Here is a 52,176-nt window from a genome sequence, read left to right as displayed (position 1 = left end):
GCTGCTATTTTTGGCACCTGGCTCCGGTCCAGCTCTAATTTATACTCTCTAACCCTTTAAGCACCTAGCCTAAGATCTGACTTAAGGCTTAATAGTTTAGACCTTGTTAGTAATAACTATAGTCTTGTAACAGAATTAACAACTCTAGTATATACCTGCGAAGTCAGAAAAGACTATAGATGTTCTTATATTTAGTGGCCTAGGGCCTAACACCTATAAAGACTTAGAGAGGTTCAGGGTAGGCCTTACTTTAAAATTTAGAGTTAATATTAATAGATACTTCACACCTATATTATATGTCTATTACATATTTTCTTAACTTACAAATCGTGCCTTAGACGTCGCTCTAAATAATGTTAACAAAGAGATCTATCTAGATTAGATAAATCTAATTAAAGAACTAAAGCTTAACTTTAGTAATACTAATCTAGAGTACTCTGCCATTTGCTGTCTTATAAAAATAAGGTAAACGCACTAACCCTTCTCTAAATTCTATCTAGAATTTAAGCAGACTACTAGAAGAACGCTATTTTAGGACTATAGTCTTAAGAGACTACTCTAACTTGCACTATCTAAGAAACTTACAAAAAAGCTAGCTATAATTAATATTAGAGACATGTTATATAAAGCCTTTATTTAAGAGTGTACTTAGTAAAATAATCTATTATATATTACATTATTATAATAGATAACTAGGTTATAAAAGCCGCTTATAAGTCTAACTATCTCAGTTTCGGCCCTTATCTATTCTATTACGTCTGCCCTTGTTTCTTATAACTCTATAAACATAAATTATTTAGTCTGCAGAGCCTCTAATAAATATAAAGCTAAATAAAAATATTAATGTAATCTAAGCCTTTATTATTACTGCGTAAGCCTAGACTATAGAGTTAATATATACTTAAAAAAGCTAAAGCTATAAAATAACCTTTATACTATCTCTTTTATGCTTACTATAATGTTCTTAACTCTGGTATTTACTCTAGTAACCTTATAAGTAATTATATCTATTGCCTTAGCCTCTCTTGTCCCTTTTTCTCTGTCTAGTAATTATATTAATATAAAGTTATTAAATAAAGCAACTCTAAACTAAGTTATATTTAGAAGACTAAAAAGAGGTTAGTTACTACTAATATAGTAAATAGCCTAATAATATAATTAGGTTCTATTTTTCTATATTTAGTAAATCTTCCTTTTAACTCTAAGTACTTCTTAATTAAATATAATATTAGATAATTTAAATGTTAAGCCTTAATTAACTCTAGTTATTCTATAGTAATATATATTAGCGAAGCTTTTATATAACTCTTCCCTTATAAAAAATTAAAAAGTTAAAAAATTATAATAGACTTTAATAATTAGACCTTTATATAATTATAATAAAAGTAATAGTCTTTAATTATCTAAGCAAGCAAAGAAACTATAAAGTCTTTGCAGTATTATTAAAAGACATTAAGAAAGCTCTAAAACCTAAAGAAATTATAGATCCTTAGACTAGACTTCTTAAGTAATACCACGAGTTCCTATCCTTATTTAATAAAGCTGCTACTAATAAGCTTTTATTATACTGCCCTAGAGTAAATTATAAGATTAAGTTATTACTAAATATTTATATAATATATTTAAAAATAAATTAAAGGTCTTAAACAAAATACTAAAGGACTACTTATTAAAGAACTTTATTTGCGTATTTAAGTCCTTTGTTACTGCTCTAGTTTTATTTATTAAAAAACTTAGAGAAGATCTATAGTTTTATATAGATTACTAGGGCTTAAACACTATTATAATTAAGAACAAATACCTAATTCCTTTAATTTAAGAGACCTTAGACAAGCTTTATAAAGCTATATAATATACTAAGTTAGATATTATTACTACCTTTTACAGAATTAGAATAGCTTATAAAGACAAATAGAAAATAGTCTTCTATATATATATAAGCTTATATAAATAAAACGTGATCCCTTTTAGCCTTTATAACACTTTAGCCTTTTTTTAGAACTATATTAATAATGCCTTAAGAAAGGATATCCTAGACTAATTTGTCTTAACGTATCTTAATAACATCTTAATCTTTAGTAACTTGCTAAAAAGAGTACTACTAATACGTAAAGACAATATTAAGCAAATTAGCTATTACTAGACTACAACTCAATATAGGAAAATGTGAATTCAAAGTTTATAAGATAAAATACTTAGGAATGATCATCTAGAGCTATTCAGAAGATAGCAAACCTAGACAAATACGTATAGACCTAGAGAAGATAGCTGTGATTCAAGATTAGGAGAAGCCTAATAATATAAAAGATATATAAAGTTTTATAGAATTTATGAATTTCTATTATTAATTTATTAAAGGATTCTTAAAGATAGCCTTACCCTTAACTAAGCTTACTTAAAAAGACACCCTTTTTAACTAGAGAAAGAAAGCTAAAAAAGCGTTTTAGACACTAAAAAACATGTTTATAAGCTTCTTAGTCTTATAGTACTTTGATCCTGACTTACTCTGTACTATAAAGACTAATGCCTTAGACAACATATATAAAGAAGTCCTGTTTTAACCTAATAATAAAGGGATCCTATAATTTGTAGTCTACTTTTTAAAGTGATATGCCTTAACTAAGAGCAACTACAAGATTTATAATAAGGAACTAATAGCTATAGTCTATGCTTTTAAAGAATAGCGTCTAGAGCTAAAAGGGTCCTAAGAACTTATATAAATTATAATAGATTATAAGAACCTCGAATACTTCATGTTATCTAAATAACTATTCTGCTAACAAGCCTATTAAAGCAAGTTCCTCTCTTATTTTGACTTTATAATTAAGTACCGCCTTAGGTTATAATGCTACGCAAATAAATTATTCTACAGACTATAAAATAAAGCTATTAATACTAATAATAATAAAAAGAAGTTCCTTAAGTAAATAGTTCTAAAACTAAAGAATCTAGACTCCTAAATATCAGAACCTATTTTTGTCTGTCTAATTAGACTTATAAGAATCCTATACTATTATAAGAGATTACCTAAGTTAAGAAAAGGCCCTAATGTAATTACAAATAACATTATAGCCTTATACATAATAAATCTATAGCTCTGAACTATCTTAGAAGAAGATATTATTATTATATACTAGAATCTTGCCTAAGAAGATCCTTATTAAGTAACTTATTAATAAGTCTTATCTAAGATTAGAAGGTCTCTTATAATTATGTTAACTAACTATTTAGTAAAGAATAACAAACTATATTACTAATAACACTTATAGATTCCTGAAAACGAAGAACTAAGACTCTACTATATTAATAAATGCTATAAATAATCATGCCTACTCTGTTATATCTTAGGCAGTATAGCAGGATATGGCGAACTGTTTGCGTATACTAGCCGCAGGCGCAGGCAGGGTTAGTATCTAGTACTTAGATAGCTGCTAATCATGCGTTTAGGCCTATAACCTCTGACCGCATTAAGAATAGTGCTGTTGCCTCTGCCTTTGTTAACCTTGCGTATAGCATGCGAGTGTCCTGCTCCTAGGGAGTAGACTAGATTATTGCTTACTAAATATCTTATATATTATTATATAAAACCCTTTTGTAAACGCCAAAATCAATTATAAGTACTAGAGCTGCCTAAGAAATAGTAATAATACCTAGTTATAGATTTTGTTACAGATCTCTCTAAATTTAATAGTATTTTTTTTAATGTCACAAGTATTTAGGTCTTAATAAACTAATTAACTAAAAAGAAACACTTAGTGCTTTACTATAGCATAAAAATAAAATATTTAATTAGGATGTTTATTTACTTTATTATTTGTAATTATAGCCTTTCTAAATTAATAATATTTAATAAAGGTTTATAATTTATTAGTAAATTCTAGAATAACTTATATAAAAGACTAAGTATTAAAGCAAAACTATTTATTATATATTACTTAGAAATAAACAGATAATTAAAATCTTAGAATAAGCTTTAATTAAGTTAAGACTCTCCTTAACCCTTATATAAAAGATATCTTAATATTTATAAAAGAACTCTTAGATTATTATTATACAGAACTAGTTTAAAGCTAAGCGAAAACTATAAATGTAGTAAACAGAAATTAGAGATAATACTCTGCCTTAGTATATTATAAAGAAGATAAAGTATAGCTAAACACTAAAAATATCTGTATATAACAACTATATAAGAAACTTAATAATAAATAAATTAGTTTATTTAAGATTAAATAAACTATAGAATTTATAGTCTATAAATTAGCCTTACTCTTATCTTTAAGAATATTTCTTATTTTCTATATTATCTTATTAAGACTATGCTATATAAATATTCTCTTAAAACCTATAATAGGTAATAATATATTTAATAAAATAGAATAAGAAGTCAAAACTATTTTAGAAGCAAGAAGAGCTCTTAGAAAAAGACTATTCTAGTTTAGAGTCAAATAAACCAGCTATAATAAAATGACTTAGGAGCCTGCAGCTTACCTTCTTTACGCCCCTAAGATTATATAAGAATTTTACAAACGCTATAGTCATGCCCTATGTTGCCCTAAATACCCGGCCTCTTAAGGGGGCGCCTGCAGCAAGTCAAAGAAACCACAGCTAATTATAAATACCTATAGATGTCTATAGTCACCTAGAAATGCTCAAGAAGATTCACAAGAGCCCAACCGTCACAAGACCACCATGAAAATCCCTGCCCCACTATAGCACCATAAGGACCTACGCTTGCAGGAGCTTATGCATAGAGAGGGGGTGATGTTACAAATCCTCCTGCGATCTACGCCAAGGACCATATTCCCTGTGGCACTGACCATGGCTCACAGAGCTCATCTCAGACCCAGCTCCCCGCCGCTATTCTAGCCATCACTGACGACAGGTACCCACAGTTGATAAATAGAGCGTTGTGTTCCTACTTTCGTTTCCTTTTTTTTACGCTTTATCTTATATATTAGGCCTAACTATAGCTCTCTTAATAATTTATATATTTATTAAATTTGATCTTTTATATAGTAGAGGCTATAAATAGTTATAAGAGCACAAACAGCCTTATTATCTTACTAAATAAAGGCTAGAGTATTATTATTAATAACTTATATTATTATAGAATCTTAAAAAAGCTTACTATTATTATTAAGATAATGCTAAAGTTATATAAGTATACCTATAGCCTTTTTTTGTATAATTCTTATATAGTAAATACTTATTATTAGGAGGCACTAAGCTATTAATATATTCAGAAATAGATTATCTAAATAGATACAGAATTTTAACTTTAATAATTACGTAATAAGATATAAAACAAGTACGTACGTAGGCGTAAGGAGAGCGCTCTTTTTAGTATCTAAATCTGTGCTTACGCCTTATTATTATAGCCACTATGTTTGTTAATCTTTTGTAAATATTTTAATATTATTAACTCTTAAATAAAATAGTCAGCTCTAGATATATCTATAGTTACTAATACACTATAGCTTGTAACTGTTAGTAATTAGCTTATTCTTAAGCTTAACTATATAATTTGAACGCCCCTTAAAAGCTATTATTACTTTATTAATTATAATATAATGAGGAGAGTATATAAGCATTTCGGCAGGCTATTTAAATAAGGTCTGTAATACGTTAAATTTGATAAAATTAAGGCGTATTTAGCTATACAGGAGCAGAATTCATACTAAAATAATAATGGATTTGCTGAAATCGATTTCGACCTATAAATTGACCTAGTTTGTGCATCTTCTAATAATTACTGCGTACAGCTAATTAATATAAGCTAAAATAAAGATGTATACCTAGATATACATGTATTTCAGCAAGTGTAGTAGATATCTAACGCTCTTCAGGATGAATATAGATTTTAGCGTACAAATTAATTTCTTTAGAGAGGATTTCTACCACAATTAGGCTAAAGAAGAGCTCAAAAAAGCCTAATTCTGATAGATTAGAGTATTGAGAAGCTCCTGTTCGATTTAGAACGTAATTAGCCTCAAATTGAGGCAGTTCTGTTGGTATAAATATAGGCAGTTTATCTGTACATTCTGGCGCTGGAGTGATTACTACCAAGGCCTGATCGACATCATTTCGATCGATTGCAGACGGGTCAATTCTGCTTCGTTTCGACCGTTTAGTAACTTGTTCGAATCGCGGAGGTGAGCTCGATCTATATCTCAGAGGGATCTGGGTATTTCGCTGTGGTCGTAGCATATTTCGTGGTTGAAATCTCAAGAGCAAAGTCAGCTGCGGAGCGTTGTGTAGATCGAATGCGGCTTAAAAACCTTAATTTGAAAATTTTACGAGAGGGGATAGCGATATCACCGAAATCACAAATATTAATGCAGTCAACAAATATAGACGAACACCGCTTTATGATGCTGTTCAATCTGACTCTGACTCTGAAGATGTGATGAGGACTATTGAAATGCTTATCAATGAGGGTGTGTTAGAATCCCTGCGTTTATAATACGTATCTGTTACGTACTAGCATGATGGTACAAGGTCCCTGCATGCAAAACACACGAAACGCTCTTGTAACTGTTACGCCCTGTTATTTATGGCAGTGAGCATTGCTATACGAATTGAACGCCAAATGCTGTTTCTGAGCTGTTACAGTAATGCGCTTCTATAGCTATTAGTATGAGCAAATACTCCTCTTGATAGGAGTAACTCAATCAATTTAATTGGTATCTCCGTACGCTATTTGCTACATCTTCTAACAGGTTATGAGCCCGGCCTGCCTTCTACTCTATTAAGTGAAAGCTGTAATAGAAATCGATATTCGCCAGAGCCTCGCAGGCCTCATATTACCACTTTCGGCCTAGCCTCAAATTCTGCTGTACTGTACAGCCAAATTCGATCGCTATAGACTCCTCCTACGACTCCTCCTACAAAAAGGCCTGTATCCCTCTTCTCAAGGGTACTAAGGACTATTTCTCATGGTCAAGAGTCATGAAAGCACGCCTGAATAGGCTCAAAGCGTGGAGTCCTATCGTATCAGATCCTCCTGTTAATCGTGGCCGCACAAAAGCCCCTATAACTCTTGCTTGATTTCGAGAGTAATTCGATCAATTAGATCTTGACTTGGATACTAATAGATGGAATCAGCACCAATGGGATGCTGCTTACAAGGACTACAAGGAAGAGATTAAGGAATTCAACGAGTGGCAAGATAAGGAGAAAATAGCCCTTTCTGAGATCATAAAACGGCTATCTCCTGCCGTTCTAACTTAAATAAATAGATACTCCACTCTAAAGACCCTATAGGAAGCCCTCGAGCAGGCGTACGCAGCTCCTCTCATAATAGAGCAACTCCGAGCGCTCCAGAATCTCCTAAGCCTTTAACGCTCGCAGTATCCTGATATTCGTCAGTATATTACTACCTACAAGACTGCGTATGACTATTTGACGTATAACCTACGCTTCTCTTAGGATCTAACAATTCTCCTAACTCTTCTTCTTCTCTAGAGTAAAAATAACGACTCTAACTCTTCCTTTAATTAGTTAAAGTTCCTTAAGAAATATAAGAATAAAACATAACTTGCTGACCCTGAGGAGCTTTACACTACCCTTTACAGGCTTAGAGAAGATCCTAAGAAAGATACTAAGAAGCCTGTACTAATAGCAAATGTTATAACAGGCAAAAGGAAGCGAAATGACACCTCTTAAAGTGGACGCTCTAAGCAATAAAGAATGATGTCAAATTGCTCTGAATGCAGCAAAACGCACGCTCTAAAGGAGGGCCAAGTCTGCTAGTATAAGCACCTAGAGAAGACGCTAGAAGGATAACAAAAGAAGCACTCTTACTTCCTTAATAAATAATAATTTACAGACAGAATAAAGAAGCTAATAAAGGACCCCTAAGTAGAGGGAGCTGACAAATCAGAGGAAGTTAACTATATAAGCTATACAATTAATAGCTCTAATCTCTCTCTAGCTAAGAATTAATAAATACTTGATAGTAGAGCAACACATTATTTTACGCCCTATAGGGAGCTCCTAGCATGCTACTCGTATACTTCTATAATAGTATCCTTAGCAAACTCATCTAGCGAATTTATAAGCAGTAGCAAATTTGACCTATCTCTTAATAGTATGAATTTTGTGCTTAAGAATATTATCTATATACCCTCTATTAAGGTTAATATTCTGTCTATTAATAGACTCCTAAGGGATTATAATATCTCTTACATAAATGCTACAAGGCACTACTTATATAAGCAGGAGACTCTATTAGCTTACGTAAATGCCTTAAACAGCTTACTAATTATCTTTACAAGAGAACAGCCGCAGATTTTCTACACAGAATTAAAACCTAAGCCTATTTCTATAGAACTAGCTTACAGACAACTTAGGCACGTAAGCAAGGCCCTTGTACGCAAAATAATTAATTAAACAACTGGCATATCTATTAGAAAAGCTAACTATAGAGCTTATAATAGCTGCGATATAGATTAAATAAAAGCAAGCCTTCTCTTAAAGTAGGTAATAAATAAGCGCTTAGAAACTCCGCTTAAAATAGTCTATTTAGATCTAATAAAGATGCCTATGCCCTCTCTTAATAATGAATTTTTATATCTCTTTATAATTACAGACAATTACTCTTAATATATATGGTCCTATAGTCTTTATAAGAAGTCTATTAAAGCTATATAACCTAAGTGGCTTGCCCTGATTAAGAAATAAATCTTAGGAGCTATACTTAAGAGGATTTATACAGATAACAGTAGAGAATTTATTAAGATAAATAATACTTAGGAATACTATAGTATAGAGGTGTAATACTCTATAGTCTATGCTTATAATTAAAATAGAGTAACTAAACGTATAAATCAGGACATTCTAATCTATATCTAAAGCGTTCTAGCAGAAACTAATCTACTATATAAGTTATAGTACGAAATTATTATAGCAATAACTTATCTCTGTACAATTCGGCCTTATAGACTCCTAAACAAGACCCTTTATAAAATCCTGTATAACAGGAAGCCTTACCTTGCTCATCTAAGAGCTATTAGCTTTAGAACAATAGTATTAATCCCTAAAGAGGTTAGAGAGTATAAGCTATAAAGCGTTATAATTATAAGGCGGCTTATAAGCTATAAAGAAACAAATTAATATCGAATTTAGGACCCTTAAATAGATAGAATTATCTAGGCAAGAGATATTAAAATTAATAAATCTGATACTAGATACATTAAGGAACTATATAAGACATCCGAACAGCCTAAAGAAACTCTTATAGCATCTATAGATGCTTAAATAACTCCTATAGCATCTACAGAAGCTGAAATAGCTCAGGATATATATAGAAACAGAGATGATGAAATAAACACTAGTAGATTAAGCTCTGAAACTACAGTTTTAAGACCTAAACCTGACAAGGATCCTTAGCGTGCCTCTTATATAGATTAAAACTCTACATTTACAAATATTAATAACCTTATAGATAATTATGCTAGCGTTAAGGGCGAATCAAGGTCTTATAAAGCGAAGGATGCAGAGTTTTAACCTATAAATCTAAGGATAAATTAAGCGAGGATCTCTAAGCTAATATATCGTCTAAGAAGGCATTTAAGACCTTTATAGAAGCTTTATAAGAATCAAATACTCTTTAATAAAATCTCTTTTACACATATTTTATTAGCGTTAACACTAGCCTTATCAGACGCTCCTAGGTCGTATAAGGAGGCAAAACAACATGTTGACTACTAAGAATAAATGGCTGTATCAGATAAGGAGCTACGCGCTCTAAAAAGCAATAAAACATGGCAAGTTCTACCTAAAACTAAGGTATCTGCTAACCAGAAGATACTCTGTGGCAGATACATCTACATACGAAAGCGCGATGAACAATACAAAGCCTGATAGGTAGTCAAAGGCTTTGAACAAGTTGAAGGAATTAACTACCAAGAGACCTTCGCTGCTATAGCATAAGCAGAGTTATATTAAACGTTTATAGTACTTGCTGTGCTTAAGGGCTTTAGTATAGAAAGCCTTGACGTTAATACAGCATTTCTATATAGCAAAATAGACTATGAAATCTATATTAAACTGCCTTTAAATGCTATACTTTTAAGAGGGTCAAAAAAGCCCTTCTGCAGCCTCCTTAAGAAGAGCCTTTATAGCCTTAAGCAAGCTTTACAAATTTAGGCTAGAACGCTTTATTTAACGCTTAAAGAGTTCGGATTTAAGCGAATAGTTTATAAGTATTTTATCTTTTATAGAGATGACCTGATTATAGTTATCTATGTAAATAATCTATTAATAATAGGTTAAACTTTAGAAGCTATAGCTGAATTTAAGCGCAAGTTTAGAGAACGTTATAAGATTAAGAATATAGGCCTTACAGAAGATTATCTCAGCATTCAAATTATACGGAATAGCGACTCTATTACTCTATCTTAAAAGAGCTATTTTGAGAAGGTTCTACGCTGTTTTAGCATAGATAACGCAAATCTGCGATTTACGCTTATACAGGATAGTACTCGAATCCCTATAGATGTAAATAACAATGATCTGCTGCCTCTAAGTAATAAGCTTAAGTATTAATTAATTATTAGAAGCCTTATATATAGAATACAAGGCACTTGGCCTGATCTAACGTATCTTGTATCACTATTAAGTTGATTTCTAGCTAGGCTAAAGACTATCTATATAGGTATAGCTAAGAGGGTTCTTTGATATATCTGCAGAACGCTTAGCTATGGCCTCAAATTCTCTAGAATAGGGAATTCAGAGCCTATCTTCTATACAGATTCAGACTTTACAGGCCCTACTCTGCAAGATAAGATAAAATTAACCTCTGGCTATGTAAGATACCTTGCTAGCGCGCTAATTATTTAGTCCTTAAAGCGTCAAACAGCAACTGCGATCTCTAGCACAGAAGTAGAGTATATTAGTTAATTTAACGCTATAAAGCATATAGTCTATATCAGTCACTTTCTAACAGAACTCTCTATCCCTTATAGCACTCTAATAACGCTATTTGCGGACAATCAGGGCGCTCAAGCAACTGCACGAAATCCAGAGTACCACAGTAGGCTCAAGCACATTGCTATAACGTACCACTATCAAAGAGAATTAGTAGAAGAAGGACTCATCCAGCTGAAGCATCTTCCGACAGAGGATATAGCCGCCGACGGCCTCACAAAGCCACTTCCGAGAGTCAAATTCAATCGGTTCATAGAACTGCTGCAGCTCAACACCAAGCCAGCTATCTAGAATCCGAAAAGGATAATCCCCAGACCTCGTACGACTATGGCACTTGCACAGCAAAAAGAGACGCTCTTTCCTATTTTCTCTCACAGGGTTTTTCTAGGTTTTATTGAGGCTCTTGCTGACGAAACAAAGCTCACCTTCTGATACTCTATACAGAGTCCCAAACGGGTAATTCAGAATACTACAATGCTCCCTGAGAGGGAGTGTTAGAATCCCTGCGTTTATGATACGTATCTGTTACGTACTAGCATGATGGTACAAGGTCCCCGCATGCAAAACGCACGAAACGCTCTTGTAACTGTTATTGCCTGTTCCAAAAGTGTTGCAATTCCTTGGCGCGACCCAAAAATTGCTGTGCTGGCGGAGCAGAATTGCTGTGAGGGTGTAGAATGGCTATTTACCACTGAATTATCGTAGTAGAATGCCCAAAATGGCCCAGATAGTAAACTAGACTCTCTTGTGACTTCAATATTGTAATTTTGAGATAGAAAACTATGGTGTTGAATTGTAAGAAGCGTTTGAATGTAGAAATAACGTCTTTGTGACGTAAATAGAGATATTCTGTCAGCCTTTATATTATTAGTAGAGAAGGAGGATCTCAAGGAGGGGGATCTCAAGAAGGAGGAGGTCAAGGAGGAAGAGGTCAAGGAGGAAGAGGTCAAAAAGGAGAAGAAGATCAAGAAAGAGGATATCTATAAGAAGGAGAATATTAGAAAGATCCTCCTCCTCCTTGAAATCCTCCTCCTCTTTGACCTCCTCCTTCTTGAGATCCTCCTTCTCCTTCTTGACCTTCTCCTTCTTGACCTCCTCCTCCTTGATCTCCTCCTTCTTGAGATCCCCCTCCTTGAGATCCTCCTTCTCCTTCTTGACCTTCTCCTTCTTGACCTCCTCCTCCTTGATCTCCTCCTTCTTGAGATCCCCCTCCTTGAGATCCTCCTTCTCCTTCTTGACCTTCTCCTTCTTGACCTCCTCCTCCTTGATCTCCTCCTTCTTGAGATCCCCCTCCTTGAGATCCTCCTTCTCCTTCTTGACCTTCTCCTTCTTGACCTCCTCCTTCTTGAGATCCCCCTCCTTGAGATCCTCCTTCTCCTTCTTGACCTTCTCCTTCTTGACCTCCTCCTTCTTGAGATCCCCCTCCTTGAGATCCTCCTTCTCCTTCTTGACCTTCTCCTTCTTGACCTCCTCCTTCTTGAGATCCCCCTCCTTGAGATCCTCCTTCTCCTTCTTGACCTTCTCCTTCTTGACCTCCTCCTTCTTGACCTTCTCCTTCTTGACCTCCTCCTCCTTGACCTCCTCCTTCTTGAGATCCCCCTCCTTGAGATCCTCCTTCTCTACTAATAATATAAAGGCTGACAGAATATCTCTATTTACGTCACAAAGACGTTATTTCTACATTCAAACGCTTCTTACAATTCAACACCATAGTTTTCTATCTCAAAATTACAATATTGAAGTCACAAGAGAGTCTAGTTTACTATCTGGGCCATTTTGGGCATTCTACTACGATAATTCAGTGGTAAATAGCCATTCTACACCCTCACAGCAATTCTGCTCCGCCAGCACAGCAATTTTTGGGTCGCGCCAAGGAATTGCAACACTTTTGGAACGGGCAATACGCCCTGTTATTTATGGCAGTGAGCATTGCTATACGAATTGAACGCCAAATGCTGTTTCTGAGCTGTTACAGTAATGCGCTTCTATAGCTATTAGTATGAGCAAATACTCCTCTTGATAGGAGTAACTCAATCAATTCAATTGGTATCTCCGTACGCTATTTGCTACATCCTCTAACAGGGTGCAGATGTTAATGCAGTTGACGAAGATGGACGGACACCACTTCATGATGCTATACGATCTGACCCTAAGGGCAAATATGCAGCATGGATTATTAACATGCTTCTTAACAAGGGTGCAGACATTAAGACAGTTGATAAAGATTGGCGGACATCACTTCATGATGCTGCCCAATCTAGCTCCCAATATGTATCATCGATTATATCGAGACTTGTTAGCAAAGATGCAAACGTTAACGCAATTGACAAAGATGGACGAACACCACTTCATGATGCTACTCGATCTGGCTCTAAATATGCATTAACGATTATTAAGGTTCTTGTTGAAGAAGGTGCAGACGTTGATGCAGTTGACAAAGATGGACGGACACCGCTTCATTATATTGCTCAATCTGGCTTTGAAGATGTACGATCAGTCATAACGATTTTTATGAATAAGGGTGCAGACATCAAGAGAGTTGACAAAGATGGACAGACACCCCTTCATGATATCACTCAATCTGGCTCTAAAGATGCATTATGCGTTATTGAGATGCTTATCAACCAGGGTGCAACCATCAAGACAGTTGAAAAAGATGGACGGATAACGCTTCATGATGCCGCTCAATCTGATTCAGAAGAGATAGTTCTGCGTTCACTATCACCTACAGGGTTTTTTAAGGTTGATGGAGAGATTTCCTGGAATGGCTTGGACACCTATGATTGCGAAGGCATTATATATAGGTGGTATGGTAGTCTTATGATAATAAGAGTTGACTCTCAAGCTCACTGTTTCATAGCAAGATCTGTCTCAGAGATTCTGGATCAGTTTTACCCAGGTTTTGGATTGGAGATCCTGAACTGGATTGTGGAGCTCTGTAGATCATCCCGGGTGCAGGGTGGATATCCTTCACAAGCTGAGGTATATGGGTTGTCCGAACAATACGTCTCAACGGTCGTGGCAGGCTCGATCTTAGCTGAGGGAACAGATTTCACTTCAGTTCAGCATATGAAAATGGGGGCCGTTGCATTTGCCAGGATCCGAGGTAACCTTCGTCGGACGAAATTGTCATGGACAATATCCTCGAATTCCAGGAACTTTGCATTGAACGTCAAAGCTGCTCTTATTTGGACGTTATCTGCCTTGCAAAGTAGGCCGCTGGGTCTGAAAGGGCTTTTTCCTTGGAAGGCAGCATCTTCGGATTTCGAGCTGCCTAATATCCGTCCATTCAAGCCAACTAGAACCGAGTCCTATTGCTGGACAGAAATGTTTAACTATGCCTGCATCGCCCACTCTCCTTCAGAGCGGTACTTGCACCATCCTGGAATAGAAGGCCTCAAGATAGAATTTAATCTTCTTCTTGAGTTGGCTGCTGTCGATCGGGAGATACTCACAAAGGATGGTGTTTTATTATTTGGCTTTGATACAGCTCTCATCCCGCTGGAACCCCCAGAAAGCAGACTTTGGCATTTCTTGCTGACTAAGGGGAGGCAAATCACACCTGGACGTGTGAAGAGAAATTTTGTGGGCAGTCGATTCCGAGGCGAAGTAGGCCCCGAATACCGAAATGGATATGTCCATGTTGGTTGGTGCGTCACTCCTGTTGTTACAATCGGCACCGTGGAGTCAGATACGACTCCAGCTGACCACATCAGCATGTCTTCTGGTGTGCTAACCGTTAAAAAGCTTGAAGAATCTGCGGAAAGAGCTTCAAGCAATGACGTGTCATTTTTCGCCCGCCTTGGTCTCCTGGGATCCAGTGCTGGCGTGTCTGGCGGGAGGAAATGGGAGAAGAAGTTCAAGCAGGCCACTGTTATCACCAGACGCACAAGGAAGGGGAACTTTGAGCGTGTTCTGGATTCAGCCACAGCTACACCTTGCATACTATGGGATGAAACTGCTCGTAGAGCCTGGCTTGTCTCTGCTGTCTCGGTTTTGCTTTTTGCATCACTGCGCTACATTAGATGGAAAAGAATCTCATTCAAGAACGGGCAAGCAAACGGACAGGTTGGCGCAGCCACAATTCGCTACGCGACCCAATCGTCGAATACCACAAGCTCCGCTCTATCTGCTTTACGTGAAAACCAAATTTTACTAATAGACAAAGCCGATAACGTAAGGGTCAACGATGAAATAAGATTTGGGGACATTGTAACACAAACATGGTTCGAGATGGCAGACGCTGACGATGTGTGTTTCAACGACACAACCGGAAACAGGCATGAGATAAAGGAACACCTGGTTGGTTACAATTTGAACGAAGCAATTTGTGGAATGAGAAAACAGCTAAGGTCGCTACTGATCGAAGGGTCTATCAAAAGCTGGCAGGCTCTTGCTGATGCGAAGGACTCGCAGGTCATATTTTGTAAAAACGCAGGCGAACTGTTCAGATGCCACTCATCTGCTGGATCTGATCTATGTTACCTACAAGAATGCCCGAAAGGTGCTCTAAGTTGTCTTTTCCAGGATTTGAGGAGGTTTTATGGCGAACGTTGGGACTGTGTCTCTGATTCATCCAATCGGTTGACAGAGATGAGAGGACTTCCAATTGGAAATGACCACGAATGGATTCCCCACGGCTATAAGCCTAATTTTTGCGGTCAAAACAGACTCTGCACGAAAAGTCTGCAGTCCATAACTCCGAATGAGGTGAATGAGAAAAAGATCAAGAAGAAGACTTCTCAGAGCATTGTTCGGGATGGCATATGCGATATTTCTCTGATGTTTCCGGCGCAAGACGATCCTACCATCATCACTTTTGGGTTTCTATCTAGTCCGATGGTAAAGTCGAAGACGCAACGAAGAGCCTTCTTGCCCATGCTCGGCGCTGTGGCAGGGTAAACAATGATCTTTACGAAAACAGACAACGCAGGATAATGATCAACAGCCGGAGATACCTGAGACATATAGCACACAGGGCGGAGTCCTAGGCGAGCCCAGTATTGCAAACGATGGCCTTGGGGCATATAGTGTGCATTTGCTGGTCCCGGTCCTTTTTCTTTATCGATTAAGTTTTCTAGGAGGCTTTGAATTTTCTATCACGGTCAAAGCAAGTTCCTCTTTATTAGTCTTGACCAGCTTCCACTGCTGTAGAGCCTTAGTGTCTGCGGAGTTTTTTAATCTGAACTTTTATATTTAGATTTCTAGTAGCTACACACACACACACAAAATTCATGCATAGAGCTGACACTGCTCCACACCGCTGCCGTTTCCTTCAAATCGACGTCATCTTCCTTGACTTGACCTTTTCGTCTATGCCTCACTGACTTATTCGCTTTCAGTATTAGCGTATCCTTCCCAAGATCAGTGCCTGAGTTAGATAGAAAGTGATTCTCCCTAATTTAGGAAGAGCCATATTTAGCTTTGAAGCCAAAGACTCTCTCAATAGTGCTTTTCACTTCTTGAAGCGATAGAGCATAGGTGTTGCTGATTTTATCAACCAACTACCTGCTGCGGATCTTTGATAGCTTCTTCTTGGCTTTCGTTTCCCAAAGGTAAACGTTGCAGTAGAGTTCTTTGAACGATACTCTAAAGCGGGGTTTCCCTTGGACGGCCCAAAGAGGAGTCATATTCTCCCAAATCTTCAGATAACCCCACTAGTACTTTGCTAAACATTGTCATCATTGCGTGAGGCAGCAGTCAGTGAGGGGTACATCAGTTAAGTGTGGCTCAAAACCCATCGGCGCCGTCTTTTGGCGGAGTGGTTGATGTGTCCCTTTTCTGCGGCATCATGTATTATAGTAGTTTAGGAAGGGCTACACCATAACGAGGGAACGCTAGACAGTATAGTAGGCGCTTGGCCAATCATTTTGAACTGACATGCTCATCCAATAGCGAAGTGAAGTACAAAAATCAAGAACACTCAAACACATGCCTAAGCAGCACTGTCCTCGCAAAGAGCAAAAGGAGAATCTACCGCCTGCTACCCCGATGGTAGTTTGACCTGAGTAGATTCTACTTTTGTCGTAGTGTCGTTGTTTGTGTCGTAATTCGAATTGAGAGAGGAGGAGTAATAATGCTTTCGGTCGGTAGCATTGGCGGTATTCGAACTCCTGACTGTTGGTGGTCGAACCCGTAACTCAAACGTCTTTTACCCCGGAGGTAATTTGATCCAATTGAGCTAAGGGAGGTGGTGTGAGATACTGTGCAAGATGTAAACAATATATCCATTCGGTAATTAGTTCGGGTGCGGTGTTAAGAACACATCCCTTCACCATTGTCCATTGTTTGATAGCATGGTGATTTACCAATGCTTGCTCTCTTCATCAGTAGTGTTGTAGCACAGTATGTCTTTGAGGAAAGGTAGCTTCAAGTTGATTGATAAATGGAATACAGTGATACCACTCTACGAAAGTCCGCAATTGGCGGGGGGAACGAGTGAACATGGAGAGGGCAGACAGTGGCGGTGAAGAAAGATGGAGCAAGGAGTAATGCAATTTCTAGGAGTTATCAATTGGAAATCTGGTAGATGAACAGTGCAAAGAGGGTGTAGCCATGTGCAATTGTTTCCTGTCAGGAAGGCGACGTAGTTTGCAACGTGGCTGGCCAATATCTGCAGTCGTGGATCGATACATGGAGTCCTTCGACTGGATCACAGAGGTTTGAAACCGAGGCTTTGGATCTGGTGAGGTTGCAACACTTCAGCCTTCTTTATCCTTGTTCACAGACAGACCTCATGACCTGGACAATCTTCCGAGTTGCCGCCGCTGCTCGCCAAAGTTGACGGCAGATACCGTGACGCTGTCATCTTCTTTGCTGGGTTGGCATGGCAGATGTCTCTATGTTTTGCGATTGATCCTCTTCCACATCTCCTCCTCACCCTCGATCACCTTCTCACCTACGGTTTTGGCCCACGAGATTGCGGTATCCCACAGCCCCTTGTCTTCGTCTCCTATGTCCTCATGACCTCCTCCACCATCCAGAATTCCGATCCCGCTTCTCGACTTGCGTCGATCGTGACCGCTCTGGTTCAGATTCAGGGGCGAGATAAGCTCAGGAGGTCGCTCAGAGAAGGACGCCCTAGAATCTTGTACATAGCCAGGTGGATGTGAGAGGTCTTGCGTTATGCTTGTTGTTGTGGCATGCGCAGTGACTGCAGGTGGAGGCTGCGCCCTTGTTGGCGTCAGCACTGTACCTTGTGTCTGGTGCGTAGGTAATGGAGGCACAGAAGTATTCAGAGACAGGTTTTGGAACGAGGTAGAGGTGGTATTGCCATCGTACTGTGGAGCGTAATATGCCGCAGGCTTGGGAACCTCACCCGCTTTTGGAGGAGGAGGAATGGATGCTCGTCTTGCTTCAGAATACGATGGTGACGGTACTGCACCTGGCTGTGGTGAAGGCGGTGAGGAAGTTGTTCGAGTGCTTAATGCAGGTAGTGTAGCTGTTGGTATAGGCAGTGAAGTTAGGGGAGAAGGGGGCTGCCCTGTCGGAGCGGGACCAGCGGTGGAGCCCGGCTGAGCTGATGCAAATGTAGGAGACGGGAGGACAGCGGGATTTGAGGTCACTGGTGTAGGGCTTTGCGAAGATCGACGGGTCGAGTGAGGCGGCGAATATCGCGCTGCTGCAGTACTAGGACTTGCCCCCTTTGGTGTGGTTGCACCATTGGGATGAATAGGAGATGTGGTGTGGACAGTTACGCCCGCCATGGGGTGATCGCTGGAGGGTGGAAATGTGCACACACGATCAAAGCAACAGCAAGACAACTTGTCAGGGACAGAGTGAGTACGCAAAGGAGACAATGGAAAGGTAGGAACCAAGTATCTTGACGTTTTGGTCTTGTACTCACGGATTACCTATTTTAATGGAACAAAGGGATGTTTGCTGAGAATGCGAATCCCTCCGCAAACACGTCATGCAGCCAGCTGCACATGCGCAAACGGCATACCCGATGGCCCTAATGCCGACCATTCCTTATTGATCTGTTGTCTCGAGTGCACGGCCAGGATTCAAGGCTAGGATTCCAGACTCCGGTGGAGTACGTGGTGGAGAAAGGGGGTTCTCGGTTGGCACAATCGACGGAGTACTTACGAAGTACTGGCCTGCCCGAGCCTCCGCTGACACCAGTATGGTACCACAACACCCAAGAGCACAATTACGCATCAAGGACGCAACACACCGTTGTGGTGGATGCTCGTAAGGAGTAGACAAAGATACAGCTGGAAAACAAGTGCCAAGGCAGTAAAGTACAATTGGTACAAGGAGACCCTCCCTCCACCTGCGCTCTATGCCTAAGGCCCAACGTTTGATGATGCCATGTTCTATGTTCCACCTTCACCGGCATCCTCAACCGCAAAGCGCTCAAGACGGAATTATCAACTGCTTCTCCTCCTGTTGCCCGCTGCAACTTTCATCTCTGCCCTGCGCCACAGCATGCAGCAGCAGCCGACCGCCTTTAATCTCCCCATTGTGATGCTCAAATTAGCGATCTTGGTCTATCCAGAGCCGCCCTTGAAGGCCTTGCCGAAGAGGAGGAGTTGCACTAAGCAGCGTTAGGTGATGCGTGTAGACTGGGGATCCAGATAAACAAACCTTGATCGTAGATGGAGAGCACACCAGCACCGGCGACACCACGGAGGATGTTGGCACCAGCGCCCTTGAAAAATGATCGCATACCTTCCTTAGCCATGATCTGACGTGCAGCATCTAGAGAACCCTTGTATTTCACAGCCTGGGGAGAGCGTTAGCCTTTTCCACACACGCGGAGTGGTGGGTCACTCACCTCGCCAGAAGTCATCATCATGCGACGACGAATGGTATCCAGAGGGTAAGAAGCGATACCAGCACCAGTGGTGACAGCCCAGCCAAGCAGGAAAGATGCGATGAAGCTACCCTCGAGAGGACCAACCAGGAGAACAGGCTTGATGGAATCGTACATGCCGAAGTAGAGACCACGGTAGACAACAATACCAAGAACGGAGGGACCAAAGCCACGGTACAGACCGGCGATTCCATCGGTGGCAAGAGTCTTCTTGTAGACATCGATCAGGCCGTTGAATTGACGAGCACCTCCTTTGCTTGACTTGGCATCATTGGCGAGACGGGTACGAGCGTAGTCGAGCGAGTATACGAACAGCAGAGAAGTGGCACCGGCCATACCACCGGAGGCCAGGTTACCAGCCATCCACTTCGCGTAACCATCTCTTTCCTTCTTGAAAGCGAACATTGACTTGTAGGTGTCGCGGAAGGCAAAGTTGAGAGCTTGGGTAGGGAAGTATCGGATAACGTTGGCAGTGTTGCCTCGCCATAGGGACAGCATACCCTCCGACCGAGCTGTACGGCTGAAGCAGTCGACGATACCACTGTATTTGCGATCGAGACGGCCAGCCTTCAACATTTCGTCCTAATCCTTGTATTAGTGGTGCTCGAGGTGAAGGGCGGCTGGGTGTCGAAGAGAGCTGAAAGTGTCGCTTCCGAGACTTGTATGCAGCGAAATAGTGTTCACAACGGACGAAGGAACGTAGAGATGGACGAGGGACTACAGCAGTTATCATACCTGATTTTGGATCAAGAGCTTGACACGCTCAATAGGAGCAGCGGCAGTCTTGGATACAGCGGCAGCGACACCACCCACTGCGATAAGGTATCAGCACAATCAATTGAAGCTGGCTTCACGGAACTTACTCAGGAAATCTACCATAAAGCTGAGTTTCTGTCGTTAGCCTGCATGGAAAATGTGCGAAAAAGAAAGTCTGCCAGCTTGCGACCCCAATTTAACGCTCGACAACTCAAGCACATAGTGGAAGATCGGCAGCCAGCTTTGTCGAGCACTGGGCGAGGAGCAGCTACACAGAATGCAAGAGAGCTGAACTAACCCAGGCATCCCCCTATTCGCATTCTTGTCAGCGGTAGGTTCTCAGAATTTCTTTGACACGGTCGCAGGACTCACATAAAACTCTTCTTGGCCTGATTGATCTCACCCTCCGCTTTCGACATCTTTGCGGTGATGCTCACGGCACTTGTATGAAGTGGAGATGTAGGTAGAAAACAAAGGCAAGTTGATGGAAGCTCAACTGTTGTGAATTGCGGATGGAGAGTAGGATCTTTTCGGGCAGGGAGAGAGTTGAAAATTGGACAAGCTGGATCACAACAGCCGACGCTAACATCCATCGGGACCGGATTATCTTGTTCCGAAATTTTATCTCGGGATCGGATTATTCTTGCTCCGAAAATTTATCGTTGTTGCTCGCTCGGAGATTACGGTGTATCCCGTAGTGCTAACTACCTGTAGTTACTCTCTGTTTTTTTTGTCTTACGCTAGTTAGGAAAGACTCTGGAGTACTCCGTATCATGATTGAAATAGCAGTTCCCCATCAATCTGTTGTAAGACTGATCTTGACGACATGTTGCAATGCAAGACAATGCTCAGAACGGCACTTACTTCCATTGCCGCTCAGTCTGGTCAACACCTAATACTAGTAGTACTGATATTCCAAGATCCCCATCTTAGCCCACTCAGACATGCTGCACCTTATATGAATTATTTTGTGCCACCAGCTTACGAAAAGGCTTTCTGCTACAGCATAGCTTTCGTTCATGTCTTCCACCGAATGTGGTCCGGCAGATTTGACGCCTTTCAAGTGGGCACGAAGATTCCGGGTCAGCTATGATGGGTTGGGTGACAATCCGCCTGCCCTTCCGTCTCAGCTCTCATGGCTTCTACAGATCATTCACGAGGTTTGCAATGATCGCAGATTTTACTACAGTGAGACGTTATCCAGAATGTGGACCATAAATTGGTGTCCCCCCTTTCTTGGACGTCGCAACACTATGCTCCCCTCCCTGTGCCATCACCAACGAAACTGATCTATTAATCTAAATCTCTGAATGTGCGTGGTCTAAAGATGGATATATACCATCCCAATGTGTGCTCAAGAGTGGTGCTTCCTACACGTTTTCCCCTTCCTCTGATCCAAGTGTCCCAACTCTGCACTGCTTCTACTTAGTCGAGATTTACTGCAGCCTCCTTGGACCGTTTCTTTCCTGCTCATTACACCCGTACCTCGTAGCCAAGATTGGATAGAGTCCTCATCAATCCGTCTCGATGGCATTTCCTCTCAGGGTGACCCATCCTTCCAACGCTTATACACACCCATATTCTTCAGCCAGATCCTGGTTCTGAACCTCGTGCAGGCTCTTGCGGCCTCAGCCTCGTCATCAACTGCAGTGTGCGAGGCGTCATCACAATAAGGCTCATCTGAGATCCCTTTGGGGAGGAAGTCCGACACAAACCTCAGAGATCTTGCAGACATGATGGTTTGAAACCAGGCGACGAAGACATTACTAGTTGTGGCCTACATACGGAGAGCATTGCATGAGGTTTGAGATCAGAGAGAAAAGAAGCCGGGGCCACAAATGCTTTTGGATGGTGATATTGCACACATTATTGGGAAGACGATATGAACGGGTAGGAAATGAACGTGAACAAGCATTCAGTTGCAAGAAGTTCCTGCGGAATGTATAGTATAGACAGTATAAGCAATGGAGAGGTCATGCTCAATAAGCTATCGAAAGCTTGGATCATGTAGAGCTTCTTCCTCTCCGTTCATTGTCATTCGATAGATGCGACAAATTCTGTTAGTCTTGGTAGTGACAGCTGCGTGCTGCTTAGGGCTGTCTTCTCCAGGTAGCAAGTCCGATCAAAGTACGCCGCCGCTCATCATACCGCAGACGGTGAACACTTTATGTGCAAATCTCCACCGAAACTTGACCTCCGAAAGACTTATCTGATGAAGCATTGCACACAGGGGGTATCATGAGCACAGCATCACTCCAAAGAACTGCATGACCAAAAGCGCACCGCCCTTACAGTGGCACGAGTATAAACCGGACCAAACAAAATCAGCCACCAACCACCCCCAAAGCCTCCAGCTGCTCCTTCAACCTGTTCCGGAGTGGTATTGTGTCGAAATTCGCCGGTAACGGCGCACCCGTCCTGTAAGACACATGCTCAGGTCAGCCACAATTCTTCTAATACGCAACACGCATAGAGCAGTAGGGAGACCCGGAATATTGGAACCACTGACTTCAGAAATTGAAACTTTAACTCCTGTGCCTTGTCCTTAAGCTGTACCTGGCTCTTCTCCAACAGGAGTGGCCCATCCTCATGCTGCTCATCCAATTGCTTGATCAGCGTATAGCTGGTGCCATATTCTTCGATCAGTTCGATGAGACGCGCTTCCTCTGCCGGAGTGTAGGGAGTGCGCGTTTGGAGTTTGCGTGGTTTCATGGCCACGGTAGGATCTCGTGCCCGTGCTCGCATGAATTCGAGCTGCTGAGCTGTGCTTGGTGGTGGTGCGGAGGAGGCAGGCGGGCTGTCGGTGTGGGTATTGCTTGATCTAGGGGCGGTACGTCGGGGAGGCTGATGGGATGGAGGGGGCCGGTGGGAGGACCGCAAAGGGCTAGTACCTTCGCCTATGTCGGCGAGTTGCTGGTCGGTAGCGGCTTGGTCTCTGTCTGCCTCGTACTCTGTGTCGTCTTCGGTGCCTACAACTGAAAGCACTGATTCTGAAATCTTGGATCTATTACGCTTTGTTGGAGCACGTCCGCTAGTTTTCCGCTGATCAGTCTTGTCGCGTATTTCTTTCCTACGTTTATTGGGATTAGCTGGCCATCTGTTCTCGAAGTCGTCTTCCTTGTCATCAGCATCCTGAGTTTGCGTGCGTGGGCGTTTTCGTGATGTAGCCCTGTTCGTTGGAGTACTTGAGAACGTTTCTTGACTCTCGTCGCCCCAAGGAACTTTCTGGGCATTTTCCTGGCGATCGACGAAGGTCTTTGGACGTGATCTGATGTCAATGTTTTCCTTGTTACTTTCTCTCCTCTTCATTTCGTCTGACGTGAAAATTTCCTTGGTGAGACTTAGGTCGATGTTTTGATCAAGGAGTAGCTCCCTCGCAGTAGAAACAGGCGCATCTTCGAAATTAGCTCCCAAAGAAGGGCTTCCTTCGAGCTCTTCTTCCACGAGCGCTGTCGCAGTTGCCACACCCTCTGCAGCTGCCGATTCTTGCGCTACAAGCGCCTTCAGCTCTTTGAATCGATGAGCCTCCTCTCTCAAGGATTTTCTGATGGGCTTTACCGGCTTCGAATTATCAAGAGGGAGTGCTGGTCGCGAAACCGGCGGCACGTTTTGTAAACTTGCGACTGCTTTGTTAGCGCCGGGCAGTGCTCTCTGCCAGTCCTCTGCAACATCGTGCAGCCTTAGGTTTCGCGCACTATTGGCCTTTTCCTGAAGACTTTGTTGAATTTTATTGACGCCGCCTTGATTTTCTATCTGCTGAATCAATTCATCCGCTCTTGCCTGCACCCAGGACATTGTCTGGCTGAGAAAATTCTCCCAAGGGAATGATATTTTAAGCGATCTGATGTTTACCATGCCTTCAATGTTATCTGGAAAATGTTCTCGCAGTGCTTGTATTCTTTGGGAAACCGGACGTTCGAACCTTTTGGGTAGAATTCTCTCTTGAATGCATAACCCTTCAGCATTGAAGCTCCGAAATCGTTTAGATTTTTCATCGTCTTCAGTGAAAAAGACCTCGTCGAGGACACCATCAGGATCGAAATTTGGTTTCGACTCTCTCTCCACAAAAAGCGCAATGGCGAGCTGCGTTCGAATCTCTAAGCCAACTACGAATGTTTCCTCAAGAAGACTGCTGTAACCTTTCCTCAACGGGCCCTCAATGGGCTCTTCGAATCCATACGTGAAGGGATAGGGAAACTGTTCCAACATCGTGTTCAAGACTCCAGATTCCTGGCCGCTCGTAGCACTGGGTCCTAGAATAGCCGCCGCAAAGTTCGCCAAGTTCGCTAATTGGAAAATTGCATCAGGCCGCCATTGACCAATGCCAACCTGCTGCCAATACCTGGCCCCGAGTATTTTGCGAACGATGTCCTGCAAATTAAAAGGAACGGGATCATTGAGTTCCCATTTCCCAAATGGCTCGCAACTATCTCTGAGCCTAGACAAGAGCCTACGCAGCTTCTCAGATCCTCTCGAATTGAGCTGCTGAAAGCTTCTCACCACAAGCATATCTGAGAAATCTTTTTTGTTCAGGAAATCGACTATCTGTTCCGAGTCGACGAAGAGCGCCTTTAGCCCAAAGATCATGTCTTCGTGGTGAGATTTTGTAGTAAACGCGCTCGTTCCATCCGATTCTTCATCCGCAGTCTCCTCCTGATGCGCGGCCCTTCTGATCTGAGATGTAGAGTCTGAACCGTTAACATCCAGTGCTTCGTGTAGAGGTGAGAGCTCTAAAGTAAAATGTCAGGTGCTGACCGCAGTCTGACGCGTTATCCACCTACTCAATGCTGGCCCGGCGGCTGCTCTTTGTTTGCGCGTTGTGCGACTGACCACACTCGCCTCGCTCCCCACACTCGCCCCTCGTAGGGCCCTCTCTGTCGAGGTACAAACATCCTCAGCTCTGCGTCTTGTCGAACGTCGAGCATCTCGGGCAGGCTCTGTTGTGTGCTGTCTCGGTGGGGATAGGGGGGTGCTTTTCCTGTTTGCCGAACGTCCAGATCGCGTCCCAGCCATTGCAACGATGCTGAGAAGCGGGTTAAAGAGGGTGGAGCTTCATAACCCTTGTATTTCCCAATCAGGATGTTTACTTTGATTTGTGATAAACTGATGACACTCACAATACTAGTACTAGTACTAGTATTGTAAATTCTTGGCAACTCCTTTCCAAAAGTTGAAGGAATCTAAAATTCGGTATTAGATAAGGCTCAGACAAATATCATGCACACTGCATACAACGGTATTGAGAGGGCAAACGCTCTCTTCAAAGAGCATTGTCCCTTAGCATGAGCTATATAAATACCGCTAAGCTGATTTAAGCTGGGCTATCTTGTAGTATGAGGTCTGCTACAGGTCAAAGATGCGGCATGCCAGCCTCGAGCGAACATAATTTCTGCCTCATACCATAGTAGATGGGCCGAAACACCCCTTTTCCACCGACAAGTCGCTCTTTATATCTATACATACATAGTTTTCATTTTGCATAAGATAAAAGTAAGCTACTACTGGAATGGTAAAGCATCTCAGACAGTCTCGAGTGGCGGCCTCAGCTCCAGTTTCGTGTGAGCATCCATAGTTCATCTTTAACACAATGTTCCCTGTGGAAGCAGAGCAGGAACGCTCGCATTCTAAATCTGATAACTTGCCCAATCCGCAGGGTGGCTCCGTGCATAACTCGGTCACCACATCTGAGGCTACGCCGCTTTTGGGCCACACTCCTACTGCCAGAGACACGATCGAATCGTTGACGCAGCACCCGCCTATATCAGACCCGCTCCTCTATTCCACTTTCACTTTTCGCGGGCTTGCCATAGGCCTCGTCCTCGGCACAATCATATGCCTTATAAACATCTATTTCGGTTTGAAGACGGGTCGCGTCACTGGTTTCCCTCTGGCGACTGCATATATCGCTAACAACATCGCCTGCCAATTTGGCCCGCCGCTTGGTGTCCCTGAGAATGTCTTCGTGGTGGCCGTGGCCACGGCAATGGCAGCGATGCCTATGACTGCAGCACTTGTTGGGGTCATTCCCGCGTTAGAATATCTTGTTGGACCCGAAGACGGCGGACCTATACAGATTCCATGGTTCCGCCTTCTGACCTGGTCGGCTGGTGTTTGCGTCTTTGGCCCGATCCTTGCCATGGCGTGTAGCAGCTATTTTCTCATGTTCAAAGACTTGCCCTTTCCACCAGGTACCGCGACAGCGATTTTGATAAAGAGATTTCATGCAAAAGCCACGTCTCGAAATACCTTCACCGGATCGCGCTTCGAAGAAAGAGGTGATCCTGGAACAGATTCCAGTGGCATGGTGACTGAGCCCAGTGGGTCGAGCCCTTTGGTACATCAGCGAGAGACGGCAAGCTGGGCTTTTAATGTTTCTATTGTGGTCTCTGGGGTATGGGTCAGTGTATCTGTATTTCTGCATTTTTTCGCCACGAAGACTGATTCTTTTTTCGGAAGTCAAGACGCTAGGGGGACATCTTATACCATTGATTACCTCTCGATTTGGTCTTACAGCTCTGGAAAGCTGGCCATGGAATGTACAGTTTTCTGTCGGATCCGTTGGTCAGGGAGTGATCACCGGTCCCAAGGTTGCATTCTACATGCTTTTTGGTGCCATTGTACGGATGATATTGTGTTCATGGATCTCAACGAAAATGAATTGGCAACCCGATAAAAACGATGACTGGGACGGTTTCAGAGGCTGGATAGTATGGCCAAGTCTGGCAGCGTTGCTTGCACATTGTCTGGTCAATTTTGTCTGGGCGTGCACGAAGCGTTCGATCCTTTCCGTTTTTCGAGGCACTGCAACCTCACCTTGTTTGGGAGACACTGCCTTACCACAACACTCCAATGCAGGGTCGCCCAATATCACAAGCTCAGCAAGTAGCGTTGAAGATCGCCCTGCCGTGACAGAACGTGCAATAGAAACACGAAATTCCGTGTACTCCGGTATATCTTCAAAGCAGATTGGTCTTTGTCTCGCTTTGGCCACGCTTTTGTGTATCGCCTCTGCCAAACTCTCCCTTGCCGAGTCTGCGACATGGATCCAGTTACTTCTCGTTGTCTTACTCGCTCTTCCCCTTAGCATCGTAGCCATACAAGCAATGGGACAGACTGGCATGAATCCAGTGTCTGCTCTGGGTACGTTTAGTCTCCTCCAACAAATGTCAGCCAGCTTCTAGATTGCTGACAGCTTTGTCCAGGCAAGGTAGCTCAAATAGCATTTGGATTAATTGTTGCCCGCACAAGTTCGAATGCTATCATTGTCAATCTGATTGCTGGAGCAATCGCCGAGTCCGGCGCATGCCAGGCCGCGGACCTGATGTGCGACCTTAAAGCAGGGTCTCTCCTTAAAGCCTCACCCGACGATCTGCTCAAGGGCCAACTGGTAGGATCACTAGTCGGAGCATTTGTAGCCAGCAGTTCCTACGCACTTTTCACCTGGTCCTACCTCCCGAATCCCGGCACTGTAGCCGCGCCCGTCGACATGCCGTCTGCTCACATGTGGTTCGAGGCGGCTAAGCTTTGTGCCGGTAAGGGGCTGCCCGAAGAGGCTGTAGGGGTTTCTATCGTGATGGCGCTAGTTTTCACCATAATAGCTGCTGTGAAGATCGGGTTTGCAGAGGCGTGGTGGGGTTGTCTAATCCCAGATGGTGTTTCGTTTGCGTTAGGTGAGTGTATCAAACCACCCTGTCGCTCCGGGCTTCTGCTTTGTTTTGTCCCGGCTAGAATTGATAAGTGCGCCAGGAATGTTCAATGTGTGGAGCTTGACGGCGGGATGGGTGATCGGAGGTCTTGTCCATTGGTGTTGGTCCAGGTACTACAGGGGCGAGGAGGACGTTATCATACTGATCGCGAGTGGCTTGATGCTTGGGGAAGGGGGGGTGGAGCTTGCTTCGATACTCCTCAAACTGGCCTGGAACTTGGTCTTCAAGTGATTGTCGAAGCATGCTATGAGTTGCGATAAGCGTGTGAACACTATGGCTGTTAAATGGTTCTTTGGATTTTTTAGACAATAGTAAATGTAAGGTACGAAACCGTCTGAGAGTCCGCTGGGTATGTAGTAGTGTCTTGTAAGCGAAGTTTGCTCTTCGCATCCTTGGTTATAGAAATGCAGAAAACCCCGAATAGACTTTTCCTGATGACTTTAGTGTACAATGGACTAAGTCCACAACTGGTCATGTGATCCCAGCCTTTCAGCGCCGATCAAACACAATCAAAGCCACCCCACACATCCTCTGATCGATAATAATACACACACGTCCAATGTTGAGAATGTGGCACCACAGCGGATCATCTTCAGGCCGACGTCCCCGTGCCTGAGATGTCTTCATGAGTCGTGCCCGACAATGTCGATAACTGCGGTTCGTGCTTAGCCGTAGCACTTGACATGGCACGGAAGGCCGGCCAGCCGACTATGGCTCTGCACATGCACTTCTCCCTCTAATGTCATTGTCCCGATGCCGTTCATCGAGGATGGAACATCTGGGCTGCTGATACATGGCTCGCTACCGGTTGTGCGACGAGTTTGCCAACGCCGCTTAGGGCTAAAAATGTTGAAAGACTTTGGTCACCGTCGATACCTTCGGGTCTTGTCTTTACCTTCCCTTTGATCATGTGCAGATCGCCTTCCGTCCCTCCGTTGTCTTGGATCATTTTCGGCTGCTCTTTGATCTTGTAAGCCCTGCCTATCGTCTCTCCGTTCCCGCGCTCCGCTAACCCGAGTCTCTGCATTATAATGCGGATCTTGCCGGGGAACGCTCGGTTGAGTAGTTCTTGGCTCTTGTGAGTACGGATACGTCCTTGGATCTTGCGGTGTTCGGTGTAGTGTTGGGTCAACCCAATGTTCGGTCGAAGGCGTTTCGTGATCTCGTGGATAAGGCCGAACCTCTGGATCTCGTGACGGTTGGTACAATGTTTGGCCGGTACGGGGGTCGGTATAAGCCGTTCTCGAATCTTGTGTATGTGGATAAGCCCCTAGATCTTGTGGTGGTTGCTGTGATCTTGGATCTTGGTGCTGATATGATGGAGGCTCTTGGTGATGATGTGATCGAGGGTCTGACTGCTGCAACGACATCCTTTCTAGTTGTTGATGTATTCTTGTCTCTGGCTGTTGACTTGAGCCCCGATCCACCTGTGGGTAGGTATTCGGATCCAGTGCAGTGTATGGATTCAAGCCGCGCTTATCATACCGCGGTTCGGTTCGGTCAATTAATGGCGGTCTTTGGCCATGCCCACTGGCAACAGGCGCAGCAGTCTCCGGAGGTAGGGACAGTCGCATAAGCTCGGATATTATCTCCTAAGACGATGTTAGAGTGGGAACGAAAGCAGAGTGCCAATTTTGGAGACGCACCACTGTGGGGGGATTGTTCGAATGTATGATATAGCCAGGTGTACCGTCCTGCACCAGTCCATTAGCAGGGTTCCCTGCCTGAAAACGTGGATAAGTTGGAAACACACCCGATTAGTTGAAAGCTTGACGGAAGCATCAGCACCCAGGTATGTCTTGATGGATCCCTGAATGACTTCGGGACGTATGCGGTCCATCGGAAGAAAATATTGGCGTTGTCTCGCAGGAATTGGGTGACTGATGCGACTATCCGAAGTTTTCGTCGACGGTCGTGTACGAGCGCCCGATTGCGTTTCCTGGCCTTCCTCTTGGCTAGAAACTGAGGTAAGACCATCTTGTTGAGCCTGCGCGTGGCATTGCGAACATTCTCGTAGATGGGCTTCATAGTCCGCCCGATTTAGAGCCTCGCGTCTCCGGACACGGTCGCCGGTGATGAATTCACTCTTGACGGCATCCCAGTATCCCAGACCACATGGACATGTCCAAGCCGACTTTGGTTGGCCGGGCACTATTTTGATGCCACAGTTAAAGCCGCCCATGTCGAGTCGAGATACCGACAACGATGTTGAGCCTGACATTTTCGCCGCAGTGTCAGCGTTGATCAATTTCTTTCACATGTTGCTCCGATGATAGGGTGATACAAACACATACAGTCAAGGATTTATCCCAGAAATCTCCTGCTTGGTAAGATACAGGCAGATACATATAGGCGGTCGGTAACCTTTGTGAGATCCATACGCTTAAATAAGTCATCAGCCCTCGGTGGTCAAGCCTAGAGATGGCGTAGTGAGTCAAGCCTTCGGCAAATAGGCTAGGGTGGGCAAAAACTGAAGAGGTTCGTGGATGTAAATGATACTGGCAGTTGGGCAGCGACAGGCAGCGAAATCTAAATACGGTGAATGGGTGCGGCAGAGGGTGGAATGAGAGGACTAGAATAGAAGAATCAGCTGCGGATGGACACCCTGGGAGTGCTGGCGAAGGTAATGCTGGTCGCAGCGTCACTGGCCGCCTTGCTACCGGCGGCCTACTGTAGGGAGTACTAGGCTCGGCAAGCATTGGAGAGAAGAGAGTATGGAAGCCCAAGCGTTAGGGTACACATGCATATGATGGTGAGGCACGCAATGAATACAAAGCGAAGTACATGAAGAGCCAGTCCGATGGCTGAAGATGGCATTCTATGCCATCATATAAAAGGAAGTCATGTAACTCATCCTAAATCAGAGCCGTGTGATAGAGTCTACTACCCATCAGCCAGATTCGGGATGGATAGCAGCAGTACAGTTGAAGAAGCCTGCTGGGAAGAAGCAGTTGATGTGAGTGATCCAATATTCCATTCGGATCTTGGTGAGGACGAGTGCGGGTGAGGAGGCTGACGTGTCTGGATGCGACGAAGATCTTCAATGAGAAATTGACCAACGACAAAGAGAAGATAATCCCGCGGGGGAGTTGGAAGAATGCCACACAGCCTTGTGATGGCCTGGAGGAACTGATTAGGGCCAATCGGGAAGCCTACAGAAAGACGTTCGATACCCGGCGACCCCGCTTCAAACGACTGGGGGAGGCGCTTCAGACTGTCCACAAATTTGCGCCCGTGTTTGATGTGATGGTACAACAGCAGTCATTTATAGCCGTACTCGTGTGGGGACCTATGCGCTTTGTGATTCAGGTTAGTACCAGAGCATGTCCACTCAATTTGCACAATAGTCAACATTCTAAACATTTGTGACCTGAGCATGAGCACGAGGACGAACTTTTAAGGCCATGTATCGGTACTTCCCGGTAGGTTCGTGCCGCTGACTTTCGAGCAATGCAATCAGCTGCTAGCTGCGGAATCTAGAGCCGGCCCCGAGATCTGGCAGGGGCTAGAAAGGATCGCTTCCTCGGTTCCGCGACTCCTGCATGGACTTAAGCTCTATGCGAAGTTCCCCGGTGTAGTGAAAGCCACAGCGGCCATCTTTGCAAAAGCAATATGCTTCCTAGTCAACGCTAGAGCATTCCTAGACAAGCCGCCCATCCGTCGCGCTTTTAACGCAGTCCCCAACAGCAAGCTTGATCGATGTCTCAATGAGCTCGAAAAGGAAGAGGAGATTCTGGCACAGGAAATTCGAGCAGCAAACGGCCAAGGTCGGTCTTGCCAGATACACCTCGTTCACCAGACGGAGCTGACAAGGACCAGCGCAAGCTGAATTGCAGCGAGGTGCTACGTCCCCCCTCCCAACACGATGCAACTGACAGTCCTGCTTACATACTTACCCCAGACCACAACGCATTAGTCACATCGGTGTCACTGGAATTCGCGAAGCAAGGGGCGTTCCGCGCTGGTTGGTTTACTCTACGTGAGGCTAGGCATTCGTTGATTCGTGAGCAAAGCCCAACGAGGTTCGTCTAGTAGAACAAACGCCAGACTTGCGAGCATAGATGAGAACGTGAATGTTGTCGCGAAAGGTATCAATAAATCGCTCATGTGGTTGGGCTGTATTTGATGCCTTATAGCTCTACCACAGATGTGTTTGGATGCGTCAGCCGTTGACGATGCTCAGAGAAGAGGTAGGTCTCTGCAGTGAGCTGTGTTGATTGGCTAAAATGTCTTCCATTGAAAATGTGGTTAACCTACCACTTAGCACGCGGATGCGACAGCATCTCCGCGTGGCTGCAGGAGAATTCGACGAAGGCAGAAATTGCCGCTGAGAGAGAGCCTGGTACGTGTGAGTGGGTACACCGCTCCGCTGAATATAATCGGTGGGTGCAGACCCAAAACCAGGGTGTGCTCTGGATTCAAGGCAAAGCCGGTCAGTCCAAAGATCATTTTGGAATCTCATTCGGTGAACTAAATGCAGCAGGCTGCGGTAAATCGGTTCTGGCAACGTACCTAGCAGCATGCGCCTCAACTGATGTCGTCCTGACACATTTCTTCTATTGCTCGCGGCGCCGTACCTTGGCAGCAACGGCCTACTTTGCTGTTAGTCTCCTCTCACAGCTACTTTCCAAGTACGAAATCCAACGGAGCGATCGCTTTCCTTTTTTTATTGAGAAGGCTTCGCCGCTTGTCAGCCATTTCAATTCTGGGCTTGAATGCCCCGCAGATATGCTTTTGGCAGTTCTCGATGACGCTCTCACTTTAGTCTCTAGCTTTACGCTGATTGTTGATGCTCTGGATGAGTGCACGGATCCAGAAGATTGTGACCGTATCCTCGGGTATCTTGGTGACCTTGGGTCGAGGTCTAACACCCAAGTCATCCTCTTAACCCGCGCCGGCAAATTCCGTCAAAATGTCTTCACTAACGCAATACTAATTTCAATGGAGGGCAGCGTTGTCGAGAGTGACATTAGGCTATTCGTCGAGGGGAAAATTGAAAGGAATGGAGTCTCAAATCCAGGCCTCTTGAAAGTCAAGCCGCATATTGCTAGTAAAATCTCATCATGTAGTCAGGGCATGTTTTTACTGGCAAGGCTTGTAATGGATGACATTAAAACAGCGGGAACAGTCAGCGAAATACGCGTGAGACTTGACAAAGCCCCTACTGCACTTGACGATTATTATCAGCGAAATATGGAAGAGACTGCCAGGAAGCTTCATGAAAGAGATAAGATTACTCGGCATTCTATATTTCTCTTATTAATCGGCGGGCCACTCACCCCCGAAGACATTTCTACAACACTAGCTTTGAACACGAAGACCCACTGCGTCGATGAGGACGAGCTGTTTAGTAATCCCACTAGGGAGGTGTTGAGGCTATGTGAGCCTTTGGTCACAATTGTCAAGGGCCAGGTACAGTTTGTTCATACGTCCGCCAAAGACTTTCTACTCAAGTTCGTGGTGGCTCAAGAGGACTCGGATGCATTTCTTGCTCGCAAGTGCCTGAGTAAGTTGAGCCAGAGCCAGTATAGACTCAGAAGCTACCCTGCGAGACTGCTCCGCATGAACCTGCTCGCTGGGGTCGCTCTCGAAGTGGGTCTGGAACCAACTACGAAGGAGTCAATTCCATACAGATACGCCTGCCTTCATTGGCAGGATCATGTTACTGCACTTCGAAACCCGTCAGACGAGCTCCTGGCTATGCTCTCCCGGTTCCTGCTTGGAAACGAGTTCGTTACTTGGTCGGAGACTCTATTTCAAATCAAGTCGAGGTCTACCATCGGTTCCCAGATCCAGGTGCAATCTGATGTACGGGAATGGTTTGGTAGACTTCCTGATGAGACCAAAGAGAAAATTCCCATCAATAGTTTCTTCGTTAGAGCGCATGAATCGCTCTCCAACGAGTTCATGAGGGAAGGCGAGGATATTATTCTTCCGTATCTGCCCCTTATTCGGCTGGGACAGTATTTCAATGTAGGAGGGAAAACGAATGCAGATTTCCAGAAAGCGTACCAATACAAAATGACCGTCGCAGAAGGATTTGAGGCAGCTTTGGGCACTCGCAGCCCACTCACTCTGCGGGCAAAGACCGAATTTTTCAAGGAGTTCTTCTTCCAGAAGCGCTTTGATGAAGCGGAGAGAGGCTTCGAAGAAGTTGCGCGTATACAACAAGAGGTCGTCAGCGAAGATGTCCCTGATATCTTCATCACTCTCCAATTGCTTGGTCTTGCACAGATTTGCGTTACGAAATTTCAGCAGGCTATCTCCACACTCACGGAAGCGGCCGATGGCTTTCGCAGATTGTCTGGTGATAAGTATTTCTTGACATTGCAGACGGAATTATTCAGGGGACAGGCCTTGGAACGTGGAAGGAGCCTTCGCGAAGCCTATGATGTCTACGATAATACTTTGAAGCTTTGGATCCCCATTGGAGGCCCTGCTCACCCGTTCTCCCTTATGCTGAAAACGGCTTTCGGATCGGTGTGCCGCAAACTCGGTTGTTTTGCCGAAGCCGAAGAGGCTCTCCTAGGCTCACTGACAGCTCGCAAGCGCCTGTTCACAACAGAGAACGTGACTTACGTTGACTCAGTGCTTCAGCTTGCGGCTCTCTACTATGAAAACGAACGCGGCAAGGATGGTCTCGAGTATTTGGGTCTTGTTCAAGACTCAGCCGGTCTGAAGGATGAGTTTGAGCGGGAGTGTCAAGAAAAGCACATTCGAGCCCTCATTAATCTTGAAGCAGGCTTCTACACGAAGCCGAAAACCGTTTTGCAGAGACTACTAGACGAAGCATCTGGCCAAGGAAGGAACAAGAACAATCGCGAACTTTTATGGGTTCGCATCACTCTTGCTGACGTACTTCGCCAGCGTGGCAAGTACGACGAAGCTTTGATGGTCTTTTCCGACCTTGTTTCCCCTCGATTGGCTGAACTTCCTGTTCAAGCAGGCAGCGAAGACGCTGTTGGATACAAATTTCCTTCCTCCCTTGTCGACGAACCAGAGCCCCCAGCTCAACTCACCATTGCCGAGCGTGCCCTAAGACTCCTCAGAGACGCCAAGCAAGACGATGCAGAACTCTTGCTTCAGGAAAACGGTTTGAAATGGAAACGGCAGAAAGATTTCTGGGTTCTCCAAGGAGGCCCTATCACCGACACAGCGTCAATGAGTGGGCTGAAGGCGTTTGGCTTCAAGATAATCGATCATCCTTCTGCCCCTGATGATGGCACTACGCATTCATCCCACGAGCAGGAAGACCATCAGGACAGTGACCATTCACACCTCGACGTTTGCTATAAGGGTTGGGTGGCTCGAATTGATCACAAAATGTAATAAGATGCAGGTGGATTTTTGCTGTCTTCTTCTAAATTGGTACAATCTCCACTACTGGAGTTAATTCAAAAGTTTCTCTTGACACTAATTTCTTGATATCAGTTTAATAAGCGAGGAACAACAAAGTCGCGCTTCAAAAAGCAATTCACTACCGCGCTCAGATATTGGCTCAAAGGCTAGTCATCTCAGCACTCATTTGTCTTTCTAGCTGGTCGAGATCTATGTAGGTTGATGGGCTTCTCCAGATGGGACACAGGAATGTCCAAGCACATCCCAGGTTTCGGCTTCGCGTCATCCTAGTGATGTCTTAAGCTGCAGGATGATGTTAAGCCTTGATAGGTGATATCGACCTTTGTTGGGTGCTCATCAGGAGAAGAGGTATGGAAGCTTTTGAGTGCCGCTGGGGATTAGGACAATCATTTCATTGCATTAAGACGTAACATAGCCATAGTTCAACTATATTTCTGCCATCAAATGATGAGATTTCTGATGAAAACCGCAGTCCACGCAGAGGTTTGATTGGAGCAGAATCAAAGAACCCTTGAGATTACCTGCGTCAAGACCAAAAAGCTCTCAAAAAACATGTAATAATCCATAGGGAAACGATCGTGGAGATCTGCTTTACACATTCAATCAATTCTTTATTTAAAATGCATAATTTAGTTAAGCTTCAAAGATATATTCGATGTTATTCCTCTCTCTCTCTTTCGTTCTTCTGATTTTAGCAATATAATTGAGTATGTTTCACTTGTTACGGCACATGACCAGACCCTGGAGGATTGGTCAAAAAGACAGGACGAACACCGATCACAACTATCCAACCCTTTAGCCACTTGCAGGGACGCTATGATAGTTCAGATGAACTGTATATTGGGATACTATCGGACATAGTACTGGTTGGAAGTGATTAGGATTGACTACCTCTTCGGCTTGACCGATGGTCAGAAGTGGTTACGGATGAGCAATGGTCGAACATAAGTCAAATATGACCAGACATGACCACGAATATCCTGTTCTATCTGTCAGACTGTATAAGCGTTCATTGGCCAGTTTTTCTTTGCGTAATCCTGCGTTTTGATTTTCTACTGCAATTTCACAGCTAATTTCATAGTACCGTACAGTCAGTTTGCACGATGTCTCGTAATAGATAGAATAATTCAAGTTCTTCCCTCTCCGCAGAAGGTCACACATATTGATACCATGACTATCGTGCTCGTATCATGTGCTACGTAAATATTCAGAGTTGAATACCATCAATCATTAAAAGACAGAGAGCAAAAGTACATGTAAGCAGCTTCGCATTCTCAAATTTTAGCGCCAGGCAAGATAATCATGGCATTGCTCCCAGAATCATCCCGTCTGTGTCAGCTTCAGAAATACGCTGCCAAGTCAGACAGCACATGTTTTATTTGCCTTCAAATGCAATTGGTGGAAGCCATTATGGTGTCATACTGTCAAGAAAATGACGCACAGATGCGTGCTCTGTAACAATGACTACTGCCACAAGCACAAGCAGGTCAAGCTCTGTAGTTCGCAACGTGGCTCACTCGTCTTTTGTCCGTTGACCCTGTGGCCTTCTGATTGGCTTATATTCAATTATGTAACCTCGATCCACCTTACATGGTCAATGCTTCGTTCGCTAGCGTAGGGTTTTGACAGCCGAAATGTAGGTACTAACCCCAAAAAGAAGTCAGTATGGCTACTAGTATCTTTTTCGTTCCGATCGATGCCTGTAACTACAAGTGTAAGCTAAAGCTACCTGTTTAGTTTTTGAGTTTTTGGCTTTTATTTCCTTCTCTATCACCTCTGAAGGAACGAAGAGGTGACCATCACAGTTATTCTGCGTTTGCGCCGAGGGATCTTCGTAGGACTTCTCCTTAATATCCTCCGGCAGGGTACAACTGCACGCAAATCTTCGCTCGCACCATTCAGCTTTGTGAAGCTTGTTCGAGCGACAACGCTGGAATAGATTAGTATCGGAAGGAAAGCGTCGACTGTAGAGGGAATGCAAAAAAGGGATCGTCCCTTTGATCTACTGTTATCTGGTTTTCCCTCACCATGGCTGTATAGGTATGTATTGAAAGACTTTGCGCTTCCCAACTTATTGTGGTCCACGGGACCAGGACAGCGAGATCGTGTTTTTCATGGCTTCACTCGTAGAGCGGCGTGATATTTTATCAAATAGAATAGAAGAGATATATGGGTTGAGTCACAGGCCACATGGGCTATGACTTAACAGTTTCGCGACCCAGACCTGCCGCAGACGTGTTGTCATGCAATTGGTAGCAAAGCCATCCCTGCAGCTCACCTGCATCGTGAAACGCTTCACCTGCCAGCGAAGCCATCTTCAGAATTTGGACATTTTTGTATTCTGGTTCCATCAGCATCCTTACCGCAATACGTGGGCACGATTGCTCCAGTATCCAAAATGGTGAAGAAGAAGAAGTTCTCCAAACCCAAGGGAGAGACGAGAGCGTCCTTCATGTTTCCGTTGCTCCATCAGGACGTCGTCGAAGCAGTCTCCGAGAGAATCGACTCCATATGGTTTTGTGAAACAATAGCGATGAAGAATGCAACAACGTATACTCGACCCACGTCATGGGCAAGTTCAGATGCATGAACGGTGCCTGTTCTACGAATGGCTGGGGCAGCAAGAAGGTGGCTATACTGATAAGGGGTTACGCCGAGAATGGGTACAACGCTGAAATGTTCAATCAGCGTTGCAAAGCATGCAATTAGCTAGGCACCCTGACTTTGAACGAGAAATCATATGTCGACCGAGTCGCATACAGGATCCAGAAGTGGGCGGGCGTCCCAGTGAAGCAGCAAAACTACACCGAAAAAAGAGGCATGCCGCATAAGGTAGACTTCTGCGAAGGTTGTAAGAGAGGTGTTTGTCGACAGACGGATGGCTGGGAGTATAACTGACTGCTGCGTTTGGAAGTTGAGAGTGCAGGTCGAGCTTTAGGAGAAATTGTGATGAAAACAATGATGATGATTGGCTAATGGCTAGCCTCAGTAATGAGAATTCAGCTTGAAGTCAAGATCTACAGGGAGATAGGCGCACACGTAAATCGTCTTAATACCTGCTTTCCGCTCAGCCTCCCTTATTCATATAGCCGAACTGTTGAACAGGTAGAAGAAATGGCTCTGTTCTCTCTCAAAAAAGATGCAGGGCGCGCAGAAATAAGTACAAGTTGTAGCGGAATTAGCAGCGGAATTGCGGCAGAAATTGACCAATCAAAAGCAAGCAAAAGGCCGGGGTAGCGCGTAGAAATAGCGTCTGACACGAACCTTTGCCAGCTTCTTGTCGATTATATGCCGGCGGAGATGAATCCTAGACAGGGAGTCGAGCGTCAATGATGTCTACCTCATACATTCCCCTCTGGCGCAGAAGACGTTTGTCGACCTTACTGTTTCTACATCTCCATATGAGGTACGACTGCGAGCGTTCCATCAGGTTGTGCAAGAACTGGCCCACCTTCACCGCCATGATATTATACATCGCGACATCAAGCCTAAAATCTCAATTGAGAGTTTACTCAAAAAATAGGCATTTTAAGCCAGCTGGATAACTACAAACACAGTACTACGAAGTAATTACTCTTTGAGAGCTGTTAATATAGACTTTAATAGAAGAAGATGCTGCAAAGTTCTGTATCGTTCTGCAAACGGCTGGAGCGAAAGTATTACTTATCTGCTTACTCTTGTTAGGCTCCCAGCTCTGAACACATATTTTGCTGTAAAACTGACTCAACTTGTTGTGAAACAGTTTACAGGGTCTGTCAGACCTGAACCGCCCTGTTGGGTCAGTTTTGTAGCCTGCGGGGCAATCTATTAACCGTCTATTAGGCAACCGTCCACGTGTACTCACAAGGCTGTAGATGAGGGGGAAGGATCTTACTGTGATAGTTCTTCGGAGATTGCCACACAATCTCAGTCTCAGTGCTACAAATGGAGCTAAGCCTCGGGAGGTGTGGAGCAGGAGGAAGAAATGGCTCTGTTCGTTCAAAAAAGCTGCGCAGGGCGCAGAAAAAAGTACAAATTTGCTGTACGACACAGCGAAATTGCGGCAGAAATTTGTTAGAGGATGTAGCAAATAGCGTACGGAGATACCAATTGAATTGATTGAGTTACTCCTATCAAGAGGAGCATTTGCTCACACTAATAGCTATAGAAGCGCATTACTGCAACAGCTCAGAAACAGCATTTGGCGTTCAATTCGTATAGCAATGCTCACTGCCATAAATAACAGGGCGTAAAAGTTACAAGAGCGTTTCGTGCGTTTCGCATGCGGGGACCCCTGTATCATCCTGCTAATACGTAACAGATACGTATCGTATGCGCAGGGATTCTGACAAAATTGACCAATCAAAACGCAAAAAAACGCAGGAATAACGCGTATGAAACGCGGTTGACAGGAGGGTACATCTGCAAGCATGTGGTACCACAAAGATGGATCCTCATCCATACCCACTAGACACATTCACGCACAGCATTAATACAACCCTCGATCATTCTTCGTCTTATGCACGCTCCAGGGGGAGGCCTATCAGACGAGATGATCCCGTAATGGTTATCGATTATTCCGCGTCACTCAGGATGGAGTCCTGCGCCCTGTGGCGTGATTGGGGCGGAGCTCGTCAAAGATGTGCTTTCCCAAGCCTTTCTTCCTCGGACTAAGCTGGCGCCAGGCACCAGGCACCATACGTATTACACACTTCGACTTGCTCTTATGCATTCATGCGGCACAGGACTTTATTTTTGGTAGCATTCGTCGTGCATAGCCTCGCTTCTAGGAGGGCTGATAGATGTACCTTCGCATAATGGTGGGCCCTAGTATCAGGTGGTGAGATGTACCAACTCATGGGGAAACATTAATTATAAAGTGAATGTCTAGATATCTTTGTCGTTGGGTCATTATATGTGTCAATTTTCTTGAAGTCATTCGTTTATATCCCCGTCTTTTTGTTTCAAGGGCCGAGAATAAGTCATGCCAGAAACTGTGTCTTCAAAGTTGCACAGCAAACCTTCGCACAAAAAGGCCATCATAGTAATCCCATTCTATGATATATCCCCTGATGATAAATTTTTCAATTGTGTTCGTTATATCATTACAAAGAAAGGCGTCAACCAACGGTGCGGCAACACCATCAGTGGACCGGATAGGGAGAAGGCCATAAATATATCCAAGGAAATAAGAGGCCTCGCGTCTTCGAAAGACGGATCTCTAGAAGGACGACTTAAGAACTTTGCGGATCATTCTTTATGTAGGGGTCAGCATCGCAAACAACCACGCAGCGCTAAAGCAGTCGACATATGGACCCAGGAAATTCATGATGAGGTATCGACCCGAACACGGCTTGAACAAGAAACGGCTATCGTTGAGGAAATTGAACATGCAGTGCGGCACGTCGAGCACGTCGAGCAAGAAGAGCACGAAGAGCACGAAGAGCACATCTCAATCGATCTGGAAGATGACAATGCAAGCACTTCGGCATCCGCAGGTTTAGACTCTACACAAGCAAAACGTCCGACGGACGACAGTGTCACTTCTGAAGCCATCAAGGGTGGAAATGGTACTTTGTATGGCAGTTCGCGAATTCCAGCCAACATAAAGGAAGGCCCAAAAGAGGATAATCACGAAGAGTCTATAAAAATGGACAGCCCCCTTCCCTCGCAATCGAAAAACGTATTCGACGCAGCTCTAGACCCAGAACCACAATCGTCGCACAGGCCCGTAACCCGGTCTCAAACCGCGTCACTCAACACCGTATACCTTCCCTATTGGCTCGAACTGTCTGCTGTCACCCCATCTGCACGGCTAAGCTCCGTTCTTGATCTCCTGGGCAAACCGCTGCCGCCAAATCCCAAGAACGACGGCTGGATCTACATCTACACACGCCCTTTTGAGCCTCACGTCGTCAAGATCGGCCTTACTACAAATCCTATCCCGAAACGTGTCAAAGACTGGAGTACTCAGTGCGGCTACCTAGCAAAATTGGAAAATTACCCGATTAAGACCCAACATGCTTGGTTGGTCGAGAAATTGGTCCAAGAGGAATTGAGACATGTGAGGAGAGTTCAGGAGGGATGTAAGTGTAAGCAGCTGCATGTCGAATGGTTTGAGATTAGTGTAGCGGAGGCTAAGAAGGTTGTGGAAAGGTGGAGTGTGTGGATGAGTGAGAAGGCCGAGTATGAGCTGACCCCATATGTGACGACCCGATCAAGGACTGCCCGATCAAGGACGGCCCGATCGAAGACGACCCTACTTAAGACACCCCATGACGGTCAATGTCTTATATTGACGGAAAAGTGGAAGAAGCTGTTGAAGAGGTATTGGGAAGCGCATATGCAAAATACGCTAGGCATCGATGCCTGGGATACGTGGTGTAGGATGGAGGAGCCAGGACTCTCAACGATAACGACCACAACCACTATCACGATCACGGCCACGACAACGACATCTAGGCTGATGTGCGCGCCCTCTTGCCCGGAAAGACTGGCACCAGCACCAGCACCAGCACCAGCACCAGCACCAGCACCCGCAACACCAGCACCAGCACCAGCAGCACCAGCACCAATACCAACACTAACAACACCTTCTCTCGGCCCTGAACTGGTGCACACAACACTGCAGTTCAAGCCCACTCCAAAGATCGGTATCAGCATCGACATTGAAGAAACCCAACTTTCACTATCCTCAACCCCCTTGCCGAGCCGATCCTCGTCTCCTTGTCCTTCACCACGACCAGCCACCCCAACCACCGATCACAAGACCACTTTGCCGGAAACACCCCCCAACAAGGGCACGGCCACGGCGCGCCCGACCCTTAACTCCACTTTGGGCACTCCAGACAGCGGTTACAGTAGCGCTTGATCGGGAAAGAAGAAGACTACTGTTATTCGTGGCAGTATCCGCATGCGGTTCTCCGGGAACTTTTTGTTTAAGTCGCCTACACGGGATGAATGTGATCCGGGGATTGTACTGCTTGAATTAGAAAGATTGGCAGCTTAGTTGGTTTGCGTTGTCGGAGTTCTAGTATTCATGTACACATTTTTGGGGCGTCTGGTCTTTCATTTTATCTGTCATCTGTGGGGCGTTTGTGTTGCATTTGCTTAGCAGGAGCATAGGAGGGGCATAGCAGGAGCACTTGGCTGGCGCGGGCTTGGCACTACTTGCTATTTATCTCATCCCAACTTGTACGTAGAACTTAGCTTCATCATCTACTACTACTTACTCCACAATCATAAATCATACGCATGCCATTCAACAGTTTGGCTGTTCCCATCAAGGGGCCTCCATCGCAAGATAAACCCCCAAATTGACTAATCCAACGAGTTCGTGTCTGATCTCCAGTAATGATTCTTCCGTTTCTCTCATGTTCTACTAGCAGGGGCAAGACTAAGTCCCATACACGGTTTTCTATCTTCTACCCGCCCATACTCCTCCTGCCCAACCCATATGGACCCAGAAAGCGTCCCCTCAGCACTAAGGGCCCTGTAACAAAAGTCAATCACTTAAAGAAAAAGCCTAGAGAGTCCTCAAGCTTTAGGGGCGTCTCTAGACTTTCTTTAGGCTAAGATAGCTGCACGATTAAGCACCATCTTAAGCTAGTCGACATTAGTCCTCTTTAGTAGAACCTTGATATTAGCGTGGTTTGACTACTTTTGATGCACGACTCCGTACGACGTCGACAACCAAGCAAAACAGAGAAGAAAACACAATATTTTGACGACGACGTACATCTTGCTAGTATAAGCTCTATTGCACAGTTGGATACAACATACCCTCGACATACAGCAGAGACACACTACACTGAACAGTCTTCCTGTGTTGACCGGATCACACCCCAACAGGAACATCACAAATAAGGAAAAGAGATAAGGGTCAGGGCAGACATGGCGGAGACAATTAGCTCGGCCAGGAAGATGTGAAGTGAGATTCTACAGCATGATGCGAAGAGGCAGCGCTACAAGGAAAGCAGCCACAGGCCCGATGAGGCACACAACTCGCGCGCGAAGAATATATCACAGAGGATTATAATAGCTCAACCATAGTTGTGGTAGCCTGTATAACCCAAAACGGGAGGGGTCATGGTAAATGAAATCAGTCCAGTCCAGTCCAGTCTAGACTGTATCAACCAATGTGGCGTCCCTGAAGAGGCGAAACCAGCCAAAGTCTGCTCAGCTGAGTCGGTAATAGCCGCCTATCTGCCAATGCATATGGCTTAAATCTGGGTTCATGATTTAGTGCTGGATAAGGATTCTAGTGATACATGTGCCTGGCCAATGTAGCTGGGTAAACCTTCGCTAGTCTTGCCTCTTCACGGAGGCCACACTGGTCAATGTACGGGCTGACTAACTGAGCTCTTTGATTGCTTGGCCATCGCCGAATTGGTAGTTGCATGATGGTGACTGTCGTCTTCTCCAGCTCTTATTTACACAAGAAGTGGAGTCTTCCTCATCATCTCTTCTCCCCTGGGGGATAACTCGAACTTCGTCTGAGACACCTCACCCCAACCTTCATTCTTCTACCCAAGTCTAACCATGCCAGAAGTTACCAACCGCCACATCGTACGAGCGGCAACTGAAGCTGGTGGTTTGGTTATTGCTTGGGGAGATCGTATCAATGAAGGCGACTTACTTACACTCATTGACTCTGTTCCCACTGGCTCTGTTGGTACTAGGTCCTCCCAGCAGGTCAACGCTCAACTGCGGAAGTATAGCCAAAGTTTGGGAGACGTCTGAGATGAGGTTGTCGAGCAAGCGATCGACTATCTGCAGGATCGATTGGAAAACAGGCGTTCTGGGGAACGGAACATAGATGGGCTCGGAGTCAGAATTGCAACATACAACCTCAAGTTCAAGAGCCGCCTAGGCAGCTTCCCACTGCCAAACAACCATCAGCCATACATCGGTGTGCGCGTTACAAAGCCTCTGCCACCAAAAGGGACCACAGCAGCTGCGGCACTGCGCTCTTTGGATAGCAGATTGTGATTCAGAATCAAGAACGCAGCGAAGCCTAGCATGGCAGTCGATGTTAACAATGAGAATCAGCAGCGCGATGGTAGACTGCGGACGGCCGTAGGAGGAATTTTAGTGATAAGCATTGGTAGCTTCAACCATCCAAAACTAATATCGGAGCCTAAAGTCTCTGTACTGTGTTGTTATGAATCGCTCCGCAGGGTCACGATCTATCGAACTTGCTATGGGTCTATTGCCCTGTTTTGATTGGTCGATTTCTGGTGCAATTTCCGAGTGTGATGGTCCAGTTAAGCCAAAAGGGGAGTTCCAACTTAATGACTGGACTTAGATCTCATATCTAGAATCACACGAGCGCATTCTACTGCACCTTGCGGCCTATTTGATGCCTTCGTCAATGCCGACGTGGGAGCAGTGGCGGTGAGGCGTGAGCAGAGGCTGAACCGACGTTAAGCCGGGTAACTATTTCCTGATTCAGGCAGCCAAACGGCCAACCAAACTGGGTGCCAAGGTGCGGTCAACATTCGGTACAGGATACCACAATAACCTGCACCGAATCTTGACCTCTCCAAATTCCATTTCCGCTTCGAGACCTGAGCATACGTGACTGTAACCTGAGCGATGAATAAGCAGCCCTGAGCTGTGGCTGTGCAAGGCTGTTCTGAGCCTGAGCAGCCCTGAGCATCCCTTAGCATCCCTGAGCATCCCTGAGCATCCCTGAGCATCCCTGAGCATCCCTGAGCATCCCTGAGCATCCCTGAGCATCCCTGAGCATCCCTGGGCATCCCTGAGCATCCCTGAGCATCGACTGAATTCTATCCTGAGGGGCCCGGATTCTGGGCCGCTCCTAACTCGGAGAGCCCAGATTCGTGCCCTTTAGGTTGTTGGGTTCCAATTCGTGGCCCCTATCACTCACGTATATTTGCTCTTCAAGCTGTCTTAGCTAAAGGTTGTAAGGTTATTGCCTAAAGTGATAAGCTTAAGTGTATGATAAACTTTATAAAGTAATAAATTTTTAAAGTTTCTTATTATTCTAAAGTAATATTACTTAACTAGATATTGTTGAAAGTAACGCTAAACTGCTTCTGCTATCTATGGATGTCTGCACTCAATCAACTGATTAATATGGTGAACTGTTCAGAAGTTGAATCCAACTTCCATCCGAAGTTCAAGTGCAATCTTACTCAGTGGCTGGTAAGTGACGCTAGGCCCAAACAGACATAGCCTCAAGTTATGTGACCACTAGTATGCTAGCGGCTTGGCAGTAATTCAACACTCCCCCTGCTGCCCAAGCTGCACGCACTACAAGCAACAGGTTACGCTGTTACAAGCAGCTGCTTCGCACTGTCCCTCTGTCCGAATATCTGTCTGCGGCGCGCCTGCTCCTGCACTCCTGCCTGCAGTCCGCCTGTTGCCCTGCGCGCGTGCCAACAGCGCTCTCCAACGGTGCTATATTAGCATTCTCTGATTCAAACAAGGCCTATCTCAGTGCGGAATCGTACGAAGGCGTCCCTAGGGAGTGCCTTGGTCAGTCTGTCAGCGAGCATATCCTTTGTTGATACCTAGGAGGTCTGAATTTCTTCTTCTTCTTCCAGCTGCCGCATATAGTGATGCTGGATATCAATGTGCTTCGTTCGATCATGCTGCTTAGGGTTCTGTATCAGCTTCAAACAGCCTTTGTTGTCTCTGTAAAGGGTTATTATCGCTTGCTCTGTACTGAATTCGTTAAGAAGGCGTCAAATCTATATAGCCTGCCTTGCTGTTACTTCTATAGCTAGGTACTCTGCTTTTATGCTAGATGTTAATACTGTCCTTTATCTTTTAAACGTCTAAGAGATAACTGTATTATTTAATAGGAATAGATAACTAGTTATTAATTTTCTATTATCTAAATCTCTTATAAAACTAATATTTATATATCTATATAGCTATAGCTTCCCTTACAACGTGTTCTATATAACATAATTAACTCTAAATTTAAGACTTATATTTAGTATCTCTTTAAGGTATTATAAGACCTTTCTTGCAGCCTTAAGGTGCTTTATATATAAATCTGCGTATTACTAACTTAAATAACTAATACAGAAACTAATATTTGGCCTTATATTATATATTAGATATAGTAACTTCTTAATTAGCATCTAATATGCCTAAATATTAGTCTTTTTTATATCTTCTTCTTCGTTTAAGGCTATAAATATGCCAGGCTCTTTATTAGTATAACTATAATATTATAGTTTGTTATGCCCTCTATAATAAGAATCTCTCTTAGATAAATAGTCTAGTTAATCTATAGCTATTAGCAAACTCTGTCTTTTCTGATTCTTATCTCTATAATTATTCTTACTTCTCTTAGGTCCTTTGTATTAAGTCTGTTAGAGAAGGGCTTTGATTTAATAAATGGCTTCTAGATTCTCTGCTGTTAATAGTAGGTTATTTATGTACGTATTAATAATTATTCTTTTATCACTAGATATTAGTATGCTTAGATCTTTATTTAGCGTGTTATATCTATTAGTTCTTAAGACGCTTATAAGCTTTTCTCTTTACTTTCTTATAAATTACTTGAGTCTATATAGGCTCTTAATAATTCTGTACGCTTATTAGTCTCTATTTAGCCCTTTCCTAAGTGATATTCCTTTAGGGATTTATATAAATATCTACTTATCTTTTTCTCTTAATTTGTTAACTAGATAAGTAACAACTATATCTATTTAATATAGTTCTATATCTCTTGTTGCAACAATAGCAAGAAACATTCTAAGGGACTCTCTTTTAATAGTAAGAGCAAATATTTCTTTATAGTTAATCCTATAAATCTGTAAGAAGCCCTATGTCACAAGCTATGCCTTATGTCTTACTGGCTGGCTATTCTTATCTCTCTTAATCTTGAATACCTATTTGCACCCTATTAACTTCTGGCCCTTAGGCAGCCTCTTAATTCTCTAGGCTTGGTAAGTGCTCAGGTTCTGCAGTTCTTTATCAACTACGTCTCTTTATTGCCTACTGTATACAGGGTCTGTTACCGCTTGTACATAGATTCTTAACTCATCTGGCCCTAAGTGGCCCTTGTTTTTACATACTAATAGTAAACTCTCTCTTACACTAGAGTACTTATTAATATTTATTATATTAATAATCTTTTTAGCTGCTTTATCTAGGTCTTTAGAGTGACTAGGCTACTCTGCCTTTATAGCTCTTGCAAGTATACTAGAATGCTTACCTAAACGTACTACTTCTTCTTTAACTCTAAGTATACTAGGACTCTTACCTGACTATATTACTTGTTCTCTATCTATAAGTGTATTAAAACTTGTACCCGACTATACTACTTCTCTAGTAGCTCTAAGTATACTAGGACTCTTACTTAATTGTACTGCTTCTCTAGTAGCTCTAAGTATACTAGGACTCTTATCTGACTGTACTGCTTTGCTATAGCCCAGCTATACTATCTCTCCTCTTACAAGTATACTGAGACTCCTACCTGACTATACTCCTTTTAATACTAAGGTGACTCCTGTTCCTGCAGCAGCTACAGCGTCCTAAGCTCTGTGAGTACCTCTTATTATGTTCTTCGCAAGGGCGAATCGTCTTAATATAGTAGGATCTTTTGCAACCTTTACAGAGGTCCTTTCTTGACTTGTAGCAGGATCTTTTATAACCTCTATGCCCGACTCTTTTGCCTGGCTTAGGAGCTGTTGTGACCGTTGTCCGCTCATCCCTTACTGCCTTATTACAGACGGTTCTCTTACTAGCCATGTGCTTAACTCACTTAATCTAATTCTCTTAGACTTGTCTTGTTCAAAATGTTTAATTAAATCTTCTGCCTATACAGGCAAGAGGTTATCTAGATCTATGACGTTATTAGCTTGCTTTTAGGGCCTATCTCTCTTTCTTAGCGCATCTAGCTGTGCCCTTTCTATATATGCCCTCTATAAAGTATCTGTAAAAGAAGATAAAGGGTACTGTGTAAGGAGGTCGGCTCTCTTGCAGCTTTCGTTAACAATATATATTAAGATAGTATAGGCGTTTTGCTAAGTAAGATTCTATACGCGAATCTGCTTTATTATTAGTATATACCTTATCAGAATGCCTGTCTAAGTCCTTTTAATGTTAGACTTTTGTTGCTTCTCCTTAGGGATATAAGTATAAATAGTGCTGCTAAAGATCTATAAGTAGCTAAGAAAGGGTACTTAATTCGTCTAAGCCTGCTTTAGGATTATCTTAATCTCTCTTACTAGTAATTAATTTCAGATATAATTAGCAGTATTTATAACCTTAGCCTAAAAGTAATTTAATAGTTTACTAATAATTAGTATTAAGTCCTTTATTATATAAATAATTCTTTATGCTTATTTTATGTTACTATTATGCTCAGAAGTATAAGGCACAGAAGAGCTAATAGATATGCCCTCTTTCTTACAATAGTCCTTTAGAGCAATACTTATAAATTTTCCCTCTTTATTAACTTGAAGCGCCGCTAATAAATACCCTGATTTAGCGACAATTATAGCGTGCTAGTTCTTAAAGTACTTATACATATCTGATTTCTACGTCAGGAAGCCTATTCAGCTCTTCTTTATATAGTTGTCCTTTAGAACTATAGTGTAGTGCTTACCACAAAAAGAGGCGGGATAATAGGGTCTCTAGAGGTCAGAGTAGACTAATTCAAGCTTCCTTATAGCCTTTTGGCTTTCTTTATAATGAATTATCTAAGTTTATTTACTTTTAACATAAGGCTCACAGATTTAGCTACTCTCTTAGAGCTTGTTTGCTTCTCTAAAGAGGGCTAATTCTATATTAGTAATAGTAGGGTCTATGTCTAAAGCAGCTAAATCCATGCTAATAGATATCCTACTAGCCTAAGCGACTCAGATATAGCTTATATAGCTGAGTTAATAGTGCTATAGTTACTATTATAGGTCCTTAGCTATTTTAAATATTAGTCTGTCTTATATAGTTATTAGGATAGTAACATAAGTATTATTAAATATAAAAAGGTTGTTCTTAAGAGTTATGTAAGCAATGATTTCTTTATTAATAATAAATGTTATATAGTCGTCTATATTGCTAGATCTATGCTAGTAGATATTCTGCTAGCTTAGGCAACTCAAACATAGCTTGTATAGCTAAGTCGATAATACTATAGTTGCTATTATAGATTCTTAGCTATTTTGAATATTAGTCTGCCTTATACAGCTATTAGTATAATAGCGTAGGTATTATTAAATATAAAAAGATTGTCTTTAAGAGTTATATAGGCAATAATTTCTTTATTAATAATGAGTATTATATAGTTATTTATATCTATGTATTTTACTTTATTTAACTTTAATTAGCTAAGAGATAAGAGATTACTTATATAAGTAGGCGTATCTATATAGCTGTCTTTTGTCTTAATTCTGATAGTACTAACCTATTTAGCTATAATAGTATTAGTATTAGTAGTAGTAAATTGTTTATTTATAATTATTAATACTTAAAACTAACTACTCTAGCTAGTAATATATTTGCTAGCATAAGAATTAATATACTAATTACGTTCTTTATTAAGTATGCTTAACTTTAATATATAAATAACGCTATAAAGGAATTCTTGCTATTCAGAGTCGCTTTTTATGTTATTATTAGTCTTTACCTAATTAATATAGTGTTTAAATACTAGCCGCTTTAATTTAGTAGTATTTCTCTTCTTGTTAATACTTTTTTTAGTCTATTTAGCTAGTTTATAATCCCTTACGAAATAGCCGAGTTTATTATAATTATAGTATTAGATCTTAGCTAGGTTCTTGCGTTACTTGCTTTTAAACCTTATGCTTATTACTGCCTTAGATAATAGGCCTGTCTTAAGATCTATATTAATTTGTACTTCTTTAGAGGCAAGTATTTGCTAAACATTAGCTAGTTTTATATTCTTTTAGTTAAGGATATACTCTTTTTTGCTATCAAATTAGGAAGAGAAACCTTTAAAGAGCTAAATTATCTAAATATCCTCTTAGATGTCTCTTATAAGGTTAATAGCTATACAAATCTGTTTAATAATAGCTAATATCTTACTAATACAAGCATTAATAGACTTCTTAAGGCTAAGAGCCTTATAATTAGCAGGATAAGAGAAGAGCTCTTACAGAGATGTGTAGATAATGCCTTGCTTTACTTGTAAGCATATTAATTTAAGATGATTCTAGATGAGCCGTAGGTTATTAATAGTCTTAATGCCCTGGAACAGCTTATTACTAACGTCCCTCTTTAGGTAGTATGCTGCCCTTGCGGCCCTGTGATTATTTGGGTCATTTGGTAGCCTAGGGGCGATGTATCTCTATAGCTCTTTCTCTATTAGATGTAGATAGGCCAAATTAGACTAACGAGGCCAGTTCTTGAAGCCCTTAAGCTTCTCTTATTTCTCGTAATCGTTGTTATTGTTGCTGCTTATCTTAAGAAGGGTTTGGATAGGCTTTAAAGGCTGTAAAGAGGTTCAGAGGAGCTTCGCCGGAGCTAGGTGACGGAAATAGTGGGACTTCCCGCCCACCCTCAAAACAACCCCCTTTTTTCTATTTTCTATTATTCCATCAATTGTTATTCAAATCAGTTAAAAAATGGCTAAATATCACAAAACTACTCGAAAAAACTGTTGATAGCCTGATTCATCGATTTCGATACCTACAGAGCCTCCACGTGAGCCAAATACGATAATTGATACTCCATAGCGTACGCGACTTCTTTGCGCCGCGCAGGCTACAGCAGGCAAACTACCTCGAAAAAAGCTATTTGAATCACTTGGTATACCAAAAATAACAGGCTATCGAATCCTCAAATCACAATCTACGCGCTGTAGCAATAGCGTTCATAATCGTGGTCGAAAACCTGCCTTAGAGCCTCATCAATGTGAGGCTATTGAGACGGTTGAAGATAGCTTATTTCGCGCTGCATCTGCCTCTCATTATGCTATAGCAAGCTCTATTAGCCTAGCTCAAGGATCTGAACGTGCAATTCAACGAAATATAGCTCAATTTGGAGTAGGCACCTATAGGGCGCAGCAGAAAAAATACATTCATTCTAAAAATATTAAGATACGCAAAATATAGAGATTTAAACGTTAACATTAGAATTTAGAGAAATTTAAGCAGTACAAATACAGCGAGACGAGTGTCATTTTGTATGTGGCTTATAACGTCAAGCTATAGTACATCGTCAACGTAGTACAGAAGCGCGAAATGCTCCTTCCAAGATCCAATTTCGATTGAAACGGCGCAACTAAATTTAGTATGTATTTGCGTACATTGGATGGAATTACAAGAGTCCTCTACACTTCTACACAGGCGCAGGGGGTGGCGGACGGCTTACTCAAGCTGATTATCTCGTTTTTTTAGAAGAAGTTATCACTCCCAATTGGGATAAGGATTGGATACTTCTAGAGGATAATGATAATGCGCATGGCACTCGTGGCAAGGCCGAAAACAAAGTCAAAAAGGCCAAAGCTCGTCTAGGGATCCATTGGGAAGCTAATTGCCCAGAATCGCCAGATTTGAACCCTATTGAGAGTATCTGGAGGTTGTTGAAGCAGAGGCTAAAGAATCGAGGCCTTATTACTGATCCAGAGGAGCTGCGGCGGGCAATTGAGGAGGAATGGGATAAAATAACTCTGGAGGAGAT

At 43.2% G+C, this 52,176-nt stretch overlaps 9 protein-coding genes across 9 annotated transcripts; 4 read left to right on the top strand and 5 right to left on the bottom strand.

The window, feature by feature from the left end:
* Positions 1-11,796: 11,796 nt before the first annotated feature.
* EPUS_08690 (uncharacterized protein) lies at positions 11,797-12,640 on the bottom strand (the record flags this gene model as incomplete). The annotated part of the gene is made up of 2 exons (XM_007804749.1): positions 11,797-12,551; positions 12,628-12,640. 2 exons carry the CDS (start codon positions 12,638-12,640, stop codon positions 11,797-11,799), a joined length of 768 nt encoding a protein of 255 aa, XP_007802940.1.
* A 470-nt stretch (positions 12,641-13,110) lies between these two features.
* EPUS_08689 (uncharacterized protein) lies at positions 13,111-15,831 on the top strand (the record flags this gene model as incomplete). The annotated part of the gene is made up of 1 exon (XM_007804748.1): positions 13,111-15,831. The coding sequence occupies one exon, from the start codon at positions 13,111-13,113 to the stop codon at positions 15,829-15,831; it is 2,721 nt and encodes a 906-aa protein (XP_007802939.1).
* A 1,937-nt stretch (positions 15,832-17,768) lies between these two features.
* EPUS_08688 (uncharacterized protein) lies at positions 17,769-18,635 on the bottom strand (the record flags this gene model as incomplete). The annotated part of the gene is made up of 1 exon (XM_007804747.1): positions 17,769-18,635. One exon carries the CDS (start codon positions 18,633-18,635, stop codon positions 17,769-17,771), a length of 867 nt encoding a protein of 288 aa, XP_007802938.1.
* A 786-nt stretch (positions 18,636-19,421) lies between these two features.
* EPUS_08687 (ADP, ATP carrier protein) lies at positions 19,422-20,922 on the bottom strand (the record flags this gene model as incomplete). The annotated part of the gene is made up of 6 exons (XM_007804746.1): positions 19,422-19,468; positions 19,519-19,657; positions 19,709-20,329; positions 20,483-20,559; positions 20,611-20,630; positions 20,876-20,922. The coding sequence occupies 6 exons, from the start codon at positions 20,920-20,922 to the stop codon at positions 19,422-19,424; spliced, it is 951 nt and encodes a 316-aa protein (XP_007802937.1).
* Positions 20,923-22,827: 1,905 nt separating this feature from the next.
* EPUS_08686 (uncharacterized protein) lies at positions 22,828-25,516 on the bottom strand (the record flags this gene model as incomplete). The annotated part of the gene is made up of 3 exons (XM_007804745.1): positions 22,828-22,921; positions 23,013-25,233; positions 25,285-25,516. 3 exons carry the CDS (start codon positions 25,514-25,516, stop codon positions 22,828-22,830), a joined length of 2,547 nt encoding a protein of 848 aa, XP_007802936.1.
* Positions 25,517-26,090: 574 nt separating this feature from the next.
* On the top strand, positions 26,091-28,440 carry EPUS_08685 (uncharacterized protein; the record flags this gene model as incomplete). Its single annotated transcript, XM_007804744.1, has 4 exons — positions 26,091-26,900; positions 26,965-27,643; positions 27,706-28,173; positions 28,250-28,440. The coding sequence occupies 4 exons, from the start codon at positions 26,091-26,093 to the stop codon at positions 28,438-28,440; spliced, it is 2,148 nt and encodes a 715-aa protein (XP_007802935.1).
* A 529-nt stretch (positions 28,441-28,969) lies between these two features.
* On the bottom strand, positions 28,970-30,430 carry EPUS_08684 (uncharacterized protein; the record flags this gene model as incomplete). The annotated part of the gene is made up of 4 exons (XM_007804743.1): positions 28,970-29,164; positions 29,223-29,801; positions 29,856-29,903; positions 29,963-30,430. The coding sequence occupies 4 exons, from the start codon at positions 30,428-30,430 to the stop codon at positions 28,970-28,972; spliced, it is 1,290 nt and encodes a 429-aa protein (XP_007802934.1).
* A 684-nt stretch (positions 30,431-31,114) lies between these two features.
* Positions 31,115-35,538, top strand: EPUS_08683 (uncharacterized protein; the record flags this gene model as incomplete). Its single annotated transcript, XM_007804742.1, has 8 exons — positions 31,115-31,165; positions 31,246-31,518; positions 31,670-31,976; positions 32,029-32,049; positions 32,111-32,212; positions 32,271-32,297; positions 32,346-32,399; positions 32,474-35,538. The coding sequence occupies 8 exons, from the start codon at positions 31,115-31,117 to the stop codon at positions 35,536-35,538; spliced, it is 3,900 nt and encodes a 1,299-aa protein (XP_007802933.1).
* A 4,993-nt stretch (positions 35,539-40,531) lies between these two features.
* EPUS_08682 (uncharacterized protein) lies at positions 40,532-42,418 on the top strand (the record flags this gene model as incomplete). Its single annotated transcript, XM_007804741.1, has 1 exon — positions 40,532-42,418. The coding sequence occupies one exon, from the start codon at positions 40,532-40,534 to the stop codon at positions 42,416-42,418; it is 1,887 nt and encodes a 628-aa protein (XP_007802932.1).
* Positions 42,419-52,176: the final 9,758 nt, after the last annotated feature.

Source organism: Endocarpon pusillum, assembly GCF_000464535.1.
Source record: "Endocarpon pusillum Z07020 unplaced genomic scaffold scaffold3505, whole genome shotgun sequence".
In the NCBI taxonomy this organism is placed as follows: Eukaryota; Fungi; Ascomycota; class Eurotiomycetes; order Verrucariales; family Verrucariaceae; genus Endocarpon; species Endocarpon pusillum.
This window is presented reverse-complemented; position numbering and strand designations above follow the sequence as displayed.